At 36.7% G+C, this 72,089-nt stretch overlaps 1 protein-coding gene across 1 annotated transcript; it reads right to left on the bottom strand.

Moving 5' to 3' along the window:
* Nucleotides 1–35,253: 35,253 nt before the first annotated feature.
* On the bottom strand, nucleotides 35,254–45,528 carry DSEL (dermatan sulfate epimerase like). The gene is made up of 2 exons (XM_064705768.1): nucleotides 45,199–45,528; nucleotides 35,254–44,634 (listed from the first exon to the last, which is right to left on the bottom strand). Exon 2 carries the CDS (start codon nucleotides 43,676–43,678, stop codon nucleotides 40,028–40,030), a length of 3,651 nt encoding a protein of 1,216 aa, XP_064561838.1. The 5' UTR covers nucleotides 43,679–44,634; nucleotides 45,199–45,528; the 3' UTR covers nucleotides 35,254–40,027.
* Between the last annotated feature and the right edge of the window lie 26,561 nt (nucleotides 45,529–72,089).

Here is a 72,089-nt window from a genome sequence, read left to right as displayed (position 1 = left end):
TAATATTTGAGTTGTGTGTAGCTCATAAAAACAGCTAACCCTGCAAGCAAGGTTTTTCTGATTCCAAACACCGTAACAGAAATTAGTCCAGAAATAAATCTTCACCTCACATAGGAGGCACAGAGACTGGTGAGTATTTGCAGACTGAAATTCTACTTGGACCTAATCATATGTTTTTTTTTTTTTTAGTTAGTTCAAAATATGTTGATGCCATTTACTGCCTGTTCTACTTAGAGTTTTAGCATGGTGGGGGATAAATCTTTTCGCTTGTTCTGTGAAGGCTTTGCTGAGGAAAAGCAATCTAGGACTTACACAGAAAACTAATTAATATTTCAACATTGGATTCTTCAAAGGAAAGAACTGCATAAAAGTACATTATTCATTGCTGATTTTGCCCGCATGATGTCACTTGAGGTTCCTAAAGTAGAAAACATGGAGAGATAAAGAGAATATAGTTAAAGACAAAATAGTACCTCACTAATAACTATGTTTGCATATTTTGCGTCTTTAAAGAATGCTGATTTATTTTTGTTTTTTGTATTTTGTAGAAAATTTGGTACAACTCAACACATTGGTTTCAAATCACTTGCTGTATATGTGCTTGCTTGTGTGTGTGATTAATATGCTTTCCTTCCAATTATGGTTTTTTTTCTGCGTGTGTGGTTTCTTTCATTATATACTCTTTGTTTCAATACTTTTCCCTCTATGAACTACATATTTCACATTTATGATAGAGGAGGCAAAATCAAAAAGCAAATTTTCCAAAGTACAAGCATTTTGATTCATTTGTTTATTTAGAGATTGTGTTTCTTTTGTGCTTTTAATACCAAGCATTATATAGCTTAAATGATTTAAGCTTAAAAAAAGTATTAATATCAAAATATTCAAAGAGGTACCTGACTGATATGAGAGTAGCTAATTATCTATAATATATTTAAATTAATCTGTTTTACTGGATCCTCTGGCCTTCTTTTGAAAGTAGAAAAAATATAACTTTATTCACTAACTGTCTAATTTTACAAATGAGTAGCTTTTATTACTCAATGTCTCTATAAAATATCCTTAGATATAGCTACTACATAGGCCTAATTAACCCTCACATTCAAAGAAGTTATTGAGGATATTTTCAATTCCTTATTCTTTTACTTGTATTTTTTCCCAGACATCTTAACTAGTCCAAGTGAAAGAAAAAGGGAAAGTAAATTCTGGTATCACTGAAGAACAGTGCATGAAGAACCTTATTCTACAGGCTGCAGTTAACAAGTTTTAGTGCTATTTTTCCCCTTTTGAATGGTAATACTTGGGGTTTGCTTATGTATTAGCTGAGCATGTATATGCTCAGCCTTAGAAGTCTACCTTTTAGTAAGCATGGATGGTTGTTGCTGATGAAAGTTAGTATTTTTTGTAAAGAAGTGTCATCCTCTCAGGAGTTCCACACTTGTTTCTTTACATTGCAACTTATGGAAGTCACTGTGTTAAAATTCAGCACGGAAGGTGGAATTCCAATGAGCAAAGATAGGTTACATATTCTTATATACAGAATTATATACAGAAAAGGTTATATATCATTAGATATAGAAAATCTTTGAGGGGGAAAACCATATTATTTGACATATTGCAATAGGCTTAGGTAGTATTCAAGTAAGTGAGTAAGTAAATCAATGAATAAATATATACACACATAGCTAAAATTAAATTATTCATTCCCATTCACTATAATGCAAGCATTCAAAACTGCATACTGGAAACATTTGAATATGTAATCCTTTCAACTGTGCAGGATAAAATGTAAAGGTGTCACTGTATGTAAGCAGCAATGACATTCAGGACATTCTTATTCTTCTCAAAATATGTTGAAAATTTTCCTGGTGCATTTTTGAGACTGCACAAAGCTCTAGTCCTAAGTTGTCATTGACAACTTATTGTATTGTCATTGACAATAATTGTATTTGACAATTTAACATTTTGCAGTACTATTTTTCAGCCTTGTTAGGAAGGAGAGCTATATAATCCTCCATATTACTGGAAGAGTACTGAGAAGAGAGACCTTTCTCAACATATGACTGAAAGTTCATTGCAGACCAAGTAATTGCTTAACAGATGCCAAGATAATTCCCTGTTTTAAGCATTCATCTATTTTGGGTGAGTATTTAGTGAACCTGAACACTATTTTATCCAAATTAAATTTTGTTGTGTTTTAGATGTACTCCTTTAGAGAGTGGGGAAATCACTTCTAATTGTATTCTCAGCACACTGAAGACATAAGTCCTTCTTATGGGCTTTTGATTTCAGAACCTACCCTAATTTATACAGATATAGTTTCATATAGCTTTAGTCAGGGCTTTTGGGCTTCAGCTGTTTTTTGTTTTGTATAGACGTAGTAACAGTGCAATGTTATGCAGAGAACAACAGAAACAAAAATAATACAATCAGTATTACAACTATAATCAGTAATACAACTATAAAGCAGTGAAGAGCTAACACTGACTTCAGACAAAGATACAATTGGGCACAATCAATACAATTTTCTTTAAACACAGCCTTTGCTTCTGTGTTCAATACTGCTTGGGAGGACTTAACATGAACGTTATTATGGATAAAGACTCTCTAAATCACCATTAATTATGTGAATAATATTCCTTGTACTTATCATTCTCAGCTTATTAACCATAAAAAGCTTTGAGTGAATCAATATAAAAATCACAGTCAGTTTGCTATATTGCCCATTGTAAGCAATTTATTTATTTCAGGGCATATGCTATTTCCACTTCCAGCTTCTTTTAGTTTACTGATAATCAGTGATGGTTCTAAAAAATCATCTCCCCACCATAGGCAGTAACTGAAAGAGGAAAATATACGTGTTCATTTCCTCTGGAGTCTTGTTATATACTATTCATAGCCTCCATCTGCAAGAAGATTGCTGCATCTTCAACTAGAGGTTGTGGAAATTAATAGAAAGAAGTCAAACTCTAGTTTTGGGATAATGCTGTTGTTTTCTGTTGTGTACTTGAGGCAAGTGTCTGGCAAGGGGCTTCCAAAGAAAGGGAAGTTTTGGTAAACTTTTACGACAGACGTTATACATAGAGGTACCTCAGTGCTGTCATGAACTTGCTAGACATGTGATATTTTACTTTCCAAGGCTGTACATCCTGAGTACCTCAGCTGAAGTGCACAATCCCCCCAGTATCTCATTCCTTCTTATAGAAAATATTCTCATTTCTCAAAAAACCAAACAGAAGAACAAAAACCCAGCTATTTAGCCAGGGCCAAATAGAAGAATTGTGTACAAACTTATACACTCATAGGTATGTCAGGAATTTGAAGAGAGTCGCCTGTCGGTGCTAAGTTATAACCACAAATCTTGCTGATAGTAGATATTCATTCTCCTCAGAGCATATGTTAGTGATTCAAGGTGGACCTTGTACTACTAGTAAAGATTTGAAGAAGCTGTGAGCAGCTTCTGTTATATCTAAAGTATGCTCAGGAGCAACTAAACCCTGCATCATGAGCATTTCCAGCACTGCTCTGGGATTCCACAGGAAGTAAAGTCAGTAGCTTAGCACCTGTCAGTTTATCAATTTTAGGCAGTTTTGTGTGCATCAGATGGCAATTGGTACACAGTGTATAAAGCAATGTCCCAGGAATTCTTCATTCCCTGCCTTTGGAGCCACTTGTGAAGTGGCACCCGTGCCTCTGAATAAATACATCTGAACATGATCATCCATGTAACCTAGTAAAGCTCCTGACTTAGATGGGGAGGACCAGTTTATGACTTGATGCTCAGTAATTAATTATTTCTTAAGAAGTCTCTGTTCAGCATTTAGGCTGTTTCTGACATAAGAATCTATCCAGTGAAATTAATACAATGCTTTAATTTACTTAATTTTTTTTTCTTAAAATATAAAATAAAAAAATCTAATATTGTTTGTGTCTGTAAATGAAATTATCTACAAAGGTAGAAAGAAATTACAGTTGTGAGAGTTTCAGCTTATTCCTGGAAATATAAACTGTGAAGAGCAGGTTGAAAACAATACTTTACACCTGACAGCTCCGATTATGGTGCCCTACAGACCTTAACTGCCTACTCCAAATCTTCCCACATCTTTTATTAGGAGCAGTGGGGTGATGAATACTCTGAGAGGTTGTCTTGTTTTCCTAAATAGTCTATGCAAATAGTTCTGTTTATGGAAAAAAACCCCACAACAATTTAAGCTCTATTCTATCTTACAAAAGCAAAAGTGCCTTTGAAACGATTATTTTTTTTATCCTCTAAATATACAGTAACTAAATCAAACAGTATTGATTTGGCGGCAGGTATCGTTTTGATATTTTGTATGGCCTTATATATCCAAATTTTTCTAAATTTTTATTTTTAACATTTATTATCAAAATTTCTGAAAAAAGCCCTACTTTAAAGCAGAAAGGCCACCAAATATTTGGACAACATCTTAGTAAAGTAAGTCCTGTTCCACCAAGAGCTCTGCATTACAAGAATATTTCAGTACACCTGTGGACTCTGACAAACCTCAGCAGCAATGCAACAGCAGAGTAACAGTAGATTTCTTCTTATATTTGAGGCTGAAGTCATTCACCAAAAAATGGTGTTATTCACCCAGGTGATAAGACTCTCTGTAATCTCACAGTGCGACATAAAACTTACCAGTAAATAAACAGAGAAGACCCTCTCATGCCATTATTATGAGTACTCCTCGTAACTGAGAAATACAATTTCCAGAAAAAAAAGACCAGAAAATACTCATTTTTTTATACTTTGTGAAGACTTTCTAGAATAAATTGCAACAGTGTTAAAGGAATTCTTGTCTATAATAGCTAAGCAAAATAAAGGCAATTTAGTAGCATCTATCAAGAGTATACAAAGGAAGTATATAGTGATAGCAAAACTATAGGAGATATAAATGATTCTTTATATTATTGCTGACAGCAAATTGTTTCTTACAAACGATGCAGTTTCCAAATGAGGGCTGTTTAAGGGATCCTCATGATACCAGTTCTTACTCTCCTTTGCTGCTTACCTGGACTTTAAGAACCTACTTCCAGTGGACTGACAGCTCTATTTAGTTTTTCAGCTTGTTACTTGAAACTTTTCTTACTCAGTTTACAGCGTTTTCTTCATAAATCATAAAAATTGAAATAGGTGGCATTCATTAACAAAATCCATAAATAAACAGCTCCATTTTTAAACACTGCCCTTCAGAACTGTGGATATTTTCATTCTTATTATTCCTGGGAAAGAAGCATTACTGCATAAAGGACACATCACTGGTCTGACTATGAAAGGGAATGCAAATCAATCATGAACTTTCTGCACGACTCTGAGCGAGGTAATTTGCTGCAATGTCAGTTTCCTTTCCTTTGACTGCACATCTAACAATTTCATATAGGAAATAAATTGGTGGGGAAAAGTTTCTAATACTGGAAATATGTTCAGTACTGAGAACAACACCACCCAAGCCGCATTTATGCGGCTGCATATTCTAAATAAATGTGTGTATATATGCATATGCACGTATTCATATGCATTTTCTTTATTTACCCTCCTAATACTCTACAATGTCTCTTTTTTTTAATGTTTCTTAGATGATATACATATAGATATAAATATATTTTTATAATGAGTTAATTTAGTACAATTAGCTGTGTGTTAAGACTTGCCTCCCAGCTGATCACAGACAACATAGGAAATACCATATCTGTGCTCTCAGTTTTTATTTTTTCACTGCCATGGTATGGCAAATATAATACAAAATATAATACAAAATTAACAAAATCAACAATATGCAGAATATAATTAATTCGCAAAGGCTTCTGAAAGGTGCTTTTGAAAATTATACATGTAATCATAGAATGGCTTGGGATGGAAGGGACCTTTAAAGATCATCTATTTTCCACCCGTGCTGTAGGCAGAGGCATCTTGCACTAGACCAGGTTAGACCAGCCATATCCAACCTGGAACAGTTCCAGGGATGGGGCATCCACAACTTCTCTGGCCAACCTCTTCCATTCCAGTGCCTCTTAAACCTCATAGTGAGTCATTTCTTCCTACCACCTAATGTAAACCTATTTTATTTCAGTATGAATCCATTCCCCCTTGTGCTGCCACTGCATGCCCTCGTAAACAGTCGTTCTCCTTCTTTCATGCAGGATCCATCAGTCCCATATCTTCTCTGCATGCGTACAAGAAGTGTGGAGGTGTACTCAACAGTCATGGCCAAGTCAAATTAAATGTTCAAACTCCAAATGTCAAGACATTGAAAATTTGTCGTTTGTGCTAGTAGATAATTGCTTAGAATGATTTTCTTCTGTCAAACAGGTCCTAATATTTGTTCAAACGCTTAGAAAATGCTGCTAAGGGATCATCATGTTTATCCACATGATCGCCAACACTGTCATTATTAGTTGTCAAATTTTTAATATAAAATACAGGCAATAACTTATTTGGTTTTCTTTTTCAGCTCTTCTTTTCTCCCATTAATTTCCCATTGTCACCTATATTTTCTATCTCCCAAATAGAAAAATTATTATCATTTATTATTCTAATTCACTGGAAAAAGTGACAAAGCCACCCAAATTTGATATTCTTTACAATAAACTTCAGTATTTATTGCAGAATTCCTTTTCCCTTAGATTTTCATTTTGCAGATGCTCTCTCAACTTATTTCCTAAAAGCTGAATTATAATATAAGCAATTTGTGCATTGTTTTCTCTAAATATATAAGGATATCTAAGCAATACAATATTACGATATCACTGCAGAATAAAATTAACAAGGTACTCTTTGAAATCTAATATAGTCCAATTAAATCTGTTAGAATGAGATTCTTCTTTTAAATGCGATATTTTTTTCTACTGAGATACAAGTCACTGAAAAAAATATGGTTTTCAAATTACGGATTTTTCAAAGAAGCGATAACTTAGCTTTCCATATTTATGTCCTCTTTGTGAATGCCATATAAATTATGATTCATTTTCTACTGAAAAGAAAGCTTTTTTTGACCAGCTGTACTTTTGGGACCTGAAAGGCAGAATATTTTTCTCTTTCAAGAAAAACACATAGTACAGTCAGAAATTTCCTGGCAATTTGTGAATGAATAGTTGTAAATTTGCCAGACTATCCTAGCAGATTTTACAGCTTTTTTTTTCATATATATAAAATACATATAATAGAAGTAGGCATAATGCATGTGCATGTACATAAATTTTAAAAAATTCAAAAGGTCTTTCATTTTGAGGATTGTTTGTTTGATTGTTTTTATTATTTTTGGCAGCTTTTAAATTATTTCATCTTTTGTCTTATTAAGAATGGGACCAGGAGCTTCTTTCTTATTCATATGTCAAAATATCTCTTAGGTCTTATGTATTATTGTTCTAAGATCAATAAAGAAATCTACATTGATGTGGAAATGGTATTTTTTTTCTTGAATCAGCTTATATGAATCTATGTCAAAATTATGTTTGGTTTACTGTAGAAACTGCTTTTATAGAAGTAGCAGACAGAATCAGAAATGTACAGAGCAATTGCCACAAAATAAAATAAAATATTTAAAAAGGCCAAAGGCAGGGCCAAGGGAAAGGCAATCAAATCTCCGATTTCAAAACACACATGTTACCCACTGTTCAATGAGTCAAATGATTGCAGGTCTGTTGCTAACTCACATTAATGAAAAATGGATTGCAGTGATCATGTGGTTAAACATGTTTCTGAGCTCTGATATATGACATTAATATAAATGGCAATGCAGAGCCAGGATCTGGTCAGCAGTGCTCTTACCATAGGTTCACAAGGAACTAAATCTCTAAAAATTATAGATGTTCTGTAAATACCATCAGGAACTGGTATTTCTTTAGAAAATGATCTCTGGTTTGAATATGCTAAACTTGTGAAAGAAGATAAAACTGTTATGTTCAACAGGAAAAAAAATCATTTAAAGGTTTGTCCTTTTCTTCTTTTAGCATTCCCAAAATTATGAAGCTTACAACATGAACCAGTGTCTCTGCCACAATCAAATGTGAGGATAATACCTTTCCTTTGACTTCTCACGAATCTCTATCATTCCCTAAGAACAGAGAGAAGAAGACAACCCACATTCTTACAAGTGTTCAGTAAAATAATATTTCTGGAACCTCAAAAATTTCATCATATAGTCCTTTATAAAGATATCCACGCAGTAGGAGGCTAGAAAACAAGATGCCAAGATATGTACAAAGCATTCTACATAACTATTCAAAATTGCATCTTCAAAGGACTGTAAACTGCAGTAAGAAACCAGATTGATATTATTACTATCTCCACGTTTCAGTTTTTCCAGTATTAACAATCTGGTATCACTGATCCAGGCCTTATAGAAGAAGCATAAAATAGGTAACCCTTTTCTAGAGCACTGAGAGGACTCACCTGGATATCACCTGCACCTTTGTACTGAGCATCCCAGCCCCCTTTAATCTGCCCTGTTCTCTGCACATGCAGCTGTTGGTCACGGGAAGACCTGTCCTTCTGCCCTCTAACCTTGGCCACACTCACTTTGGCAAAAAGCATGCTACCAACAGCCCTGCTGCTGTGTTAAATGCATTTCCTCTGAGAACTTGAATGTCATGGAGATCAAATATCTGCCTCTTGGATGTAGATTTGTAGATCTGCCTCTAGATGTAGAATTAATATATTTTTCAACATTTGTCAAACTTTTAAGTCAAGGAGCTTTCAAATTTTTCACAAAAAGCCATTAATTTAGAAATAGGATGGATATGACATTGCATGGAAAAAAAAATTCTTACAGTAAAAATATTTAATGTTTTCTCTATTGACAAAGACTATGATAAATGTTAGATCTCCCCTGCATTTCTCTGTATCCTTCCTCTTCCACCAAGATGTAGAATATCCCTGGAATCTAGAGCTTGAACATTCAGGAGTGCTGAAAGTCACATAACCACCAGTAGCAGCTTGTCTGCACTATATCAGGCATTTTTTTCTTCCCTGAAAGTTCTACCTGTGATAACAGATGCCGTGACATGCAGAATTTTCTCTGCTTTTCTCATCGATGGCATGACTGACGTATTTTATAATCCTACTCCACAGAGGAGCAGATGGTGCCTACCCTTTCTCATCCTTTACAAGACTTGGTATTTCTTTTCTGTCAGTCATTAAGCTAGGATTTTAATTCTTTTTTATTTTTTTTCTGGCTGTACAAGCCATGGTATTTCATACGGCAGTAGTTACTTCTCCTGCCAGTCTCATGTCTCTTGAGGTCCAGACTTAGCAAAAGTCTCGACCTCTTGATGAAACTTTTATTCCAAATGTAATGAGCTCTGACTGATCACTGAGTAATGCTATCCTTTAGAAGGACTGGCTCTCAAAGTGTGCGAAATTTAAAGGTGGGGATGTGCCATAGCAATTCAGTGCAAAGATTAATCACTCTCTTTGCCACTAAGAGCAAAGGTATCAATTAGTAGAGGGCCTGCTAACACTGCAGAGAAACCTGAGAAAATGTGTGCAAGGTCATCCACCTTTTCTGCTCCACCTCTACATAAGGTGACAGTCACATAGCACATGAAAGCACTAAAATCCTCAAAGTAGTACATCATATGCCACTCAATAGAACAAGTTCATTTGGGTTCAAAATGGTGTTCAAACTGTTCTGGTCAGTGTAATGTTTCTTCCCTGCTCTGTGTGCATGACAAATGTGATGAAACATCTGTATCTTCTGTATGATTCTCCTCTATTTTTCAGGGATATACAGTCTCACTGAGTCATACACTCATTATGAGTATCATGAAATTTGCCAGAGACCTTTATCAAAGAACTACACTTATGACATTATAACCGAGGCAGAAATTGATATCTCAAAAAGTAAAAGTAGCCAGGAATAGAAATTCTAATCATTTGTGTTTTAAAATGCCCTTCCAGTCTGAATGGGACAAAGCTGAGGAACCTGCAGAGAATCTGTAAGCTTCTGGATATTGCTAAAAGATTCCAGTGCTGATTACCAAGCCACAGATCTAACTTACTGCATTTGGCTTTAGCAACAGTAGTTTCTACTCTTCCCTTTTGCTGTATTTCTTACAGCTGTTTTAGAAAACGGGTGATTTAAAATCTATAAATTTAGAAGTAAAATAATTTTCCTCAAGCATACATCAATTTCTTGATGAATATTGTCCTACTTAGCATTTCTATCTCTATTACTCTTACATTCTTACATGCCAGTAACCACCTTACCATGAACACAGTATTTAAAAATAATATTTCATTACCAAAATGAATACCACACTAGCCACTAGTAAAAAAAAACATTCAAAGTCATGCATGTCTTATAATTTTGTACTATCTCCCTAATGAAGAGTACACAATGAAGAGTGTGTGTATATGATTGCATGATAGATGGCTGCAACAAAGAGTTCTGTCATTTCTGTTGGCTATAATATTACAAAAATATTTAAATATTAAACTTGCATTAAATAAAATTAATTCAATAAAATAATAAAAATAGAAATTTGAAAGAAGGGTTGTGAGGAAGAGGAAAAAGGCAAGCACTGTAGGAATGTGCCCCCTGTTGACAGAGTGACTAAATTATTCATTGTCTGCTTAAAAAGGCAAAAAGCTCAGAAGCTTCTTTCCCCAATTTGGTACAAAGACACTTCATAGGACCCTTGGGACTTCACCTCAGACCTGGGGGCGGCCCGATTGAACAGAGGCCAAGAGGTCCTGCCTAGGTAATTCACTAGAAAAAGAAGAGAACAAAGGAAATAATCGCTTTTGTGGGGTGTTTTAGCAGGAGTAAGGACCTCTTGCCCCTGGCTCGGTTTTTCTTTTTAAGAAAAGAGAATAACTCTCTCTTTTAAGAGCTTTGCTATTTTGCCTTTTATTAAACCTTTTTCTGTTTCCAACACTACCTCAGAAGCCATCCTGCTAATTTTATGCCGTTCCAGGTAGCTGAGCTCTCACGGGCGTCATGAGTTTCTCTGAGAGCTCATAGGACCTGGCTCAAAGAGTAACACATCAAAGCACCATGAAATATGCTCCCTCATTGCTCTTTTTTTTTTTTATATAAACTAATAGGATAGCAAAGAACATAAAAAATATACAACCAATGGACGCTATATCATTGCTGCTCCAACAGAATGTCTTCAATTTTCCAAAATTTTAAGTTGGCTATAAGAAATTAATGTTATGAAACTGAACTTGTGCTTGAGGGCTGAGGTCTGATCAGGAAATTGCAAATGAGGCAACTGTTAGGGAGAGGTATATCTCTCATCTTTGAGAGATATAACTGGAAGGCATTCAAAGATCTGTGCATTGAAGATAGCTGTTAATGCAGAAGGATATGAGACTGGATGAAGTATTTCCATCCAAACCTTTTCTGATGAATAACTGTGGTTTTGGTAATATGAATTTCTGTGGAAAGAGTTTGCCTTTCTTGGAATAAATTTCTCAGCAGAAACCTAGGATTTAACTTGAAGAAAAGCTAGGTTTGTAAAGTTTTTCCCTTCTCTTCTGGCAAAAATTAAGAGTTCTCACAACAATAAGGAGAAAAGTTATTTAGAGCAGCATTAAACAAATCAGGCTTTTCACAAACATCCACTAACATGTAAACACATAATGATGTTGAAAATACGCTGTCTATCCAAATCATACCAAGTGTAAAAAGGAAGACGTAAACAAGCAAGAGGAATTCAAAAGCACACTGTTTTTGCAGGTGGTTTTGAAAGAAAAAAACACAATAAAGAATTTTTTCTTTCACATTGAGCAAACAGAAAGGTAGGAAAAAGTAAAAAATAGACTTGCTGAGTGAACTGCTCTATCCTGCCTTCAAAACATATTAATATCCAGCAGGTCATAAGAACTGCATAACCTGTATCAATTTTGTGATGGCATTTGACTCATGTGAATGTAGGTTCATATTTCTAAGGCAGTTTAATTGCTCAAGGCTGTTTGCCTTGAGCAAAAAATTGGTGGGAAGGGGCATTCAAAAGGTTATAAGACAGTTTTTGTTTATTTAGCTGGTGTTATTTTTTGTTTCTTATGCCTACATACAGTGTGCATTTTATAACTAAGCAATGAATCACAAGCTGTATGGCATCTGTTCTTGAGGGACTCAGCCTGAAAGAAGTTGCCCAAATAGCACACTTCAGTGCATCTGCACTGTGTGTTGCCTCGAAACAGGGAATCAGGAAGAGTATTACACATGAGACTAGAAGAAGAAAAGCTGAGACCTGGGCAGTAAATGTCACCAGAATTCATTTGGTGTGTTCAGATTCACCAGCAAGAAAACAACACCACTGCTCTGCTGTCGACAAAAATGATGTTCTGCAAGTACTCATGGCAAGAGTTGGTCACATGGCAAGAGTTTCTCTAGTTACATTCTTGCACAGGAGATTTGCCCTTTCTCACCTTCAATTTGACATTTTACAGGGATTAGGAACATAAGTCAGAAGGAAAATCGTATAATGCATTGTTTTCTCCCTGTGCCTGACTGCTGCTAATCTTAAGTCAACAAATATCAGACTTCAATTTTAGTGAATTACTGCATCACAGACAGCAAAAAAATCTATCTCCCTAGCTTTTATTTTTCTAATTCTTTCCTATGCAATGAATGAAGAAAAAAAATCTTTTTGCTATACCTGCCTGACACTGGCTTAGCATCACAGTTTTGAACATCTGAAGCAATTAGAATTGTCAAAATATCCTGGTTACGCAAAGGTTTGGTGTTCATGGCAAATTTATTTTTTTTAGGAAGGAAGATGACCTACTGTGACTTCAAGCATTTTCTCTCTATAGAAAAGACAAGATTTTTCTGGAAAGTGACCATATATCACTATAAAGATATAAAGAAGCAAAAGTCCTAGAAAATATTTTATTATGTTTTAAATTTAAGATTTTGTGTTAGAGTTTAATGTTAAGTACATTTTACCTTCCAGGCTTCATGGATGTAATCCTGTATAAAGAAGAAAAGTTTACTGAGTCAAAATAAACATTATTTAAGTACATCGTTATTCAACAAAATCTGAGCTAAATATTAAGAAGCTTTCACACTTAACACAACTACATAATTATGCTTATAATGTCGCTGTCCTAATTAATGTGGATTAAGTCGCTACTGATTATTTGTGAAATGGGTTTTTTTAGACTTTTTCATGCAAACCTTCCCAGATTTTCTGGAGCTAAAACTCTCGGTAATCTTTGATGGACTTCAAGATCTTTTAACCACACTGATTTTTTTTTTTTTTAATTTTATTTTTCCTACACCAAGCAGAGTAATTACAATGTTAGTATAGGACAAGCAGTTGAAATGTCACAATCAATCCCCAGAAAGTATTTTTAAGGCCTTTAAAAAACCATGTGTCTTTTCAACTGAGTTTGCAAGGAAATAAATGAGTGTTGATTATCTCTCAAAGCAAAACAAAACAAAAAAGGAATTAGTGTTGGAAGAACAGAGTAAACTTTAGGCACAGACAAAGTGGGTGGCTGCTTCAGACTACAGATGAGAAAACAACCATGGCCATGGTACAAACATCATCTGTACTGGCAGCAGAGCTTGGACTTAAAATTTTGCTGCTCTAAAAGTTTGCTGGGGATGAGGCAGGGGTTAGGCTGTGATCCAGGACACCTACTTCCAGCCCCCCTCACACCAGCAGACACAGCTGACACATCATCCTTATCCCTTTCTCTCTCTTTTCAAGTGCAGCAGAAGCACCAAAGACATCACTCTCCAATTTTGTCCTTGTTTTGTTGGCAGCTCTGCCATTTCTCTCTCCTTCCTATATCAAGAAAAACCCTGGTCCAGACTAGATTCCACTTCTCACTCTCAGGCTTGAAAAATTATATTCTTACAATAAACTGTGGAGAAGCCTTGAGTCAAAGGGTCAAGATGTTTACACTGGAGCCACTCCAGACTGATTTTTAAACTTCTGAAACTGTGCTTTCTCTGAGTAAGCATATCGGAACATTTCACATTAACACCCAGTTGAATCTATCACCAAAAAACCCCAAAAATACACCAGCAAAATATTAATTGATTAGCTAGATATGAAATAAGGGTAAGGAGGTTAGCCAGAATTTTTCAGGCTATAAAATGTCAGTGGATTTTTAGGTTCACACTTGGTTAGCCAACATAACTTGCATATTAAGCCAGAACCACATACAACAATTCCAGAGCTTAGTCCAAATGTTTAGAACACCATGTAATAGTTTCACACAGCAGATCAATATCTGCCCTCACTTTTGAAACAAACTCCACTAGTTCTCACTGAATAATGAGGCTTGGAACTCCTCTTCACCTTCTGATCCAAAGCCCATGGAAGCCTGAATAAATACTTCTGTTGAATCCAGACCTCTGGATTGGATCTTAAATGATGAAAGATGATGATGTTGATTTATAAAGCAATAAACAGAGCTTCTCTGAAGAACAATTCACATTCAAATACTTTTTCCAGGTCAGGATGATGGACTGCACAAAAACCACATTTCTGTTTGACTGAAAGCATTTGCCTTTATTTCTTACTTATTTGTAGTAAAAGGTTTTCCATTATTAAAAAAATATGGAGAGAACATTCAAAATCTGACAGAAGCATGAGGCCATGAAACCATTTTATCTTATATTGCATAATATTTAAATAATTCGAAGAAATTCTGTACCAAAAAATAAAATATTTCATTCTGAAATGTTCTGATAGTTTCAGTTTGACTTTTCCAGAATATCTTTTCCTAATGTCTTGAAAGTTAGGAAACTGACATGTTTCTCAAGGTCTTTTCCTTTCTAAACAGACAAATAGTGAGCTTTTATGCTAACAGTCCTATTTTTTATTACTGTTACTTTATTACCTAAATCATTACTGTGAAAATGAAAGAATTACCAGCTGAAGTGATATACCTTATGCCATTATAAACTCCTCTATTGCTTAATAATATATTTATCTGCAAGTTCTTCCTTACACTAGATATGAACCAGCTGTCAATGGCAAACATTCTGAAGCAATAGACAAAGGACGTAATCTCTTTTTCCCTTGTTTGTAGCATTTGCTTACATAGAATCACAGAACCATTAAGGTGGGAAAAGACCTCCAGGTTCATCAGAATGCAAACTCTGAGACACTGAATCTCCTTGATGAACAAAAACTGCATTACTGATAAAACAGTATACTGTATCAATGCTAAAACATTTTTAAACTGTTTGTCTAAAAAGTAGCTTGCTGATACTGAAATAAAACTGATATTTTTTTTACAGTTACTCCTCATTAATTAATGGAAGCATATCAAACACCAGAGCAACAAAGTAATAATGATGGACTTGAATCCATAGGTGGTGATTACTGGTCTTTTGACCTGCATATATTTTTTATAAAATAACAATAAAATATTTTGTTTAGATATTTCCTGCAGAGGTAGGTGTATGTGTGTGAAAGGATTCACAGAGTTGCTTTGTTTTGTTTTTAAATGACTGAGGAAAGAATACTGAAATTCTATTGGATGAGGGAGGGACAATTTCTAGAGGCTAATATTGCAGTGATAAAAATAGATCTAGTCATCAAAGCAAGTTTATTGGAGAAATATGGCTGCTATCATGCTATTTCAAACAATTAGACAGCAAAATGCATTCACTTGTCATAATGATTTAGTCTCCTGTATGAGATGCTGACCTAGAAAGCAGAAAAAACCTGATAAAAATATTCAATTTACCCTTTCATTTTTTTCTCCAGCAAATGTTTTGCATTCAGTCTTCATTTGCTCAATAGTACTAAAAATTAAACCACTGTTAAGAACCCTTTATTTTTAAAGTTCTGTGTCTGCATGCATAAATGTCTTGCATTATTTAATGAACATGTAAAACCTCAGTAGCCATGAACATGAAATGGAGGAATACAGGATCTCAGGAAGGGAAGATGCTGGGATCACTGCCAGCCATCCATCTAAAGTGCAGCACACAGTACACATTGAGAGCAAAGGCAGTCAAGTGCCCATCTGCTTGCTTCAGAAGTATTTTTCTTGCAGAGTGGATGAGAACACTTTAGTTAAGCTCAGTAATGAACTGATTAGGCTGGTTGTGAAGCCAGCAGAAATGAACAGCCTGGAGATTAACAGTCAACTCACAGGCAAGAGAAATCCCACATTGTCACAAAAAAGATAACTTCTGTGTTTCAGGAGTGATTTGAAGTGAAGAATAAGATTGTTTCTCGAGGGTTCCTGAACTAGCATAGAAAATGCACAGCAAAATAAAACCACCAAAGACAAAAAAAGCAAGACAAAAAGAAACATATCTCCTCTCATCCTTTAAATAATAGACTAAGTCCTCCACTGCTGTTCTGTGGTAGAGTTGGCAGACAGCATTATTACAAGGCCACATAACTTCCACTGAGATAAATAATTAGTGCTAAAGATTTTGTCTCATGGTTAAACACAACAAAAGAAGAACAAAAAAATCTGCTCTCACACTTTTCTCTTAAAGCCATGGGAGATAATCAGGGCAACCATGATAACATTGGGCCCTTTTCAGAATGAGAGATGGGGTTGGAGCTGGCTCCATGAAATGTAATGGATTTCTATCACTTAGCCTTTAGGTAGGAGACAAAAGCCTTAAATGATCCCACATCTCAAAATCAGATATTTTCATTCCACCTCAGTGGCCTGGTGTACATGTGGCTGCGTGAGCCAGCCCTTCACGTTCCACAAGGGAGGGCGGCCCTAACCCTTCTTTCAAAGATGTCTGTGAGATGTGCTCAGTGTTCCACCTGAATGCCTGACACAAACACCCTGGATGACACTTTGCTGGGTGCTTAAATTGCTAAAAATTAAGTAAGTCACATTTCATTAAACTGTGCCCTGTGAAACATCTGATACACTTTGATCTGTTAGCACCAGCTATTGCACAGATCAGATAAAAGGAGCTTGCTGAAACATATTGACAAAAAAAGAAAAAGCATTATACAAAGGCAAACCATTTTAATGGATGGTGAATTTAAAAAGTAATCAATAGTAACATCTTCCTATTAAACACATAATGCTGAATATATTGGTGTTGGGGAGATACTATTTTCCACCTATCGATCAGGTATTCTACTGTATCTTTTTATAGCTCTCTCTCTTTTTTTTTTTTTTTCTGTGAACCACATGCACAAATAAAAAACTATATAAATGAAAAATTTCCCACAAAAATAACATTAATCTAGGTGTTGAAGAATCAAGAACAACTGCCTTCTGACATACTGGGCTGGCCACTGCTCAGCTGGCAATTTTCAGCAGCAGTTCCTGTTTTACTGTGAAGTTAACACCATGTTTCTTTATTCTCTCAAATAAGCAGAGTTGTCAGCTAGCAGTATTAAAGAAAAATCTCTTACACCAACTCCCTAAACTACCCACAGCCTCCCTACTGGTAAAAAAACTCTCAAGCAATCAGTGCTCAGGACTGCATAAGAGATAGAAAAATGACTAAAGACAGGGGTATGGGACTTTAACTTACTCTTATATCTTTCCTTTAAGAAGAGAAAGGGGACACTTCAAGCATTACAAGTAAACCCTAAATTTCCCTGGCCCTCATGTGTCTGAAGGGATCTGAGCAGAATTTAGTCACCTTATGTTGTGAAAAGGATCACTCTTAGCCTGAAAATGTGAATTAGAGACTGCAGCTGCACAGCTGCACACTGAATAGAAACCAAAGAAACCATCTCAATTTTTTTGAAAACTGTTTTTCAGAGAGTCTATGTAATATCTATTAATTAAGCGACATATCAGGCTGAGGGTTTCAAGGGAGTCCCTATGAAGTTCTAACATTTGAATTTTAAAATGAGTTCCCCATCTCAACACTTCCCATCACCTATTACGTGTCTAAATGGACAATAAGCAAGAATTGGCTTCTGGCAGCTCCTTACTCATTTTGCTGACTCAAGTGGATCTTGTTTGAAAGTGCTAATCTTTCCCCAGGCCCTTTCCAGAAAGCCTAAAATCTCTGTGCCTTCTTTATACCCTTAAAATTTTGTAGGAACTGTCTTTCCCTGAAAAATATTTCTTTACTATTCATATGCTGTTGCAATGCTGAAGTGTAAGGACCTATTGATAGGTCTGTCTTCAGCTTCTCACTTTGACACAAACATTCTGCCAGACCTTGGGAAGACACAGCATCTTTTAATCCTATCATTCATACTTCTAAATATTTTAAGTAGGATGAAAGATTGTCTAGATGTTTATTTGATTTAATGTGCTCATGCAAAATAGAATACAGTAGTGTCACCCTGAGTTGAGATGGGAGCTTTCTGAAAAAAATTTAATATTTTTCTGTCCATTCTAATACACACTAACTAGAGTCTTTCCAGCACATATATCAAGTCAGATATACACAAGTGAATGGCACCTGCTATGCATTTATGGAAACCAAAAGTTTGTCTCTCAGTAACTGGAAGCTTAAAATTGCTTAAAAATGGATTTCCTATTCTGCACATGGCATATGCACACACTGCAGATGGAAATATGCATGCAGATACTAAAGCATGAAAATTTTAATCAGATTAAATAAATCAATAAAAGGATTAAGTTAGTTCCTATGGGCAGTGAGTTAACTGGGAATTTTTTAATGCAATTTTGGATTTTATGGAAGTCTTTCTTAATAAAGGTTATGAAGCATATTGCATCCTTGTATACACTCCTGCTAACTGCTGCCAGCCACCATAACAAATGAACAACAGAATAACAAATGGGAAAAAAAAAAAAAAGCAAAGTGACACTAGCCAGAACTGACCAGATGAGAGGTATATAAAGTTTTGAGCATTACCACAACAAGGATTTGCAGAACGTCTTTAAGGATTTTTTAGGAACCCACTCTCATCTCATGCTGATTTTTGTTTTCTTGCTATGACAACTTCTGCAGACTGACAACAGAAGTATCACATCTAATACTGCATCATAAATTACTGTGAAGCTTACAGTGTCCAAATAATGTGTCCTCATATTTATAAGTTCTATCATTGTCTATCCATCATTAAACTAGAAATTGAAGTAGTCTTTGACTTATGAATTGTTCTTTATTCAGTTATTACCTAAAGCAAGAAAGAAAATTGAACCTGAGAAAAAAGGAAGTAAAACCCACATAAGGCACAGTTTTATTAAAAGATTCTTTAGCTTGTATTTGATGTTAGAAGAATGGGAAAATATAACCTTCCTTATTTATAACTCTCAGCTTCTCTGTAACTGATCATTCATAAACAGATTCTTTGATGTATTACAATGATTTTTACATGCTCTGATTCTAAGCTTTTGATAATTTTCCTACTAAGCTTTTGCATTAATTTCCCATTTCAACATTTTATTTCTGTCTTGGGCCGTAAAAACATAATTGTTATCACTGAAGTTGTAGCTCTTCTGTTCCCAAGAGGCCAATTCGTTTTACAAAGCACGTACCCTGTACAGCTTATTGGCCTTCATTTTCTATCATCAAATGTTACCACTATTTGAAGGAAACTTTAAGTTAGGAAAATGCCAATGAATAATGAAGACAGCTTCCATAATATGGATTTGCTGCCCAGCATAAAAAAATGGAGCCTTTATTGGAACCCATTTCCCAGAGCTGAGCTATTTGATCTACAAGCTATTAAAAAAGTAGATTATGTTTTCCATGACACTGTAGGTATTGGAGAGTTAATTTCCACTCCAAACAATAGGAGGAGATGAAGTAGACAGTAGTTAATATGGATTGCTTCCCAGGCAGCAAGTAGCCCAATTTCCTATACATCCTCAATATTTCTACACCCCATCCATTATAAAAACTCTCAAAGTAAGAAACCTTTTTTTTTATAAATAATAGTCTTTTGAAAGCATACATAGATTCAAAATAAGTTGCTGGAAACATACAATATAGGATACATTCAATCTGACTTTAGGGGGAAAAATGGGTAAGATCCATTCTTTGGATCTTCTTATCAGTAGGTTAAAATATTTTACATTAAAAAGATTAAATCATTTTTGCTTTTACAGTTGGCTCCAATGGTCCTAGAAGCATTAAGATGTGAGGAGATGCATGTGTTTGTGGAAGTGACATGGGAGATATGCTGATACAGAGAAAGAATAGGAGCTTTTCTCAAAACATTTAATAATCTTAAAAGTGGGTAAAGGACCTCATCTTCATGACGCACAATGATCACCATATGTTTTAAAAATAGTCATCATGAATCATATCAAGAAGAAGCAAGTAAGTATAGAAAAAGAGAATGACTGTAGAGGGGAAAAAAGGCACAGAAAACAAAAAATGGCAATTGATAACTGAGGCTTACCATGGTGTACAAATTTTCAGGTGACTTTAAATCTTCTGACAAATAGCACCAAGAGAAACCTGTAAAATGGATGATCTGAATATTAAGGTGGATTTGATTGACTAGTACAGGGTGTAAGAATGACTTGCACCTCAGGATAAATTTGGATAAACTAAAACTTAGTTAATGTTCTGTGAATATCAGTGATAGATGATGTATTTTTCTGTTTGTTAGAAAGGAAATAATCAATGCCCTAGCAAATGCAACTTTCAAGGCTCATGCTTCAGTTAGATAGAAATTAAATGTGGGAAATATCAAAAATGTGAACTACAAAATGTCTCAAAAAATTTTAAAAAACAATCAAAACACTGCAAGAAAGATGAAACCCATAAGTGTTCTGCCCTAGTGCAGGTTCTGCAGCTGTTACAGGCAGTAACAGTTTCAGCAAAAGATGCAGCACTGTGTATTAGTTATTTACAGAATAGTTTTTCCTCAAGGAATATTTCTTCCTATTTTTCCATTGCTACAGGTTAGTTTATGACCATGGGGGATTTTCCTTAAACTCTGGACTCTCTCTCTTTCTTTAATACTGTATGTTCTTATGTTTGTACAGATAGATAGGAAAAGAGATAGAGGAATCCAGCTAAATAATTTAAAAAGTCGTATTTCAGTTTGTTCCACATGTAGATCCATTCCACATCCTCCAGTTCATGATTTCCCAGGATGTTTCCATAACATCATTATAATTTTCAGAACTAATCCATTTATTTTTATCCATTGATATCAGCAACCACTACTATACATAACCTGCTACATTTTCCACCATAAAATTGCATTTGTATCTATATACAAGAGGCATTTGAACTCTTCCAACATACATTTATTATCCAAAATAGAAAGCCTGTACAAAAACTCTGGCTTGTGTCAAAAGGTCATAAGTCAAGTGAAATCTTCTCAGTCTTTTAAAAAAGTGGCATAAATTGAACAATTCCTCTTTTCCCTGATGTATATTTTTCTATCTTTAAAGCTCTTTTCATACTTTTTGGCCTTTTTTTACCTTTTTCTGTGGTTTTCACTGGGGGATAAAAAACATCCTGTAAACTTTTGCATTAGTTATTTTTATCAGGCCATCTACTATTAAACCATTAGTTACCCTTTGAGAACATAAATAGTTTTCTGACTTTTCTTGCCAACCTTGCTACACTCAATTTACAAATCCTTACTCTGACAGCTATCCTTTCCTTTTAAATGTCCATAGCCTTGCCTGATGGGCTTACCTGGGGAGGGTTTTGTTTTTTATAAAAAAAATATGATGAGAAAATATAAAATGTAAATGTAAATGCTTCATAAAGCTAGATTAATGCTCACAGTGAAGCCCTGGAAGAATAAAACACACTGCAAATACATTACAAAAGCAGTCAGGAATGAAAACTTGAGCAATTATAATCCCAACTCAATTAAACACAGAAGATAAGCAAACACTTATTTTGCCCCTTAAGAACATACACAAAAGTGTTCCCAGCAGTGCTCTTTGCTTCCTATCCAAGTCATCCTGATGTTGCACATAGGACCAGACAGATCCAAACTCCCCCACTAGCTGAATTCATATTCCTAGGAAGGAAGCAGATGAAAATAGTTTAACACCAGGTCTTTGGGTCAAGTCAAGAGGCATGACCCTCCAACACTGATATTTGATGCCTTTCACACAAATTTATTACAGGGTGGTGGTAACCATTCAGACACTCTTGTGCTTGTAAATGGAAGAAGAGATATATTTAAAGTAAAAAATATTGCCAGTTGAGAAACACTGATTTAATTATTCAGTTATTCAAGTCACACTGTTGGGGTGGTTCTCTGTACATAATGTGTTCTGTTTACACAGACTTTGCTTAAAGAGCTTAATTTCAGAAATTAAGAATGCTACCTTAATAATCTGTGTTTTCTTGAAGTACTTAGGACCATATTTTCCAGAAGGGCTTTTAACAGCAACTCCAAAATTTAACTCTATCTTTGCAGTATTAGTAAGTTGGAGAGTGATCATGCACTTGCATATACAAGTATTGTTAAATACATTTTGCAAGAGGATTATTTCTGTAGTTAATTTTTGTTAAATCTTGTTTTTAACCACCAATCAGTCCTGAAGGAGTGATGCAGTAGTTGTTGCTCAGATCAGAACACTGAAATCACCAGATAAAAAGGGACATGCTTGAGTCCTGCAAATAATCATTGGCTTCTTTTAAGCAAGGAAATGTTAATTTCTATGCTTCTTTGATACTAGATAACTTTTTTTTTAAATATAGTAACCTGGTCCTGAGCAAGATATTACATTTCTTTTTTTTTCTACCCAATTTAGGATCCCCACCATTTCAGAACTAAAAGTAATGCATGAAACTTCCTAAGAATTTTAGTTTTATGAAATTAATATGAAGGGACAGTCACAAGATGAAGCATAAGACAATATAGAAGACTGACGAAAGCAGTTCTCAACTGTAAGATTGAACTTATTACTTATTAACAATTCACAAACATGAGCATAAGGGAAAAACACTTTTTTCCCCTAATGTTGCATTTCAGCTGACAAAACAAATTACTGTAATTGAACATTAGTAGGCCACCTCAAATTGTTACTGTACCATCTAGCATTGCCAATGAAAATTATCTAGTGACCTTAGCCTACATTTTTGAAGAGCTTATAATTAAAATGTAACATGAATAACTTGGGGAAAAAACAGTACTTTTATAAACAAGATGCTGGGAATTACAGAGATCACAGTGTGTAAGACACATCCAGAAGAACTCACCATGCTCTCTACACTTCAGGGTGGATGATACTGGATTCCACAATGCAACAAACACTGTCTCCCTGCTGTTCTTTGGTTTTCTCCCTGGGACAATAAATTGCTACAGAGAACAGCGGGGGAGGCAAGAGGGCACTGGATGGTGGAGGGAGCTCTAAAATATAAAAAGCAGAACACAACACTCTGAGAAGATGTCCCACTGATCATGAAGAAAAGGTCAGACAGGATGCTGCCTTTGCTTTTGCTGGCAGTATCCCTTTTTCTTCAACTCTCAGCACCCTCCCCTCCTTCTATAAGACTTTCAACTATGACAGAACTCTCTCTCTCCATCTTTTGCTTCCAAGCTCATTACTTCAGAATAAATTCCAATGCTTCAATCACCTCTGGAGACATGAGCTGTTCCTTCAATATCCCGAACAGACAAAACCATTCATTCCTACTCTCAATAAGACACAGGGGAAATTGCTTGGGAAATGGCTTTTTATTGCTGTTTTGTACTCTGAAAATAGAATTTCTAATATACTCTGAAAGAGATACTTATGGTAATGAATTTTATCCTGGACTTCCATGCTGGAAGGTTCATATTGAGAATATATGTATACCTCACTTTGTGATACATGCATACATTCTGCATTCATTGCAATTTCACAGTAGAAATCTGGCATCTTTTACTCCCAACCTGAGTGGGGGAACAAGCTGTCCAGTGTCAGACATAAAACAAAGACACATTTATTGAGATTGCTAAGAGTTTGTTACCCAAGTAATATCCTTTCTTACCTCTTTCTTCTAATCCCATATTTGATTCTGGATTTTTCAGTCTTTTCCCTCTGCCCTGACTGAAGACTTCCCCAATCCTGCTAGCAGGAGCTGAAGAGTTCTGTTTTCGATAATTAGCAATTTCTTTGCTGCTTCGTCCCTTACACTGAAGAAGTTAGGGCCCTCTTTATCACTGTGTGCAATTTGAAAAATGATGTGCAGAGACTTGAAGCACTCTATCATTCCCTGTTGAGCCAGAACTCGGCTCTATCTTCACACATGCAGTTAAGCAGCAGATGTGATTTGTTACTGTGGTCAAAACCAGTGGTACAGCAACAGTAAATTCAATGTGTTTGCTATGTTAACAACACATAGGGGGTGAGAATGCTTATGTAATGATCAGTCAGAGCATAAACCCTGGCCACTACACCACTTTGACAGCTATATCACAGATGGATCCTTCAGCTTTCTTGAATCCACTGGGCTCTTTGAAGGCTGAAGTTTGCCAAATGCATATAGACTGCTGTAATCATGTGGATGGATGATTTGTAAATTTGGCAACCATGCATCCTTCTTGTGATCTAGAGAGTTTAGTTTGTTTGGGATACAGGGTTTTCATGTGGTTAGAAAACAGAGGGTCTCATTTTGTGATGTCTTGTCAACTGTACGTGAGAGAGCCAAGAACTTCAAGCCAATGTGAATGACTCAGATTACTCCAGGATCTGTCTTTCATGGCATCATTCAGGCCAGAGATTTCTGCATCTCTCTCCTTACTGTAATTCTCATGACACACTATGAGTACGTGTGACTCATGTGTACACAGCCAGGGAACGTGGACTAGATGTTTAGTCTAACTATTTAACAGAATCAAGTGCATCCATTGAACCGATATATTTGGAAATGGGACTTAAACATCTAAGCCAAACAACTGAGGAAAAGCTGTACACAGGTAACTTTAAAAAGTTAATCTTTTCACGTGTCCACCAGAGTCTACCAAGTGATAAAGAAATTTTTAGGGACCATATCCTCTCCTTTGTATAATCCTCCTTTCTATTGACAGAAATACAGTTATGCGTTCAGAAACGAGACTGATTTCTTTTTTCTTGATATAGGATGATTACATGAGATGATTACACAGGAAACAACACTAAGTGCTCCAGAACAGCATTCTAAGCAGAAAATGTTCCTTCTCAAAGCATATCCATGTTTGCATAGACAATGAATCTTAACATCAAGTGTATTTTACCTACATATGTGTGAGAAACTTTTCTATAAAGAGAGAAACAGAGACAGGGAGAGCAAATATCTTCAATACACAGCATTTTGTATATTCCTGAAGCTATGTAAGAGCTCTTGAATATTTAAAGGGTTAATTAGATCTTCTCGTACCCTTTTTTTATCCTGTTTGTCTTTGTGCAATGCCAGACAATATCCAGAGGTGATTCTACTTTCAGATTTAGCCAGCAGCCTCTTGTGCAGATTAAAAAGCAGTGTGAAAATTTCAGAAGTACACAGCTGACTTTGAAGCCAAGTTGCCCTAATGGTCAGAATAGAGAAGCTGCTGTCGCTGTTCTGTTAGTATTTGTATCAGCTTACAAGCTATTCATTCCCTATTTTGTCTTAAAAATTCACCTATTCTTCTTTGTGACAAAGTTGAAAACTAGTAGCAAGTTTTGATTCTAAAAAAAAGAAATAAACTTGGTGTTGAAAAAATTTCAATGGAGTGCTTCTTCTTTGTAAACAGAGGCTTTACTCTGTAGAACAGCATCTGAAGATTTTTGCTATGACTTGTAAACACTAAGTTAAAATGCTCGTAATTTATTTATGACATTTCTGTGCTTCAAATGCAAACTTCAAAATCTCTCTCTGAGAATCAGAGAACAAAACAGAACTGGTTACAGCTGCAGAAAAAGGTGAGCACCTTTAAAATATGATTACACAAACTTAGAGTCATAAGTTAGTATCTAAACTTGTGTTTGTCCCTATCTTCAACACTATGAGCAGCTCTTGCCTCCCTCAAAGATAATAACAAAATATCAGATAAGGGAAGTGAAGATGATTACAGGAGTGGAATTCTTTCAAGCATAGAATAACTAAGTAAACAAGGACTTTTCAGTTTAGAAAAGAAATGACCGGAGCCAGGGTGAAAACAAATGCTAAAAGATGGCACCTAAAATAAGGAATAACAACCTTGTTGAACTCCTTGCCAGAGGACATAATAGATTCTAAATTTTACATGGACTCTGGGGAAGACTGAAAAACCTAATGGAAAAGAAATCTATTTAAATTTGCTAAATGCATCTAGCTCAGTCCTGAGGCAGAGAAAGCGATTAGAGGAAGAATCCTATTTTTACGCTGTTTGTACTCTTACCTCAGTGCTCATATACCGCAACTACTGGAAACAGCACACTGAATTGAATGGTCTTTTGCTCCAGTCAAGTACAGCCTTTTTTACTTATAATCTCAAACTCACTCTTCCTTCCTCTGTATTCTATGGGAAACTTATTTTGCACCAAGTTACATTAGGTGCTTAAACAAACTCATATCTCTATGATACCTGAAATTTTATTTTTTCCTTACTTACGTCCTGATGGGATAATTTCATTCTTGAAGGACAAGTCACCAATAGAAAATCAGGCATTTCTTTCATCTTCTCTTTTTTATTTTCTACTTCTTTTTTCCCCCTTCTCCAAACTACTAATTTGGAGGAGGAATTCCAGTGGAAATGTGGTAGCTGTGGGGCTCCAAAATGTCATGCCCTAATTCATCTATGTTAAGGTATCTGCTTGGGGAAAAACAGGCTAAGATACATGTCCCTCAGACCTGTAATCTCAGCTCTGTTTATCAAATGGGATAGAATTTATAACTTTAGGGATCTCAAAAGTAATTTTCTCATACTCACTCTTCTTGCTGATGGCCTAATGTTAGCTGTAGAAGGCTGGAAGCAGGAGAGCTATAAGCTAGCTCATGCACATTAAAACAGACATAGATTAGCTTTAAGAGCCAGGGAGAAACTCTACTGTTTTTGAAAAGCACCTATTCATTGAGTCTCTGGGGACTAAGTTCTAAAAAGTCGATATCAAATTCAGGCAGAACAGAAGAACACCTGTAATTTTGTTGCATTGTAATTTCTCTAACATCTGCTACAGAACAATTGCCAAGAGTAAAGAAATCTTACGTTGCATGATGCAATTCAGAATCTTGTTTTTCAGGTGTCACTATCATAAAGTAAGCCTGTGATAGGAAATCAGCAAAGCATTACAGCTGATGTGTCTACAGATTCGAGAAAATACACAAAAAATGCCTCTTTCAGAACATCTCAGCCCTCACTAAGGAGTCAACTGTTTCCACACAGACAAGAGCCATGCAGTTTTATGCAGGTAAATGCTTTGCAATCCCACCTAAAGGTTAGGCTAATTAATTCCTTCTCTTGTCCGGCTTGAAAGATCACTGTGAGTTCAGGTCACGGTTTTTTGTTCACATTATTTTTGTCTGTTTGGCTAACTTGGCTGGTTTAGATGATCTTTTCTAAATAAGACCTAATCTCACTGTTGATCTTCCCTAGATGTTCTGTTCAGCTGGCCTGTACTGCAGCACAAGCAGCACTGTGTGTTCCTGAAGCAGAAATGGCAGCCATGGGCTGCAGTGCAATTTAAAAGAAAAAAGGAAATGAACCAATTGGTAAAAACAACAAACTGTGACTACTTGTCAAACTACCTTACCTTTACTTTCTAACACATGGAATGACGATCAACTTTGATACTGTCTGATTTAAATATTTATTTCAATTTTGCTTGTGTTTCAAATTCAAGATTATTGTTTCTAAATTAAACTGAGTTGAAACTGCTGGTGTTTCTTGATTTCACCATTTAGAAAAACAGCAGGTATCATCCTTTCTTATACTGCTTTGTAAAACAAAATACCCCCACTGTTGGCAAGTGGATAGAAACCAGCCCCAGGAATATGCTGCCATGAGTTCAGCACACAGGTACGGAGACAGCCTAAAAGACTTGATGTCTGACAAAACCATAGCAGGCATGCTAAGCAAAAGTCCTTTACCATTATGATTTGAGTCAGGTCTTCAAAGATAGCAACCGCTTGGCCTATCTTTCAAATTTTTAAACCTCTGTGATCTATTTTGCTATCAATAGGTTTTTCACCATTCAGGTACCCAAAGCACAGAAATAGGTACACAGCTAGCTCTTGCACAGATTTTAAATAAAGATTCAATATCCTTTTTTATTTATTACCAGACTAGGGACTGCCATACTGCCTTGTAAGAGAAAAAAGAACATACAATTCTTTGAGCACTTGCAGAGAGAACATGTAGTTCAAGTGCCAGTCAGTATTTTCCTTTTGTGTTCCTGATTGCAGGCTGATTACACAACACTAATGGGAGCTTTTATTTATTTATCTAAATGAACAGAAGCCAACATGCAGAAAAAACAAGAGGTTAAATCTTTAAAGACATCTCATTTCCCAGTTGTAATGGGGCCATGGACAGTGCTTCTTTTTCAGCTACAGAAGGGAAAGAGCAGAGGGGATATGGAGGGAACATAATGCATTGCACAGGCTCAGTTCTACGCTGGCTGTCTTCTGGCTCACATCCCAAAACGTTATGCCACTGTCTCATCAAGATCAAGCCCCTGTCCCACACTGACATTTCTTTAGCACAAAGAAGGCTATCTAATCTCAGCTGTTACAGCCCTGCTCAGTTTCATTATCTTCAATGCTACTATGCTAATTTAGAGTGGTTCTTAAGGATACATAATAATAACTATTCAGTGTTTATTCATAGAAAACAAGTAAAACCCCCAGTGATAAAGACAAGATAAATGACAAAACTGAAAATAAAGAATACACATGATGAGACATAGTAGGATTTTGCTACAATCTAATTTCATAGTACTGAGGCAGGAGACCTAGAGATTTTGCCAATGGCATCCCAGTTTTAAAGTATTTCATTTGAAATGCTTGGAAATAGCAAAGCTCTCATATCCCTCACTGTTGCATACTATTTTTAGTAGTTCACTGAGGTATATATTTTATTTATTTATTCCCAATGGAAATCTGTGATTAAAAAAAAGAAATTAAAACAAAAATTAACTCTCAAGATATTACATTCTGAGATCTAATTTGTCATTAAACAAAAAACGTATGACACTAGTAATTGTCAGTTTTGTAAAATGTGCTTAATTATAAAATTAAATGAGGTTTCTTTACAGAACCGTGCAAAAATGTGAAATGATAGCACATTCCACAGCAGCTAATGTAGAGAAGTAGCATCATTACCAGAATTTCAATAGGCACTCCTTAAAATGCCAAACTTTTGCCTCCTTGCAGATACCTGGAATCTCCAGATGTCTAGAAATTATTCACATCTCACCATTTTTCCTTCCTGTTGTTCATCTCAAGCAGTCACTGCCTTTTCATCTGCACTACATGCTTCCTTCCTCTCATCCCCACTGCCAACCCGATTCCTGAACGTGCCCTTGCACATGCCATGCCTTGCACATACCCTGGCAGATGTCACTCAGGACAAATGCATTGAGGACCTACAACAGCTTTTTTGACAAACATGGGCAATTATGGGAGTGAAGCCTCTACCCTCTTAAGACACCTGAATGAGGCCACACAAAAGCATTTGTTTAGATCAGTATCTTAATCAGTGCCCAGCCTTTGTGCTGACTCCAGCCACAGTTCAGATCGATTGGAACTAGCACTAGAAGCTGTCCAGAAATCTGTGTTGTCAATTTACTTGTCTACTCCCGAGTTATGCTGTGTCATACATTTGGAACCTGATGATCTAAAATATTGTGTTTCTTACATTCCAGGAAATTTTTCTTTTACATGACTACATACCCCCAGCAGCTGGGCATTTTCAATCTCTTAAGAGCATCAGTCAAGGTCACAGAAGTTGTGTGATTATCTCAGACGTCATGACATTAAAAGTCATTTCAAGGGCCATTTTTAAAATGCTTTATAGTTTCTGAGTCTATAGGGTGCTCAAAAGTAAGAGACTTCCAAGAATTTATCCATGAGTTAGGAAGAAGCAATAGGCTTCTAGTTTTTATTTGTGGTTGCACAGCCAAGGTGACACTTCTGAGGGCCATCACATTGCAGGGACATCCTGGCATATGTCTTCTCTTCCACCTGTGTCCTTTTGCTCTGCTGTTCTGACAGCAGTGAAAGACATGGCACAAGAAAATCTACTAAGCCTGCCAATGAAGAAAAAAATAATTCTTTCCACAGCTTGCAGTATGCCCTGTGAGGAAAATAAAAAAATCCTATTTAGAGTATATTTTTGGCAATACTAATATGCAACAAATTAAGAACTCTAGGCTATAGACTATCCTGCATTGACTACTTCTGTCAATGCATAATATGAGCTAGCATATCATCATGTTTTCCTAGGGCCAGAAGATACTGACCTCAGTTAGAAAAACAGACTCCAGCAAAATGTAGTTCTATATACATTCAGGCAAGGAATATAACTACATATTGATTAAAACTACTACCTTTCATTCTTAAGACAGCTTTTTTGTTGGTATCGGGGCATCAAAGAACATCATATCACTTCATCCTAAAAAGACAATCACATAAGAGCAGGATGAGAAGTCATGTTGTGCCTTGATATTCGTTGTCCAAGAAGAGCTCTCGGTTTGATGCGAAAAAAAAAATTCTTTTTATTTACTGATATCCTTGGCAAACATCGTACAACCTTTTTGCAACCATTTTGCAGTAAGAATTGAATGGTCAATGAGATAGATTTGAGGTACCACTTCTGAGAATTTGGTTTTTGAGGGGTATGCTTGTAACCCAAAGTCAAAAGAGATGTAATCAGTACAGGCCATTTGCAAAAAAACATTTAAAATAGTTCAACACTCATTTATTTAAATTCCACATTCTCTAACCAATTAATCAAAATTACACTTTACTGAAAGAAGAAAAGAAGAGCCATATTAGAAATCTGTCTCTGCAAACTCTGGATGGGAACAGATGCGCAAATTTACCGCAAATTTACAGGAGAGCTTACTTAGATGAGTGCATTTTATATCAAAATGAAAGCAGAATATTCAATCCTCACTTGCAAACAAGATCTACAAGACTAAAATATGATAAAATATGGTTAATTATTTTTTCTAGATGTGTTTTCCAGTGTTTTAAGTGCTTTGAACAGATTTTGCCTTAGAGCAAGAGACCTGTTTAGTAACTTTTGTGGCAGATGAATTCACAAAGGGTACAAGAGATATTGTAGATTTGGTCTACCACAGAATTCCATCTACAAGCTATTCATAATATAACAAACTGTGAACTGTATGCACTTGTTTTGATGATGGCAATATTTATTTTAAATTAAAAGGATGTACTTTCAACATAGATGATACAATTGTACCCCTAAAGTAGCAGCAGAGAAAATAAAGTTAATTCTTATGCTTCTTTTTGTTGGTATAACATGACATTTTGAAATGCTTGTGGAGTTTGCAACCACAGTCATATCCTGACTACTTTTTCTAATTTCCAACTTAAAGAAATTCTGATGGGTTCCTTCACAAAATGCCTGAAAGTAAGATTTATATTTTTAAAGGAAGAGAAGGAAAAACTAATGAAACAGTTCATCAAATTCACTCTTGATAAACAAATATATCTTTCTAAAATAGATAAATAGAAGTCTTATAGGGAAAGTACACATCATGAAAAAAAGAAGATTAACATATATGGTCAGTCTCAGAAAACTTTCAGCTAAAATGCCCCACTAAGAAAAAGAAGTGCTTGATTTGCAAGGAAAGTGAGCCACAACCCAAACACCTCCCAGTAAGCTTCAAATATCAGAGCCTGTTTTAAGCTCTGAATTCAGAACAAATTTAGTGTATTTGCTGAGAGCCTTCATCACCTTCAAATCTCTCTGCACTTGACTGCATACATTTTCTGTGAAGACCTACTTCAACACCATATAAACATTGCTTGCTTTCCAGCATTATGACTCTTTCCCAAAATTAGCAGGATTTTAGGAACCGGATGATATGCATGTACAAACATACATATTACAATAGACAATACTTGATTTTAGACAAAAGGCTGAGAAGTCCCCCACTACAAGAAAGGCACTGAGGTGCTGAAGTGCATCGAAAGAAGAGCAATGAAGCTGGTGAAGTCTGGAAAGTAAATCTGATGAAGAGTGGATGAGGGAGCTGGGGGTGTGTAGCCTGGAGAAGAGAAGGCTGAGAGGCAACCTTATCATTCTCTACAACTATTTCAAAGGAGGTTGGAGGTGGGATTGAGTTGGAGTTGGGATTCAGTAGCTTCCCACAAATAACAAGCAATAGTTAAAAGTCAGTTAAAAGTCGTTTGTGTATCTAGCTAATTCTGGCTTCATAAATGCAACAAATACAAATTGGTCATATGTGTATCTGTCTGGCAGGACACACTATAGAGCATAAAGAGGAATAATTAATCAACTCAACTAATAGCAGTTTTGCCAAATTGACCCTACAGATTTTTTTCTACTCTTTAATAACATTTGAATATTTTTTAAATAAATTATAATTTTATTAACTTTAAAGGAAATGTTTTTTTTTTTTCCTTTCATTTTCCTTGCACCTTTAAATCAGAAAGAAAACTTCACCTACATTAACTTAAGAGGCCCTAAAGGAATGATAAACACATTTAGCTGTTTTAAACTGTTCCTTTAACTTATACATTTCTCAAGGGAAATTCTTCAAAGGGTGCTATGAGTCTGTTGCTATGCAGACCCAGCTGAGCTAAATGCAGATGAAGCAGATTGCTGGCAAACACTCCCAACAAGGTGTGAACCATGAAACTCAGAAATCTTTGTCTAGCCTGGCTCTTTACTAATCATTCTATTCACTTCATGTGTTAAGGATACTAAGACATGGCTGTTGTCAGAAAAGGACAGAATACAAATAGGTAAATTCTGCATGCTGAAATCAACAGAATCATTCATTACATAGGATTTGCAAATGTACCCCAGAGTGATTGAGAGATACAGACATACATTCAAGTGACAGAAACTTCAAAAAACCCTAGCATATCAACAAAGCCAGGGCATCTTCATGTAGGCTTGCTCTTTTATTTCACCAAATAGAAGGAAATTCATCTTAGCCTGGCCTGAAAATAAGAGGGTCATGAAGGTTAGTAATTAGGCTGAGGAATAGATGAGAGCTACATCCATACTTTTAAAGATCTGATTAGTATGTGACTGGTTTAATCATGACTAACTGAACATATTCTGTCTGTAATATGCAGTTTCATATGTCACCTCATTTTGATCAGCAACAGCGTGGTCCATTTTTTAACATGAAACAATTCATTTTTACAGAAGTAAACTTTTCTTTCAGATGTGTCACCAAAGGATGCCGGCAGTTGAGAAACCATCAATATTGAATCTATATCCAGCAGGTAAAGCTGCCTCCTATCATTGAACAGCATCCTCTCGTATCAACAATTTTGTTGTAGAGTTGCATTGGTTAATAGCTATTTTGTTGCAAATGAACACATCTTGGGAATACAAAAGAATAGCACTGTTTTGAAGCAAAAAAAAAAAATAAAAATCAATATATATATATATATATAAACAAACAAAATTCCTTTTAACTTCACCTTCCATCAGTCTCATATGGTACCCAGTTACTCATATGGTCATTTGAAACATAATATTCAGCTAAAGATCAGTTAAAGTGAATAATAAAGTCCATTATTCAGGCTATGATTTGTTAGCTCATTAAGATCTAAATATTCCAACACACATTGTAAAGCCTGTTCTCTTCAGCAATGCAACATTTTGTTTCTTCTGTTTCTCAGTTCATTTCTGTGTACCTATATTCCCCACTACCCTTGAGATTATGTTTCTTCAAATCAAGTGGCAGTTGTAGGATGCAATTTATAAAGCGAACAAACTTGAAGATCCTGAAACACTACAAAAGGTTGAAGAAAATCCAAAATCAAAATTTCAAAGTAAAAGAAAACAGAAAAAAGTCTATTTCTAGGCAAGATGTAGAATGGAAACAGAAAAAGGTTAAAAATAAAAGCAAAGAAAGTACAAGCAACTAGTCTCTTAGAAAATCAATTAAGAGTGAAAATATTAATGGCTTTCACAGATACAAGTGTGCATTTATTATCTCTGACAGCCTGCCTTTTATCATGCTTCTGGTATTAGTTTTCTCTCAGCTTTGTACACAGCACATATTCACTTTGAACAACCTTTCAGAAAATAGCTGGAGACAAATATTGTCAAAGAATTTGCAATAAACAGCAACCTTTTTTTTAGAAAACACATTTTTGTTCCTATCATAACAGGCATTTTCCACATAATTTTCTTAAAAGCCAAGGTTGGGGTCAAGATTGAGAAGGTCAAAAAAAAAAAAACTTGTACAAGCAGTGACATGACCTAGGATGAGCTACAAAGCATAAGCACGCACTACTCACTGCAAAATCATTCAGAGAAGGCACTAGGCTAACATCCTGCATTAAAAAAAAAAAAAAAACAAACAAAAACAACAACAAAAAAAAAAAAAAAAAAAAAAACACCAAAAAAAAAAAAAAAAAACCAAAAAACCAAAACAAAAACCCAACTCCAAAACAAACCAAAAAAAATTACCTGCTTCACGATTAAAATATCATGTGAAAAAGACTGAAAAACACACAAACCTTTTCTTTATAACCAAAAGCTAAATTTCACAGGAAAAATAGAAGTAGGTCCTTGTTCCTGAAAGTTGCCTAACACAAACTGCAAAACTAAATGAACGAAAAACCGAAGTAAAACCTGCAAAACTCAGCTGCAGAACATTAGATACAGCTCAGCTGCACCTCCCGTGGGCTACAAGTCTTTGCAGCAAAAAGGAGGCTGAACTACCTGTGCCTCTGGATCTGACAGATGCTGCCTGTGCCAGCCCACATCCAGCAAAAGATACCCAGAGGGCTTCATTTATTCAACTTATATGTCTTTAAAAACAAAAATAAACACACGGGAACATCCATGGCTGCTGCAACTTGCTTGCCTCCTTACATTTAAGAATGATTTCCAGGCCAAATATCTGTCTCTGAAAAATATCCTGTGTGTAGCTCAGGAACTAGAAGAGGACTACTCTAAATACAGTTTGCAAGTCGTATTTACAGAGTAAGAGACTTCAAATTTACAGATGGCACCAGCTGTCTAGCTCCCAAAAATCTGGGTGAGAAATCACCTTTTCTGTTCTAGGAATACAGCTATTTCGTGGCCTTTCACTTAATACCAAATGTACTTACTGTGCTTTTGGAGGCAGACAGAATCAGGTCTGGCTACCAATACTTTCTGAAAGGTAACAATGGTTTTCATATTCCAAACAAGAATAGCAGGATTTTAAAATTTGAAATATGTACACTGGACCGCATCACGAAGTTTTGTGAGATATGAAGTGGCAAAATAATATCAACAAAGAAAGAGGACAACACAAGCACATTGTTTTACTAACAACAGTTTTATTTTATGCAGGATGTTTCAGAAAATTTTGTTAGGACAGTGTATACACTGGAATTGCTCAGACACAGATATCTACTTAAATGTAAGACCATACACATTAAATCCAAATTCATCCTACTTCATCTGAGGCTTGTCAGTGGGCATCTAAATTAAGGGTTTCACCAAATCTGGCTTTTGAGCATTTAAAAAGATAGCAGCAATGTCTGATTTACCTTTGAGGGCAACACTCATTTTCCATTGATTCTAGGGTGACAAGACTCCGTATTTAGATGTGAAAGTTAAATTACCCAATGTGACATAGATTAATTCAGGTCATGTTCTTAAAACTCCACAATACCTTTCTCAGTAAAGGCAGTAAACAAAGTGTTGAATTTATACCACCATAAATTAAGCTTTCAGAAATTATTCTGTGTGAATGAGATCAGACTGTCTTTGTTCTCCTCCACCACAAATAACTCTCAGCACATTGCCTGCTCAAAAGATGTATAGTTTAATTTGAAACAGCATCATTTCAGCCACATGAAACAGCACTTTCCCATTATTAAGTATTTTCAGAGACAGCATGAGATTATCCGTTCACATCCCTTACGAGAATAGTGTTGATCACACACCAGAAAATGTTTCCTCACTAAAGAAAATCAGAGTCCTGACATTTGAAAATTGTGCTTTGTAGATTACTTTGAATATATGTTTGTTTCTATATCTCCTTTTATGAGCTTATAAATTTATCAGGCAGCCTACAGCCTTTTTTTAGACTTACAGAGCAATTTATATTTTTTAAATTATTAGAATACCCTTCCTTTTGCCACCAAATATCAAGAAGAATGATCTTTAATGATCACTTACAGTTTTTATTTCCTGCCATTTCTTCTGTTTTGGAATATTCAGGTTAACTAGTTGATAATAATTTTATGACAGTAGATGACAGTATTTTGTTCCTGTTGAAAGCAAGGGCACAACATTCACTGGGATCACCAAGGCATCATGCCACTTATGGTCTAATTCTGAACAGATAATAATTTACAGATTTGATCCATAATTCATGGTCTGTATTCCACACTGAGATATGGTATTTGAGACAGTAAGTCTCCAGACAGACTCTTCACTTGGAAAACAGCCCATTCCTCATCAGATTTAAGCAAATCAGGTTTTAGTCTGAACCAAATCTAACAAAGGAGTACAGAAGAAATGAAAGCTTATGCCTTGACCATAGAACTGTAAGGATCCAGTACTTATCCTCTTGAAGAAAATTTATATATAAGTAAAAAGAAATATTTTTTATAAATTACTAAGTCACCTAAATAAGTATCACAGCTTCTAATTACAAAATATTCTAGCATATGGAACCCAACATATGGGCCACTTGCAAACAGGATCATTTTTGCAACTTACAGAAATATTGATAACATGTTTTCCTCCTTTATCTTGAACTGTGCACTTCAAATATTTTCAGGAAATGCAGCATTATGTTCCAGTTAATGTATGTTTACATTCACGAAATAAATAGTGTCTTTAATGGTAGTAATTGACCGTAGGATGGACAGGAGTTTGCTACTAATTATTCCATATTGTTTCAACAGCAAATGAAACAATTTTTACAGTTTCAAAAAAATTCTGATCCATAACTGAAGGTTTACAAATCAGTTAACAATAACTTCATAAAATCTGAAAAGCAATTTTTATTTGAATTGCATTCTAGCACTAAGAGAATAGTATTACACTGTCAAATGAGTTGTGCCATATATATTTACATAACTGAGGATCTTGTGCAGAAATTAAACTCTGGATCTGACAAGTTCAAGCATAAATCTGATGAGGACTGAATGCCAGCTGCACGCAAAAAGGATGAAGGAACCAGCCTGACCATGATACTGATAATCAGCTCCACAGACATTGCTTTTGGAAAAAGCCTGCTGGGAGCACTAGAGGAATTTAGATGTGCTCAGAGACTACAGATTTATCCTGTTTGATAGAACTCGGAATGCCAAGACCTATGTGCATCTCCCCAAGGCCAATGTCACTTACTTACAAAGTAAATAACTGAAATGTTTTCCTTGGTATTTACTTTTCTTATGCTTCCAAATATGATTTAGAGGCAAGATTTTAAATAAAAACTGCCTTTTTAAAAATACATTAGAATCTTAGCTGTGTCATAACTGGACAATTCAAACTACAATACAGTACAAATAATTATCAACATTTAATAGAGGGAGGGAAAGAAAGAAAAGAAGTACTGAGACTAAGTTTTCATTAGTGTATTTATGAAAGTGAAAATGAAAGTGTCAGAACACTTTTCAACACAATGCACCTAAACAGATATTCTTTTCAAAAAGTTCAAACAATTCTCAAAGTTTATTGACAGTTTTAAACATTACTATATGGAGCAAAGGGAGGTCAGTGTTTGTGTCTGTGTAGTGACCATTCTTCTTTTGAACACCAGTAACAGAAGAGAATTTTAGAGAACAACTCTGTATAACCACAAAATCTTATCTTCAGCTGCCCTAAAACTTCTGACAGAGAAAAGCCTTTTTATTTGTTCTGATTCTAGACTGTAAATCTCGGAAATAGAAAGTAAATGCTGAAATTTATTCTGTCAGGTACAAACTGTACAGACATCAATACTTTCTTTTAACATACAATCAAAAATGGCTGCAGAGAAAAGGCAATTTGAGAGGATGATAGCTGGAAACAAAAGTTTCACTAAAATGTCAGTGTATATTAACTTGTTTAATATTTCTTTTAACATGGCACTCCACCAAGCCAAAGGTGAAATACAGGCTTGAAGGGGAAAATACAGCTACTGCTAGTAAATGACAGGTAATTTACTGTGAGTAAGACCACAAATTATCAATAGCTTTATCACGGTAGAAGCCTGTTTTGCCATACTAATGACTGTCTGTGAAAGAGGTACTTTTATCGAGGTTGCAATGAGATATCTCAAGGACATGAAATGTACTTATGGGAGGGACAAAACAGCTGGGTGGGGCAGGGACATAATGGTAACATTGGAAGAAAAAAGAAGAACTCCTTTATATTAAAATTCAGCAAGGGTATCTGTAATCCCTATGAAGAAACTCACTGCACTTTTGACATTGCCCAATGCTTACCACCCAAATAAATAACAATTACACACATATTTTAATATAATAAGCTCTGATTCCAGCTCCCACAAACCAATTGAAGCATATTTCAACACAATTCCACTTATAATAAAAAACAGATGGTCAAGGAAATAGGTCTCTTTGTGATCTGATATACACATCTGCAGACATTTACAATATGCATGCATTTCCAGAGAATGCTGAGCAAGTTATATTGGGAAATGAGAATTTTTTTCTTAATGTGCAAACAAAGAATGTGATTCAAGAAAAGAATAAGCTGTGACAAAGATGCAACTATCCTATCAGGCCTATCTGTTTTCAAACAAATATCATACACAGCATCATGTTAAAGAAACACTATCAGATAACTTTGGAAATAGTTTGCTGCAGGGAAACATCACTCAAATGTGAGGTGGCTGAGGGTCAGGTGATTTTCAGATCTCTCCCCTCTCTGATCGAAGACCTGAGGTTAGCAATGGCTGTCCTTCAGAAATTCATTATACAGACAAGCAAAACATCCCACGGCAACACAGGGCTAGAGATTTATTTGCGGTCCTCTAAATCTCAGATTGCATTTTATGCAGACATCAACAATAGGCCATTGCCAATGGCATCACATACCTGCACTGGTCCCAGGGTAATTATGCACAAAAATCAGCAGAGAAATGTGTTACAACAAAGGATGGAAGAGTCTCACTCAAAAAGAGAATATCCTTGCAGAACCTCTAAGACAAGAGGTATAGAATAAAAGAGTTCAAGAAGTCAATATGTTAACAACATTCAAAATTAGGTTGAGGCAGGTTAAAACTACACAAATTTAACCGCACATTTAAGGGATCTTGCTAGTTTCTTGGATTTCATCCCAATTTTTTTTTTCCTCCATATAATTCACTTCAGGCTCACAAAGGGTACCTCATTGTCAGGAACAGAAAAATTAATATTTCTCTTTTGTGAAACATCAACCCCAAATTTAAGTACCACATTTCTGACATGCAGGAATCATACCCTAGAACGAGCTTTTATATCTGAGTCCATTCCAGTCCTGGACCTGTCTGCTCAAATTGTAAATAAGAAACTAGATTTACTTAATGTTCTGTTTCCTCCCACTAAGGGGATGCTGAACAGCCCTAAATCTCAGCTTATGTTTATTTTGTACCACCATAGTGACCAGTGAGACATCGACAGAATGCATCAGTAAACTCATCCAAGGGGGCCAAGAATGACCATTAGGAACAGGACCAGTTTGACAAGTATAATTTCACATAAACCATCATATACAATCATCAGATGGCAAATACTTTCTGGAGTTAACCATTTGGGCTGGTGTCAAACTGGTGAGCTGGAAGTGAAAAGCTCTCTGTTCTATTACTAATCCCCTGAGCTATAGAGGCCCCAGCTGGTGCTTCTGCAAAGGTTCACACAGCTTTTTTCAAAAGGCCACAAAAATAGTTACAATATCTTCTTAAAGTAAACAAAATCAAAACAAAAAACATCCTTCCACAGTTTCAAGAACAGTTACATTTTTCTTAAAATAATCTCTCTGAAAGTAGCAGACTGTACACATTTTACAAGAATAAACAAACTTATCTAATATTTATCCACAAATTGGGACTCAGAGATCATTAGTGCAAATTTCTGCTGACCAGCAGCATTTATTCTATAAACTTTGGGTATCCTAAGTGGTCCATCAGTGAACAACATATATCTTCAATCTGTCTAATCTCTTCATGGGGCATGTTTTGTTTCCAGGCATGAATGCTACTTGGTGAAATCTCCCCTTCATAGGGAAGATAGAAAAGACTGGTGGAGGTGGCAAATAATATTTGGTTTAAGCTAGCAGGAGGAAGAGGAATACCAAGAAAGGCAAAAATTTTTTCAGCAGTCTTCTGAGGAAAGCTCACAATATCTTCAAACTTGACCAGCTGATAATTTGTTGGCAGCAAGTCCCTGTTTATCCTCATCGCTGCTGCTGTGTTTGCTAGCCATAAATAAGACAACACAGAAATAGCATTTGAATTAGAATTTGAAATTTCTTTTCTCAGTGATTCAAACTCAGAGGCATAGCCTTCATTTAAACTACATTTTCCTTTACCATTCTCCCCTTTAAACATCGCAGCCAAGCGTTGTGGAATATTTTTCAAGGAGTAAAGGCTCGGCTTATTTTTGTACAGCATTGAATAGACCCATGCCCGTGGGTCCCTTACTACATATAAAGCTCTCATTGATGGCCCTAAGATTTCCTGAAAGAAGGGAAGCTTTAATGTCCAGCTCCCACTGGTTAAACTAAGCACAGGTCGTGCATTAGGATAATAGACAAGGTGTCTTCTCAGTTCCCTAATATATTCAGCATCTTTTTCTTGACTTCCTCTTGCCCTGCTTCTTTGCTCTAACAGGGATTCTCTCTTTTTGGACCTTTTCTTTTTGTCTTTGCTTAATGCAGAATGCTGAGCAATTTTACTTCTGCTAGCTTCATATAAATGAATGTTTTGTAAATGCAACTTCGTGTCTTGAACTAGAGACTGGAGCCACCCTTGGATAAGACGAAAATTACCATTCTGGACATCGGAAACCTTCCATTCACATGGATCTACAAAGGAATCAATTTCAAATTCAGTCTCAGGAATTTCAAGATAGGGTGTAGGTATCCTGATGTATAAAAAGTCACTGGTGTTGAAAAATAGCTGCTTTAAAATTTCTGCACCAGAAGTAGGAAGTGAAGTAATGATAACATCTGGCAAAACAACAGGGTTTCCTTCTAATTGTTTGGCTTTATTGCCTTTATCACGTTCTAGCCTTGTCACGTCAGTGCTCCACTTTGCACAGATGGGCTGAGTACACATGCTCCACACATCCACCAATTCAATAAGCCACAGTGTAACAACTAGGATCAGGATCCAACGCAACATTCTGCCAAAGGATATGTAAAACCGCCACTGAAAAGCCAGTATGACCAAACTGACGCCCAAAATTAACCCTGCAATTATGTTCACTTTGAATCCAAATGGAAAAACTACCCTACTATTTTTTATATCTTTTTTCACAGATTCAGTACCAAGACCAAACTTGGTCACTTTATTCCCATGAACTACTTTAGCAAAACCACCAAATCCCAAGTAATCAAACCTTGCCTTTAAATTCTGATACTCAGTCACAACAGAGATGGTATTTTCAGTGTTGTTGACACTGAGCGAAATCTGAAATCCAGATTTTGCATTATCCATGAGTCTACAGTTAGAAACATTGACATATGGGCCATAGAAAAGGTAAACAATCCTTGTAAGCGTGTTTTTCATTGGAAAGGTAACATTTACAAACTGAGTCCATCGCTTTTTGAATTCAGCAGCTTGTTCAGCCTCCTGTATCCTAGCAACAGGACTACTCCCACGATGATCAAACCAAAACATCTTGTAGTGGGCATCCCACACATCCATCATAGCTCCATTGTACTTGTTCTTAAACTTATAGGGTATGTATTTAAAATCAATGTCAAGATTATGAAAAAAGGCACTGACTGAATCAACAGGAGAGTCTTCCTCCTTCTCGATATGGTCAACCACTAACAATGTCTGAGAGTTTAAGAGCAGCAAAATGCGATACACACTTTTCAGTTTCATTGCTGATGTGTAAGCAGATACTGCCTCACCACTCACAAACATCATGTCACCAGCCTGAGAGGCTGTTATAATTTCTCCAGTAGAGTCTCCAACCTCGTCACCAATCCACTTCAGCCACTGGGCACACTCACCAAGCTGTCCTTCCCAAGGCTGGTTGCACTGGCTTGTAGGAGATGGAGCAAACACCAAGACATTGTTCAGGTGGCTGAGTTTAGGTCCATACAGAGCCTCAGATACAAACACCTGTCCATTGGGAGCAAAAGTGAAGGAGTTCTGATCGGGATGTTCATGTCCCGGATTGAAACTTCTCCACCCATCAATCCATCTGTAGGGTTGAAAGTGAACAATATCATAGACAGCACGCCCACCGAGTTTCCCAGACTTGAAGGATACAAAAGTGTTTGTCTGACTGTTTGGCAATCCAGCCCCGTAAGTAACAACTCCCCAGTTGGGAAACACATGCATTTTAGCAGTACCATAGCCAGGAGGGGGCTGAGGAGTGATTTCAGCAGCATACCATATAAATTCTGTATGTAATGTACTCCATCTCTGTGCAGTGGATGGCACCATTGGCCCATCCTTGGGTCTGTGTTTTCTAATTTGCTGTGCCAGCCAGTTACCAGCTCCATTCTTCATGATGAACTTATCCAAGAAAACCAGTTGGCTCTCAGGACCATAAAACCAGTTGTAATTAGAATCTGCAACACCCACAGTCCTCTGGAAGCCTGGCAGTAGGGTGGCATAGTAAAACCAGAAGTGCATTTTTAGCCAGTTATTCTCCAAGTTGTTAATACCGAAGTGGCGCTGGGCCAGGAAAACATACTGGGTTACTGACTTGGCTGTGTAACTCCCATAAGCAACTCCCTCATCCAGAGACCCATCCACAATATGATTGAGGAGAAACATTGTTTTCTCCATCACATCAACCACAGTGTGTTTCCAAATATTCGCCTGAGATCCTTTGTCCACTCCGGCAACTAAAGCCCCAATAAGCAGAGCAAGCATATTGGTTGCTTGGTGATTATGGAGAAGCTGCTTTCCCCAGGAACGAACCTTGGAGTACTCATACATCTCCTCGCTTACGGACCATATCTTCTCCAGGTATTTTTGCCTTCTCTCATTTTCCAGTGAATTATACAAGAAGTCAAAAGCAGTGGCAAATCCTGTCAGGGAGTGTCCGAGTGGCACTTCATCTCCAGGAGCATTCTCAACCAGCCAGTTTTTGTAGCCAGCCATTCTATCCATATACTCTAGGGCAAAATCAAACGCAGCTTTATCTTCGGGGCACAGCAAACAGTAGAATGCCAGAGGGGGCAGGTTGTTACCATAAATCTCATTCCACTTGGCCGCAAAATCAATGTGCTTGGGTGGAGGTAGGTAGTACAAAGGGTTGGACAGCATAACCATCACTGCACTTCTGATGGCTCGGAAGAGATGCAAATGGCTTGTACGAGCCTTTTGCCTCAGTGCCTGAACATCCTGAGGGTCGAAATACAAGCTTGGATGAAGAACTGTTCTTTTCAGCTTCTGCTCAGCACTAAGACCTTCAAGTTGCTGTTTTTCATATTGATCTACATTTTCTATGAAAGTCACCCAATCAGAGTAATTGCTTACAGATTCTTCAAAAGTGAAGACATCAAACACCATTAATGCTAGAAATAGAGTATGCCCTGTGAACATCAGAGCCATGATCCATTAGGCAGCTCCTCTTCCCCAGACATACATTTCTTCACAAAACAGTGTTCAGATATCAAAGTTTCATCCAGTTTGTTAAAAAAATAGTATCTTAAGGCATATTTTTATGAGAAAAGACCTATTTTATACTGTGCATTACAACAAAGGCTCAGACTTGTAATCCGAGATACAACATTGAAATGACAAGGCTCTTGAAAAACTAAATCTCAGGTGCCTTGTCTGTTCACACTTTTCTCAAATACAACACTACAAGCATAAGCACTAAAATCAGGGAAAAAGTAAAATCTCTACGATATGCATTTAAAGCACAGATCGACTGCACAGTAACAGACTGAAACACTATCTTTTGGTAACTTGAAAAGCATGATCTAAAAAGGGAACTGGAGTAATATGTTTGCTTTTTTAAAAAGCTTTCAATCGGACCAAATTCCACTTTTAGAGGTGATGAAAACTCCACTGATCACAAAATGACATAATTTATTCCAAACAATGTGTTATGCTTGATAAAATAGGGAATATAGAACACTTGGAAAATAGACTCCAAAATTGAAGTTACTGTCTTCGGTTGTTGCCTTTTTTCAATTTCCTTACACACTCTTTCCATCTTTCTCTTTTGGGATTCATGGAGGGAAAGGAAGGAAAAAAATAATTTAAAAAAATCAACATAGATCCTCCATTAGATCCTTTTGATGAAACTGCAGTGATTTTAACCACTATTCCTCTCTGTTTGTGAAAGATGCACCTGAATTAAGAGTCATATTGACATATCTTCAAGTATTTTTTAATCTTCTCTTCAGCTAGTGATGCCCAAATTTGGCCTCGATGATTCAAAAAATCCTGCTCCTTCCATTATGATGCAAAAGGAAAACATGTGAAAGAGGCAGAAAGCCAATACTTTCTTGTAAGAAGAGCAGTTTCAGGTTTCCTTTCACTTCACATGTAGGCTCTTTCTGTGGAAACAGAAACAAAAGTTCTCTGAAGCTGTGCAGATGTCAGAACATATTTAAAGTACTTTGGTTAACAAACTGCTGCTAAGTTTAGGGGAAAGATGAAGGAAATCAAGGAATTTTAAGGAAATCAATAAATAAAAGAAGGAGCATTTCAAAGTTCCACAAAATTTACCCTCGGCAAAAGAGCAATTCAGATTGGCTACTCAAGCTCACTTTATTTCACCATTTCCAGCGCGAACACCAGATCTCAGGCAATAAATTCCAGTTACGCTACCAGGAGCTACTCATGCAAATAAATCTGACGCACGCCACCGAAATTCAATTTATCACGAACTAAAACAAGAGCACACGGGTGTTTTTTACCACGCGAGCGGCTCGGCGTGCGGAAGGGCGGCGGGAAGCAGGAAACGCGGCAGCCGGGATCGCCGAGCGGGAGCCGCGCCGCGCCGCCCGCACCGCGCCCGCCAGAGGGCGCCCGCCGCCGCCGCGCCCCTGCCCGCACAACTTGCACAAGTTTCGGCGCGGAGCGCGGCGCCGCCGCCCCCGAGCCCAGCCCCGTCTTACCGCGCCGGCTCCCGCGGGGCTGCGAAGCTCTGTCCCGGCCGGCGCGGCCCGGGGCGCGGGGCCGGCCCCGGCCGGGGGCTGCGGGGGGCGGCCGCAGTGCCGGCCCCGCTCGGCTGGGCCGGGCTGCGCTCGGTTCCGGCCTCTTCCGCTCTTGCCGCTACTTTTCCACCCGGGCTGGCCGCAACTTGTGGTCCCTGCCCTCCGCCGGCGGCTCCCAGGAGTTGATGGAGAGGGAGATGCGGCGGCGAGCGCCCGGCGACGGGCGCGGGCAGCCAGGCAAACTCGCAGGGATGTCGCTCCGGAGGGGCGGGGAGGGAAGGAAGGAGGCAGGCAAGGAGGGTGGGAGGGAGGCGGAGAAGCGGCGGGGGGGTTGGCAGAGCCGCCCCCGGCGGAACGGGGATGTGCCGATGCTCCGCGCCGAGCTCGGCGGCGGGCGGGCTGCCGGTCCCGCCGTGGCTCCCCGCGGCTCTTCCCCGCGGCTGCGTGCGCTGCCCCGCTGCTCCCGGCGCCCAGCCCCGCTCCCGGCCGAGGATGGCACCGCGCCTGGGCTGCCGGCGGAGCGGAGCCGGGCTCGGCGGGAGCGCCCGGGGACAGGGCCGGGGCCGGAGCGGGGGGACCGCGGCTGGCGGCGGCGCAGGGCTGGGGTGAGGCGAGAGACCCGGTGCAGCGGGTCCCGGTGCGGCGAGCGGGGAGCTGAGGAGGTACGAGGGGGTTCGTGAAGAAAAGGAAAGCTGCCGCGGTGGGTCACCCCCGTGGCCCGAAAGACGCCGCCCCGCCGCGGACCGGCCCCCGCAGCTCCCGGCCGGGGCACTGTCGCACGCTGCAGCGGCGGCGGCCCTGACACCGGCGAGCTCGGCAGGGCTGGGCTGGGCTGGGAAGAGCAGGGCTGGGCTGGGCTGGGCTGGGTGTCAGGAGCCGCCGCTGCTGTGGGTGACAACTTTGTGGGAGCGGAATAACTCGCCAGCAGTGCCCGTGTCTCAGGGACCGTGGGGATGCGCACCTTCCGCCTCTGTTTGTGGCCCTGACACTTCTTTATTAACAGCGCTCCTGCGCTGGCTCTTCGTTTTATACGATGCATTAAAATGGTTCTCATTCAGTCTCAGCTGAAGACTTCTGAAGTAAAATACAAAGGCGTCATGAGGAGTGAAATCCTCTGCTGCTTGATGGTCATGGTCAGTGGTGCACTCAAGGGCCAGCAGAAAATGTTGGCCTGCCCCCCTGGTCCTGTGGTCTGCCCGCAAAATCCAAGATGTGTGGCACCATTGCTGCGTTGGAATCACTTTTGGTCGATGGTGGTGACTTCCAGAGCCTGATTTCGTGACCTGGTGTCTGTGACCAAGCTGTTCTTCAGTAGTCGAGTGCAGGAAACAAAAGGCTGTGAGATTTTGAGTGTGCTACCACTTACTGTGTTTATAATCTGTACTTCAAAGGATGTAGATTTTAATCAATAAGCATAACTTTTTCCAAGGCCTGTATTCTTCTTTTTTTTTATTTGCCCCCATACCTAGAAATGCTGTTGCATGTTTAAGTATTGCTTAAGCTACTCAATGTGTAACTACATTGAAATGCATATATGAATTTATAAAGGCCATACATTATGGATACTGATTCTGTTTCTTTGTGCTATGGAGTGCACCTCAGAAGGATTAAATTATTAAATTATGCACATTTACATTAGTGATGAACTGTGCCTGGAACCATCCTAATGTCTCAGATGTGCCCTATAGACTTGGCTTAAAAGGGAAAAATACTGATTATTGCCTGGATCATATCTTCCCATCAGAAGAAATTTGCATAATGAACAAAGATCAGCACATAATTCCCTGACCTTGAATCTTTTACAGTTGTGCCTTTTATGCTGCTAGGGAAGTTATTCCAGGAGGAAAGCAAAAGGAAATGTAAAGCAACAATAGAGGCCACATTCCCCTTTAAGTCTGTAGAAACTGAGTGGAATACACTACAAATGAAAACCTCCCAAGTCTTTCCTTCTATTCTCATTGTACCCATTACATTTTTTCCCAAGGCTGGCCCATTCTGGAACATATTAAAGTCCCCGAGAATGACTTTTCCCATAAATTGTCAGGCAATTCAGAATGAGCAGAGTATGTATAGGACTTATGGTAGGTTAAAAGCAAGAGTAAAACTCTCCCAAGAGCTTTTCTCACTCCCTGGGACCTGTGCTGAGATCATTACATATACAGTGTTCAACTGCAGTGTGATATTTGTGGAAAAACATGAACATGATTTACTGACTTGCCCCATATATTCACAAATGGTACCATTTAGAAAAACTCTAATAAATAAGGCAATGAAGGCATTTGTATGGCATTTCGCTTTTTCTGTGGCAGCTTTTTCACATTAACAAAGATGCAATGGCAAAATAGTTCAGACTCATTTTTTGCTAAACAAGTTTCAAAGCCAGGAGTGTCTTTCACCATGTGTATTTTCAAAACGTTTAGGCTACTTAATATCTGCCATTTTCATGCTACTTTGCTTTGAATACACCCCATCAAAAGAAAAAACCAAAAAACAAAAAACCAAAAAGACACAAAAACTCAACCAAAAAACATCACAAAACTCAAGTTCAGACAAAACCAAAAACCAGTAGTGGTAAAACTAGTGTTCTTTTTTTTTTTTTTTTTCTATTGGTTGTTTTCAATAGTCAACAGAGACACATAGTGACTATACTACAACTCAAGAACAAAACCAAAAATTTGGATACAACTGGTATCAAGAATAAACAATTAAGTAAAGCAAACTTCAAAGGAGCTGGATTTAGGTAATTAGAAATAGTGACTCTGCTTTGTAGCCAACTCTTTTGCTCAAAATGACTCTGAATTATATTGGCATTCCACCTTACCTAATAATTGCATAATGCTGTTTAAAGAGTGGTCACTAAAACAGAGCCACTTCCAGAACAACTGTTAATTGTGAAAGTAACTATTAAGAGTTACCATTTGCATTTTTATTTGTAGAGACACTGACCATCTGGTAACAAATTGCATTATATTATTACATTTTCAAATATACTTCAGAACTATGAATAGCTGAAAAGAAAGGTTTATAGGCTATCAGCAAGAAAAAGATACCATAACAGAGAAATAAGTTTTGAGTCATGGGAAAGTGACCTCACTGTCACATCAATTTCTTAATGCAAGAAATCATGGGTCGTTGTGGTGTGCTGGGATGGCATTCTGTGCTGATACCTAGATCAGCCATCTGAATGATCTTGAAAATGCTAGTAGTGCTATTTTCCTCGAGTACAGGCCAAGTGCAAACAGATGGAAGTGAAGAGTAGAACAGTCGGCTGGACTGCAACAAAATAATTGCCAGTGTCAAATAGAATAATAATTCAGAAGTTCATACATGAATGAGGTTCTGCTGTCAAATATGAGACATTAATCAACATTCACAAAAAGAGCCAGGTATTTAGGAAGGATCTGGATTGAGATAATCAGGTTCCAGTGGTGGTGAACTCTTCAAACTTCTGTCTAACTCCTCAAGTAACACCACTACATAGATTCCTAAGTTTAAAGTAGAGGTTTTATTTAAGAGGCATCACAACTTTGGGTGAGAATTCTTGACCACTTGGAAGTCTTTCCATATTGGCAGGGCTTGGTGCTTATTTCATTACTCTACCTTACTATAGATGGAAAGATAGAATTTTCTGAATCTAAATCTGCTCGAATACCTAATTCACTGTTAATTTTCAAAACACTCATGCACAATTCCTTCTTTTACAACAGACAAATGAAGAAATATTAGAAAATAGTGCAGAGGTGATGATGAGCCAGTTTAAAGCATTAGTCTGTTGTCAGAAGAACTCACCTTTCACAAAGAAAACGTGGGTGAAATGGACTTTTTTCCTTTAAGGATGATAACCACAATCTCTCAACTCAAATGACCTGGTCTCTTGTCTGTTTCAGCAAACAGGATCCTTTTGTTTCAAACAAAAAGGGAAATCCTGTGAAATCATGTCACCTTTCAATAATGTAATCACAGATAGAAACTTGAACACATAAATGAATTGTATTAGAGGGAAGAAGTTAGACCCTCTGCCACCCACGAGTAGCTCACATGTTTTATAATAAATAGGTACTGGAACAAAATATATACCACATTCTCAGAGGAAAGAACATTTCTCCAAATTGTGTCTCTTGCTTCACTATGACACTTTTTTTTGCAATATCCAGGTCCTTTCCTCTTGGTATAACCCCACCTGACAGAAAAAATTACAAACTCCACATTGTGAGACCACTAGGTTTGGAGGGAGAAATCTGATGTTACTGATGAATGTGTGACAAATAAAGGGGGTGAAGGATAAAGTATATAAATAATTGATATCAAAGTTTCTGTCTTTTGGGCACCAAGTGGTTTCAGGGAAAATGGAGAGTAGAGTACATGAAAAAGAGCGTGTGGTGACACTCTTTATTTTTGTAATATACCGCTATTTTATTTAAGATTTTTTTTTTTTGCATTTAGGAATGTTAACTAGATATAAGCAATAGCAACAAAACACAAAAAGGCAGGAAAGAATATCCTGGTTTTATTAACACTGAAAATTACCATGTGCAAACAAAGTACAAAAGGCGGTGACATGTTTTTCCATATTGCAAATACTCTTGTTAGTGCAGTTCTCCATCACTGTATGACTGAAGAGCTGAAAATTGTCTGATATCACTGTCAGCAGAGAGGAGGATGGAGCAGCTGCCAAAAGCTGTGGTGCTGCACTCCTCCTCTGTCCCAGCTGTGTGCTCCTGCCAGCCCCTTTGTGACAGAGCAGTAGGCAGTCTCTTTGCTACAGAATTGGTGCTGCAGACTCAACGGGACAGCAGATTTAGGCCAGCTTAAGTGGACGCTAAACTGCCCCTTAGAAATGTCAGCTGCATACGGGGGTAATTTTAAATCCATTTGTGAGTACCTCAGATGGCGCCTATGAAGCAAATGGGACCATTTGTACTTTATTAGCATTTTAATCAAACAATCTTCAGTGGAAGTGGTTTAAAAGCATCAGTGATGACGCTGTGTACAGCGGTGGCATCTCGAGAAGGTTCTCAGCAATAGGTCAGAGCAACACAAAGCCAAATTCTTAAGGTATCAAATTCATTGGAATAATATCTGTGGAGATCTACATCAAAGCAAATGTTTCACTATAAAAACTCATCAGCAGGCAGAGAAAGAAGATTAATGCTACAAATGTTGTATTTGTGGAAGCATTTAAGTATTCAAGGCCTGCTGATTGTGTTTTTCAACCTGCTAGATATTGACATATAAAGCACAGTATGTAGGTAAGTTAATCATAACACAAAACCCAAAAGAGTGGAAGAGGAAAGAACCTCCTTTTCATTGACATGGTGGCTTGACAATCTATTAAGTTCCTGACATTTAACTCTCCACTGCCAAAGAAAACCCAAGAGAACAAACCAATATAAAAACACGGAGTTTACCAGGTAGTAAATTTTGAACATCAGTGTGGTACATTCACCAGACATATGTATGATCAAATGTATGCTACAATCTGGATCAGAGAATCATTTAACATTAGAATCTTCTGAGGTAGATAAGGTCTATATAATATTGCTGTAAATAGGGTTCTACCCTTGGACTGCAGGTAGAGGTCACATGTGAAGAATCAATACATGGAGGCATAACTCTCTGTTGATTTTGGTATTAAAGTAACAAGTACTGGTAACAAATCCCATTTTTTTCATTCATTTTAGCAGAGATATCTCAGCTGTAGTTTTGCAATCCTAATATAAGCCCCATTGATGATGTGCATGCCTTTCCACTGAATTTATAAGCTCTGTATTTGGGCCTGAATCCCAGTACCCCATCACTGTGGCTCCTTTCCCCAGCAGTTATTAATACAGTTCTTACTCACAAGCAACCATAAATTAGAATTAGCCCAAATACATTTTTAAATATATTGTCCAGCTCATGAGGAATGTATATGAAAAATGTTCTTACTGGACAAGCAGAACCTACAGAGGCAGCAATTAAATCATAAGACTGAAAACAAAAACTCTTATGATCTACACCATTGTCTCCAAATTATATGATTAAGGAGATATTAAATTATACATTATAGTTAAAAGGTACAACTACAAATCTTAACTACGCATATTTTTTTGTAGTTCTATTCATTATACTAATGTACAGGCTTATATTTAGCAGCTTTTGAAGCATTAGAAAACAGGAAAGCTACAGATTACAACCCATATGGGTATGCTCAGGTTGGCAGCAGTGATTAATAGTGTCTCCTGGGTTTGCTTTTTATAACTTAAACAATATTTAAGACAGATATTAAGATGATTTACGTCACAAAGAATTTAAACACTGTATTTACTTGAACAAAGCATAGTATATTATAAGGAATGTCAGACAAAGTAGCATGTATTAGTTCAGTCATTATCACAGGGAAACAGGCAAGATCTCAGGTTAAAATGGGATATCTCAGTGTGCAGCACAGCACCCTGAATTCAAATTTTACTTAACCTATTCTGCCTAAATACCCTAAGTGATTTCATGTCAATAAAAGCCACATTCATCCACTTCAATGGGATATCTTACTTTACACAGGCCTATGAGATTTAATAAAATTACTATGAAGTACTATTTAAAAGAAAAATGTGTTTCTACAAGAATTTTAACATTGTTGAGGTAATCTGCCACTCTTGTCATACCTGACTGACTGTTCCCATCTCCCCCTTTTCCAAGGATTAGGTATCTATGATGAACCAGGTAAGGGGACTGGTTTTGCAAAAATTTTACCTGTCAAAATAACTACTAGTTTTCAACTAGAAAATCTCCCTCAGTTTAGTTCACCTGGCATGGAAAATAACATATCTGAAGGTAGACAGTAGTAAAGAACACATCTTTGGAGACTACTTTAAGGTAAACAATTTTGTAACTTGGTTGAATCCTTCCACTCCTAATTCTGATGTTTTGCTCTGTAGGAGGTGAGGTCTAGAATGCTAAATATTTTTAATCATCCAAGGCAACATGAAAAATTTGAGGGTCAGACGTGTAAAAATGTTGAAAATATATACTGTCAAACCTTTGAAGTAAGAGCTCATTGTTGCAAATACTTTTCTATGTTGTTGCAAAAGTTACATTCTCAGGTTCTTAGAGTCACCAGTCAATTTTGACATTTGTTTTTTCTAAATGTTAAGTAGATTGCACCTGGGCTTCTTTGAGTCATGTCAGGAAAGCAGTGCAGAAATATTAACATCATAACAATATGCCAGTAGATCTACCAGTGACTTAGGCTGGGTTATAGACAGCACAGTGACTCACACAACACAGAACACAGGGTTTGCGTTAAATTCCTTTGAATTTCACCAAGACCATCCAAACACTAAATTTTAGGAAGTTTCCACTTTTATTGACATTTTCCCTGCTGATATATTTTGGCCTGTAGGCTTCTTTTAATGTATCATTTCCATCTGTTATTCTAAGTACCTTTGTTATATATATATATATATATATATATATATAAAACTTGTTAATGCTGCCAGAGAGTCCCATTACGTCTACATGTCACTATGCACCTCTGCACACAGGTACCCAAGCCAGTTTTAACAAGCCTAACTAACTGGAATAGATAACATGCTCTATAAATGAGGCTGCTCCTCCTGGGATCTAAGCTGATGCATCAAAAATTTGCCTGAATATTACTTCAGGGCAGTGGATGGTTCTTAGCTGACCCATATTAAAGAGAAGACTCTTATTTAAATTTTGGAGGATAAAGTTAGGATGCAAGTAAATCAGTCTATAGATCCCTACACAGAGAACTCACACTGGAGGGTTTATATATTAATAGCAAGAGGAATGAAATTATCAGATAGCTGAAACCTGAAGCTTGAACTTTAATGATATGTGAGTTTTACATTATTAACAGTGTTTTTAATTAAGACTGGAAACGTTTTTCAAAGTATATGATGGATTAGCTGTAATTGGAGTCTTTAATTAAGACCAAATGTACTTCTCAAAAGATATTGTCAAATTTTATGCTAAAAGAACTATCAAGAGAAATTCAGAGGTCTTAAAATACGAATTTTTCATCACATCACATCTACAAAAGTGGAAAAATACAGTGGACATTTATAAAGGTCATATAAATAGGTTTCTTATAATAATAATGACAATTTAATTGCTTTCTGTTCTGCCAACATAACTGGTTTAGGGAGCAGATCAAGACCTCTCAGGAACACATGACAAAAAATAATTTTTGCACTTCTGAGTGGGGGGAAGCAAGTCTGGCAGTAAAAGAAGACACAGGGGGAAGAAGTAGGGCTGAAATATGACAACAGGATTTCATGTCAGTGTTATTGCATCTTTTCTCCTGCCCTGCTTCTGCATAGCAGTAACTCTTAGCTCATACACACTGATCTCATATTAGCCAACCCTAATATTTTTCCAGTCATGTAGCATAGCTATAGAAAGGTATAGTAATTAAAGATCTACTTAAAGAAGATAATTAAACTATGGATATTTTCTTGTCCATAACAGTTATACTGCCTAAGCAACTGCCTCTACTTCAAATGCCTGAAGTTGGCCCTGACAGTACCAGTGATTCATTGGTCTGTCTTGGGCTTATTCAGAATCCCACCTTAGTAACCATTATGAGGGATTCCATAACAGTCTGCAGTCTAACTTCAACAATTTATTTGTGTCATAAAGACTTTGTTTTGTTTCGGGGGCTTTATGAAGTGACAAACTTCTATACGGAGGTGTTGTATGTCAACTGACAATTTTTTTTTTCATAATACATACAATAGGTATCCTTGGCATGTGTGAACAGTATTGTTTTGACTCACAGGACTGAAGTATTTACAGAAAGATAAATGCACTTGAGTGCTTTCTAAATAGCACTACTGAAAAGCAATAAATGTAAGAACAAAAAATATTCATCCATTTAATGTGAGATACTTGCCATTACAAATGCTTCAAAGAAAAATTCAGCAGTCAGCACATTTCCAGCATTTTTTCATTTCCAGAAAACATGGCAGTTGATAGATTTCTTTTCTACCTAATTGTCAACAAAAATGGAGCCTTCAGTTTCAAATATTTTTCCCCCTTTGCTTTTCTAGTTCACAAAAAAATCTATTTTCAGATCATTTGTAATATATTAACAATCATAAGAGCAGCAAGCAAACATTCAGACAAGGTGTGTCAAAAACCAAGACGAGTTCAATTGCATCTGCTGAACTATGCCTCTCCCACAGACATGGGATTACCTCTGGCATACCTCTATAGCTTTCCTTCTTCCTCACAAATCCACATTGTTTTGCAATATGCCCAGAAAACTATCCAAGTTCCAGCTACTACAGCCCAGAGCTGATCAGGCTCGTGACAGATAGGCAACTGCCTAGAGTTACAAAGAAATTACTGAGAATTTTTCAAAAATTTCCTGACATTTCTCTGTAGAAGTAAATGATTCATTGATATTACTGATTGGTGAGATCGAAATGTTTGAGTTAACATATCAAATCTTGTGAAACTGTGACAATAACTGAGAAAATTTCTAGTCATCTTAGCACTTATATTTCTCATGTCCTTGGCAGTTCACTTGTCAGGAGCAAGTTGCCCTACCTTCTTTTAACCTCTGATTCCTTAGCAACCTAATGAATAAGAAAATAAACTGTTTCACTCTGCTGTTAAATTAGCGTGAGTGCTTTGAATATAGTAAAAAATAGCACAAGCCTCTTCAAGCAGTTTTTCTATCTTTGTTCTGCCACAGAATAAGCCCTTTTTTTAGGCTTCAGCTCATTAGGTTGCCTGGGAACATCAAAGAGGACAAATTAAATAAAAACATGCATTATTTCCAAAGTCCAAACACAGGTTACTGAAAATATAAAAAAATCAAAAGATATACCTTCAAAATATAAAGCATAGAACCATAGTCAGAAAAAAAATACCAAAAGTTGCATATTTAATTATGTCAAACATTAAACTATTTTACTATTTCAAAGCATATTTAGCTTTTGTTTTAAACTGGAAAGCTGTCCTCAAACCTTGATGTATTAACATTTCTTTCTGTGTCCAATCAAAGGCCTGCTCTAAAAAAGGAACAAAAAAGGTAAATAGGAAAAGGTGCTGACAGATATGTTTCCTAAGTCTTCTATCTTAGAATATGCTAAACAGTATACAATAGACACTTCTTTTGATCTGTTGAAGAAGCCTATGTAACAAGTTGAGATATAGGTTACTGGTTTAGATATGTGGGTTTAGATGGAGATTAATCCACTATCTGATTCCCAGTCTGGCACTATCTGAAATCAGAAATCAAGAAGAATTTAATTTCTACTTCATGTTAAATGAACTCCTTGGTCATTAACCACAAAGCAAATCAATGTCAATTTCAATCTTGTGATATTACCATTTGAGATGTACCATTTTCTTTTTAGAAAAAACATAAAAGATTCAAAATCTGTGTAAAGATACAAGCCAGTCTGTAGCAGTGGGATTTCTGTAGCATCAGAGATTTGGTAAAATAATGCAGTACATCAGTCATACACAGTGCAATATTTTAAAGGTTTTCTTGACATACTGCAGCAAATTTATTTTAAAAATGGAAGAGTAAGAGAAATATCCTGCCATAAAAGTAGTTTATTTTCATCTTAATAACATGAGAATGCAGTAAAATGAAATAAAATCGTGGTGATGTAATGTGTGACCATCACCATTATTATTTTCAAACACAGCTTTATTTGGGGCTGTGAGATTTGCTAAGTACCCTTCAGTGACAGCTCTATAACCCATATGAAAAAAAGGTAGGAAAAAGAGAAGGTAAAAATGTTGGAAAGAATTCTTTAATAAAAATGCTGAATTGCAGCAGAGACTACAGTAAAAATCATTTATAACATATACAAACAAAGCTGTATGCAGTTAAATTTATCATTTGATTACTTTAAATATAGGACATTTTTGTTCATACTTGTGTAGGTTGTAAATCTCCATTACCTGTGAATTTTATTTGACTGAAATTGAGGAGCAAGGGTAAATCATAGTTTTCTCAATATAAGTGAAATTTAAAAAAACAAAAACAAAAACAAAAACAAAAACAAAAACAGACTACCAAACCAAAAGGTAAACCATCAGCCTTCTTCATCGGCAAGTTTCTCTGCTTTTCAAATTGAGTACCACTGGGAAAAAGAAAAGTAAGGTAGAATATTCTTCTGAAAGAGGAAGCATCTGAACCTCTAATAATTGACAAAAAGTTGTTGTTCATTACACTGACTTGTCTAGGCAGCTCTCTGAAGTGCACTTCTGTATTTTTTATTCTGAAATTCCATCAAAGAGAGTTTGCTATGATGCTGTAAAAGTGAATTGCAATGGCTTTCCTGAAGTGGAGCTTGTTTCTACTTCAGGAAATCTTTGTGAAAGCTTTGGTATGGCTGGAGCTTTGTCTTAGTAAGCATTTAGTAACTACACTGCACTTTTGTAGTGGACTTTGAAGCATTCTAATTTAACACAGAAATTAATCCAATTCATTCTATTATTGAAATGAGGAGTGAATTTCCAGAGGGTTTGTAATGTGTGATTAGGGCACAAAGCCATGTTTCTTTCTTCCTGAAGATGAATAATGTTGAGAGGTAGCATTTCTCTATCCTTCACAGCAAATCTGCAAGCAGATATTGAAGAAATTTGCAGCACTTTTATATTTATTTTTGCACACAACTACTTTCTGGAAAGATATGTCTAAATATGTATATCGAAATTTCCCCCCTGCTCTAGAACCAAATGTGCTCTGCTGTTCCAAAATGACTTCTGAAGTATCCCAGATAAGATATGATCATACATCAAAGTGAAGAGACTATAATAATCATTTTCAAGAAAACAAAATCATCATTAAAACAGCGGTCACCACATATATATACATATATATATATATATATATATATATATATATATATATATTTAAATTACTTCACCAAGATATAAACTGCTACACACAGATTTTCATACTTTATTCCTGCAATGTGGTTTCTCTGGCAAACTAATTACTCTATTGTTTCTTTAGAAATTTCCCAGTCTTGTGTATACATTTGGTAATAGATGTCTGAAATGTTTTCCATAATGTTGGACTCTTGGGAGAAGGTACCTACCTCAGAGCTGTCAGTCTAAAGGTTAGGGTCTGCATTCAGACAACAATAAGCACAAGAACAAAATGATGGCATTAACAAGCATGAGGAAAAAGGTATCAGATGCTGACGAAAGGTTCCATTTTACAATTAATGTATTTTAAGGTTCCCTCTTGCATGGAATGAGTTTGTTCTTTCCTTCCCCCTCTACCCCTGGCACTAGAGAGAAAAAACATGCGGTGGCATGATGTGGAGATAAAGTAGTTTTTATTCCAATTTCATAGCTCTTACCTAACCCTGTTGTCTTCTATTCCTCTAGGGTCCTATTTTCCAACATCATAACATCTGCTTTTTGTTTCTTGACCTTGCACTCTCCCACTTTCCCTCTTTCCCTCCAGGCTATTCATTTATTTCCATTCCACTTCCTCCTCCTCAGCAGGACATCGGCAGGGGGAAGTGCAGGTTAAGCAGAAGGCAAAAGTTCCGTGTTTGTAGTCTTGATTTTTATTTGGCATTCCAGACAAACTTCTGCTTTGCTCCTCTTACGACAGAAGCTAAGTGCTATGCAGTTTCAACTTAAGTATATGAAAAGTCCATTCTTTGCAATCATTCTTTTGCTCTTGTGTTTCCCCTGACCCCTGCAAGGTTTGTCCAACCTTTTAATTCCCATGTGAAAGGACACAATAATCATACAATCATACTAGACAGAGAGCACTGTCTCAGTCCTAGTGAATTCCTTTTCTTTGCTCAAAAGAAAGGTAATGGTAGAGTTTTATATGGACTTTTTTAGCATCAACTTTTTTTTTTTTTCTTTAATAGACTGTTTTATCTTAAAGTTCACCCAAAATACTCAGCATGAGGCAGACTCCCATACACACCTTTTGGTGTGGATGTTTAAGTTCATTATGAACTTAATTATGAAAAGGTGCAGATAGAGTTTTATAGAAACTGTAACCTCATAACAGTTAAATACAATGGAGATGTAACTGTTTTGGTTTAATGAATTTGAACTTTTCTCCACTATTCTTTTTCCACAGATTATTCCATATTACTTTAGCTTTCTACAGCTTCAATAGCTGTAGAAGTAAAGCTGGGATGTGTGGGATCTCAGCACCTCAGGACTGAGGTGCCGAGTCACTGAGACCACCCTTGGGGGGCTCGGGAGTCCTGGAATGTTGCCAGAAGTGTCTGGTGGCTGGACTTTGATCCTACACAGGAGGCGACACCTGTATGAGGATAGGAGGATTTCACTGGGGTGAATGGCGAACGGATAAGTTAATTAGAGGGTGAGACACAGGGTTTAGGATTTATGTACAGGGGGGTTTAGAGAAGTAAGATGGAGGAGTTGGGGCGTGTCCTGTCCTTCTTCTTCTTCTTCTTCTTCTCCTCCATCTTCTGTGGTGATGGTGGCACTTTGGGATTGGTTATTACTAAAAGTGCACTGGTTAATAAGGGTAAAAGGTATTGGGGAAAAATGATAAATATTGTACACGTAACTTTGGGTATAAAGATAGGTGACCGCCTGGAGGGCAGGGGAGTGTGCTCATGGCTGGCTGCTGAGCAGACCTCTGTCGGGCCGAGAGAAAATCTTTTAGATAGACAATTAATAAACACCGAGACCGAGAAAAGAACTGAAGCCTCTTCTCGTCCTTTGAAACGTGGGCTGCCCAAGGCCACCCCGGGCCTTTCCAGGCCATCCAAAGAGCCGAAAATCAGACAGGATGTGATTGATTTATCCCCCCCCAAAAAAACACATGTTCCCAACCAGTTATAGACCAACTTTTGCTCACTGTAAGGGGATTGACTTGTACCTCGCAACTCTAATGGTAGAATAAGTAATTTATTTCAGACTTTTGTGAAGTTATAGTTGATAGTTACCATAATATATGTTCCAGTGTACTTGTTATGCATTATCAAGTTCCTGTTTAATTTTTTGCTCCTATAGGTGCAAGTAAAGGAACTGTACTTAATAAATTATTTAATAAACTGGGAGAATATAACTGAAAATTGCATGATAAATCAGATAAAAGTCTAAATTAAACATTAAATTATCTTTCTTCCATGTCTTCCGTTAACCTGGCTGAATACATTGTCCCTTTTTCCAAGGTAAATACATATCTGACAAAGCAACATTTTCAGAATTTTTCCTTGAATTTATAGTCCTAAATGAAAGGAAGATGATAAGCATAAACTTCACGGTTTACCTATGCTTTTTATAAAAAAAAACTCTTTCTAAAAATTTGGGAACTGCTTGGAAAAACTTCTCTTGTTATTACGGAAATAATTCATAGCTGAGAATTTATGTCTCAAGCTGTGTTGATCAACTGATTTTTAAACAAGAGGAAGCTTTTACATAGTACATAATAACTGTTAAAATTGAAATAATCTATGCCAAAATAGTGCATCATATTTATATTTAAATATGCGTGTTTGAGAGGCAGATGAATGCTCAAAATGCAGTTGAGTTATTAATCTGGAAGCTGTGAGAATACCTAGAGGTACATAGAAAAAAGCACCCCCACTTTTAAAATACCAACATTTTGTACCATATTCCTTAAGTATAATAAATATTAGTGGGCATCTCTGAATGAGGTGTCTTCAGACATCCATTGTGTGGTTAATTTGTTATGAGTCAGATATAAACATGAAGTTCTCAAAATCTTGCTAACAGGGAATCAGGAACTCCCTAATTGAAGATGAATGTGTACAACCCTTTATCAGCTTTAGAAACTGCAAGATCAGATGTATGTCCCAAATGAGTAGCACCACATCATGTTGGCAATGCTGGTAGGAAATTAATATGTTTATGACAGTTCTTGTTGACTGTATATCTCAGTTTCTTCAAGAACTCTGGAAAACCAGTCTTCCTCCTGGTGTTGCCACTGAGGAATCAAATGTCCAGGCATGTCAGGAGCACTCACTCTGTGTAGTCAGGCAGCCAAACCAGAAAAGTATTCCCCACTCATAAGTATGACAATCACTGGCAATGTCCATGACACTTTCCTAGAAATGCATTCCCAAGTAGCTACAGGAAAATGAAGCCTGGGTATCCAAGGATCTTTTCCCAGATCAATCATCTTAGCTTTGCCCTTTTCCTCTGCCCTTTAGCTTCCCTGTGACAGAACAGCAAAATTCAATTTTGCCTGCCCTGCTGAGAATTCATAGTCTGCTCTGAGTGCTAAGCACATTCATGAAGAATAGCGCCAAAGAATTGAGCCAGTGCATAATGAGTCTTTCTAATCATGCCCTTGCCCTTCATTTCCAATAGTCAACAGCTCTCAGCTGTGTGAAGTGTGAAGTGTACAAACACATGAAGAGCTTTCCATAATTTATTTGTGTTTGCTGTGAATAAAAAAAATAATGTGGCATCTCCATGGCAAACAGATATTGCCCTTTTCCATTAGTAAATTATTTCCAAAAGGTTAATTAAACAAAAAGAAAATGCAGTTCAGCATTTAGACACTGTATTAATACATTTATTATGTCTTAATGATCAGGGTCTGTAGCATTTCTTGGGGGATTAATGACCATCTGGGAGAGTTCATAGCCCAAGTCATTTCCACAAGTCATTTATTCCATCTATTTGTTTATTTTCTAATAAATGATCCAGAGTCAAGGTCATTACTGATAGGCCACTTGTGTAAAAATGAATTGTAATAAAAAAGCCCCCACCTTGTTATGTTTTTATTATGGAATGTTTATCCAAAGCAAAATATATGCTGTCTCTTTATCAATGCTTCTACTTCTTCTGACAGCAAATATTTAAAATGGTAAAAAGGCAATTACAAAGATAAATTTCAAAACACATTTTTGTTGTCACATAAAGAAGACTGTAAAACTTTTTTCTTCCTGCTCACCCTGAGAAAAAGTGGGAAAAAAAAAGTCAAAATCTACTCTTGAATTTTTTGGCAATAAACTATCTTGTCCTTTATGTATGTAGAAATAATTCAAAAAGCTAAAATTCATAATCTCATTAACAAAATTAAGTCACCTGTGAAAACAAACAAGCAAAAATCCATCAACATATCTTTCCAAATTACTTTTTTTTCCAGTTGGTTATCCTGCAAGCACGTCCTGTAATATGAAAATCAATTATACTTTTCTTGATTGAATGCATGAATATCAAGCTGCAGTCTTTACTGAGAACTCTAGGGTCACAAAGTCCACTATCAGAAAGTCATATCAAATGGAAAGGAAGGCAAAGCAGCATTTACTATAACAAAATTACCAATCTGATAAACATTTGTCAGAGACACTATTCCTCGCACCAAGTGATCTTGTCAATTTCTCATTTCAGCTTTCTTAGGTAAAAAGCTAACACGATTATTTTTACAAAATTTAGTCTTATAGTCTTCACAAAATTTTGTTGCAATTACTTAGATTTTGAAACCTATGTGATGGTGGGTAGGATCAAGAGGCTTAATGTTTCCTTGATAAATAAAAGCAGTATATTTTGGGGTTTTTTTATCATGCTGGTAGTACAAAAACGGCATTTATTTGCAGATATAAAACTCAATATAACATTGCATCTTAGGAACACCATTTCATAATGCTTTGATGCTTTTTTTTTTAAATCTAATTTTAATCTTACATAGTTCTTAATTATTACATAGAGCTTTACATTCTCACTTTCCAGAGACTGTACTAACTTCCCATTTATTTCTGCAGGTAAATCTGTGCAATTGTTTTCCTCTCTGGTTATATGTGGCTCAGGACCTGTCTTTCCCATGTCCACCTGTCTTGAGGCCATGTCTGCATCATGACAGCAGGGATTTCTGAGCTTTCCTGTGGTAGCTGCAAAAAGTGAAAGCTTGGAGTCTTAGCAAGATGGTGGGATTTCTAAGGCTGTGTTTATTTGGTTCAGCACAAGGCCATGCAAACAAGGCTTTTTCAACTTTCACAACTGAACTGTCTGTCTTCCCTGACCCTGTGGTTGTCATGATTTGGGAATCTCTGCCACCAGGAACTGTTCCCTAATGCAGACTTGGCAGTAGCCATTCCTATTAGGTAAGAAGACTCAATGACATTTGGATTTGCATGTAAATTCAGCTGATAACAATGGGCTCAAAAATGTCCAGATACTTAATATTTGATTAACTATTGTTTAATAATTAATTAATGTTTTAATAATTGATCAGGGGAGATGATCTGAGCAAAAATAAAAATATGTCTGAACAACAGTGGAAACTGGGCAATGTCCCTTGACTGTAGTCAGTGTTAGGGCCTATGACAGTGCTTGAATGTGTGCTTATTCTCTTTATTTGTTTTCTTTTGTGTTTGTTAAAAGGCTTTCCATGAATATGAAATAAGCTTCCTTTGTATCAATCAGAAAACGTTTTTAAAAATGAGTTGACAGAGCTCAGAGTTCCTCAGAGACTCAACAATTTTGACTTCAGAGACACTAGTAATGAAGCTTGAAATTCAAATACTGCATTAAAATATTGTGGAGCCTCCCACCTTTCCTAGGTTTGCTTCATCTCTGTTTTACACAGCAGCTTTCTCTGCTATGATTCCAAGTCTCTTTTCAAGCAAGGCTTTGTTTCTGTAAGCTGCTATTATGGTCTGACAAGCCAAGGGAAGCTGTCAGATATTTTACTTTGATCCAGATCCAAACAGAGGAAGCCTTCAGTACAAACATATCATTATCATTTCCTTGCTGCCCTTTGTCAGTGGTGGGCACATATGCTAGTGGAACTAAACAAACAGAATCTCATCTAGTTTTCTCTGTTTGTTTGGCTTTTGTTTGTGTTTTTTGTTTGTAGGGTTTTTTGTATTGGTTTTGTTGTGGTTTTTTATTTGGTTTTGGGGGTTTTGTTTATTTTTTTTAATTTCCTTTTCCAATAATAGGTGAGACTGAAGTATCTATTTGCTGTTTTAGTAATAAAATTGCAACTGTTAAAATATTTTGCATGTTAGGCCTGATGTTGAGTTTTCTAAAAATGAAATATTACTGGTTTAACTTTCTCAAACTTGCCTAGGTTTTAAAATATATTTGCAGTTGTATATTCAACTGTGATTTATTGCTGGGCTAAAGACCAGGCACATTTCCTTCCAATTCCTCCATGCTTTCTGTTTAGTTTTATCTTGTGTCTCTACTGTCCAGTTGTATGCTGAATCCAGATTTTACAAGGAATTATATTTTGAGTCTTACGATTTTTTAATGTACATATATAGTTCGATAAATCTTTGTTATTTAACAGGTCCTGTTACATTGTAACTTCTTCCCTAAAGCTCATAATAAAAATAAAATTAATAGAAGCAACAGTCAGCACTGATAACTTTACAAATTACGGTCAAATCAATTTTTGAAATCAAGCAATGTTATTTGGTATTTTTCATTCCACTACGTTGTCTCTTAGGTGTTATAACCTGCTTTTTTAAATATATATCTACACTAGATTAAAAAAAAAAACCAGGAAAAACCAAGCAACAAAACAGAAACGCACAAAAAGCTGGTTGAAAAAACATTACTTTCGATTTGTAGTTAAACGCAGAGACAGGAAATGCAGTTTTATATTTGCTTCTGCAGTTTCCATGAAGTCTGTATTTGCGTCCCCTCTTAGATACTCTAGTAATTCATGTGTTCTAATAAAAAATATCCTACAAAATGTTGTCAATAGAAAGTTCATGTTGTGCTTGCAACCAAGGGGCTTTTTCAGCCAGTGTAAAGAATATAACATCCAGTATTTCAGAATTTCAAGTGCTTCCCTTGCAGCCAGAGTTGGAGTGATCCAAATGTTGCATTGTGAGCTGACATAAACCCTTAGGAATCTTCCCCATCTGTCTTTTCCCCACAGAAAGGAAAATCTCTGTTAAGGAAGAAGTACTATGCAAAGATTCAAATGGCCTGTTCTACATCTGCTAATAAACCTCCCCAGAGAGAGAGGTTACTACTGCTTCTATCACACAGGAAGGAATAGTGAAGGAATGTCTGCCCTAACAAAATCCCTCTGAGTCACTCAGAGCAGCCTTCTGCTGCTTCTGCCTCCTGGAAGGCAGAACCTAAGGGAGCTGTGGCACTTACAAAACACCTGGCTGTTCCTGAACCTGGGAAACAGTTCTGATGTAAATAATATCCTCTGGTATAAATTTAATTCAACTTATTAGTTCTTAAGACAGAAAAATATGATCAGAAAAATCTCCATCATATCCTATAATGATAATGCCTCAGGCTTATAGCACAGGCTTTTATCATAGAAGATACATGACTGACTACATTAGTTGACATCCAGATACTTTTACAAAAGGAAAAGATGCTGCTTAAGCCACAGGCACAGAGCTGATTCTTTGACAGCATTGTTCCATACTTCATGGCTTTTCCTAGAATGACGTGCTTCTGCAGCTATATTGGTTGGCAAGGTAGTTCTGTCTAAAGTGAGCATCCTTCTTTATTATTTTCATACCAGCCAGAATGTTTGGGATAAATGCAGGTTAGAGAAAGGCTATAACCAAGCAGATAATCTTTAGTTGAAAAAAAACCTCATTTGGTTTTAGCTGAAATAGAGTTAATTTTCTGCTTAGTAACTGGTACTTTGTTTTGGATTCTAATGAGAGTAGTGCTGATAACACACTGATGTTTTGGTTGTTACTAAGCAGTGCTCACACTAAATCAAGTTTTTTCAGTGCCACATGCTGTCAGTGAAGAATTGCACAAGAAGCTGTGATAGAGCATGGCCAGGACAGCTGATCCAAATCGGCCAAAGGAGTATTCCCGACTACTGAATGTCATGCTCAGTGTATAAAATGGGGCAGATGATCAAGAGCCACTGATTGCTGCTCGGGGACAGGCCAGGCATCGGTCAGTGGGTGGTGAGCAGTGGTATTGTGCATCACTTGGTTTTGGCTTTGTTTTTTTTTAACTTGAGTTTTATTTATCTCCCTCTTTTTGTTATATCAATTTTAATTAGAACTATTTTTAGTAGTAAGAGTAGTACTTCATTTCAATTATTAAAATGTTCTTATCTCAAGCCCTGGATTTTGCATTTCTCAGATTCTGCTCACCATTCCACCAGTGAATGAGTGCATGTCTGTATGGTACTTAATTGCCACTTGGAGTCGAACCAGGGTGTAGGGAAACTCCTTACTGTATCAAATCAAATAGATACACTGAATTTCTCACAAGAAGTCTTAAGATTTAGATAGTGTTGTTGTGGGTTTCTTCCTAACCAAAGGATTTCTTCCTAACCAAAGGAGTTGTCTCTAGCTTCAATTAAGATCTAAGCACTATCACAACAGAGTATCTTGTTTGCCCTTAAAGAAGTGACCAGACAAAGGTTTCCACTGTCATTATTTTAAAGATAGCAATGAAGAATAATTTATTTCCTGGTAGAAAAAGTGGCATTAAAAATGTATTTAGGTCCCATTTATGCTAGTTTTTAATACATCAGGGTAAATAAAAAATTAAGATTAAAAGTTTTTCACTAACAGTTTCAAATTATCGACAGCAAGGGAATGGAAAAGGTTTGCACTATCCTTTAGCCTATGGTTTACCATCAGTGAATATTTCTAAACTAAATTTCTAAACTGTGATATGAGCCAAAGTCTCTCATTAGAGAGCTGAAGGCATGTAGTTTTCCTTTGCGAAAGACATCAGCTGCTTTTCTGAGAAAGAAGAGCTTAGACTCTGAAACTGTACTGTATAAAGGGAAAAGAAATGTGAAAAACATCCAGAAAAATAAAATCTGCCTTCTATATGTTTATCTAATGTTTATGCATTTTCTGAAAAATATTTACAGTAGGAAAAACTGTGACTGCCATATCTTGCAGGATACAATTAAACAAAATAAATAGAAAAGATTAAATATTCAAATCAGAAAGATATACCTAGCTGCAGACAACTACAGCAGTAGAAATCATTTCAGCTGGCAGTGGCTGATGCCAAAAAATCCAAGCCTTCAAGTTAACTTAAATGTCAACATGTTGTATCTTTCTGTGCCACTTCATTAAAAAAATATATTTTACCAGATGTAAAATTACAAGATGACACTTGTTTTTGCCTTATTGTTGGGAAGATGGATATTGAGATTTGCAGTAGCTCCCTCTCTCAAATCACTTCAAATCACAAATTCCTTGGAGAGTGTAGAGACTCTACGAAATGCACAGAGCCCAGACAATGCTGTCAGCTAATTCTGGGAAGCAGCCAAATCTTTGACATTGGTTCTGCATTAATAGAACTCTGCACTGTGTTGAACATATGCTTCTCAACAGGCAGTATAGTACTGTTTACAGCAAAGACATGGTGCAATTATTTGCAGAACTTTACTTTTGCCCAGAAGAAAACATACGATCATTCTGTTGTTATCCAAAAGAATTCTGAAGTTCCAGTGCTTTAAAAACCAAGCTGTTTAACTGCCCTACTATAGGGCAGCATAGTACAGATTTAGAATCCTAATTTTAGGTTCACATTAAAACCTTCTGACTTTATTTATTTATTCCATTTACTGAAGGTTTTCAAATGCTTTCTAGAAACTGAGATCCAAAGTTTCTGAAAGAATTTACCAATATATTGTAAGGTCTAAGTAACTCTAAACCTGTTAAGCCATTTAGGTAGGCCCCTTAAGCCATTTAAAATATACTAAGTACAGAGAAGCAAGATCTATGTGAAGCTTATGGTTCAATTTATAAAGTAGGTTTAATTCACCTTAACAATCAAAATACTAACAATTCTGACTGGCTTTGGTTACAGAATCCATATTCCCAAAGCAGACACCTGACTCTCTAGATTAGATAATATTAGTATGACTTTTCTCCTCTGCAATCTCGTCAAAGACTTTTATTGTCATTGCAAGTTTGCTTTTGTTTGCTTTCTTGCTTGTAATTATTTCTTAATAGTCCCATTACAACCTTTGATAGCTGTACCTGCCTTAGAAACAACAGCAGATATTAAAATACATCACAATACATAGCCTGTGTGCACAACCTCTGTGGGGAAGGATTTGGCTTAAGTGAATTCTTTCTTTCTTGATGATAGAAGTGCCTCACTTGGTTATGTGTTTGAGGATGTGGCGTGTCACTGAGGATTTAGAAACCTCATTTGGATTCTGGAATCTTGACTTCTTTTAGAAAGAGGTAGAGAGGCCAGCTTTCTTTCAAAATGCTGGGCTTTCTTTCAAAAGTGAGAGTTGTCTTTAGAGGATAAAAGCACTCATTCAGAATGTTGTAAACACTAACTGTAGTTGTTTCTTTGTCTAAACAGATATGGATCTGTAGTTGTACCCTCTAGGGAGAGTATCCAATCAGTAAAGAATGGGGCTCTCAAGCCTTTTTGTTCAAAGTTCAGGGGCAATTTTAAGAAAGAAGGTAGAAGGATGCCTTATTTAGTACTTGAGAAATTTACAGTTGAATAGAGAAACTTCTTTTACTTCCTACATTGATGACTGTTAATAGAGAGGAGCCTCGGGTACAAATATTTCATGCTTTTTTACAAATAGGAAGGAGAGTCTTGCACCAGCTGCTCTTGATTTTCTGTCTCCTTCCAATGCTCAGTACTAGTGCAATTAGCTAAAATTCCTTCTTTACCTTTCCATTCCAAATCACCACCCATACCTATGCTCCTGCCCACAAAATGAGTGAAAGCTTCTAGGCTTTTTATGATAGACAATGGAGAAGCAGAAACTGACTGTCAGAGGGTTTCAGGACCTCTTATGAATGCACACACTGAATACATGAATTTGTGTATTGAAGGGAAATGCACATTACCAGGCTGTTTTTTTCTTAAGAGCAATCTAGGTCATGGCTTCATCTTATTGTAGTTACTGAAAGGTATCAGTAAGAGCATATCATCTTTTATATCTAGAGAAAAAGGTGAGCACTGAACTTTAAATTGCTGAGAGTCTAATTTGACATCTGGCCAAGGAAACACTTTCTTATCCTGAAACATGAGAACACTACATCAGGGAAGCACTTACTTTGAAGGTACCATATCAAGTCCAAGAGGGTGGCCATCCCCATTCAAGCCAGGATATCCTGACCAAACCCCTGCTAAGTGGTTACAGAAAGTGATTTCAATCAATCAATCAACTCAACTGCAAGGTGATAAATACTCATAAAAATGTTTCAGCAGCAGCCCAAATGCCATTATCACAATCTTGCTGTAGTGACCTATGGAAAGTGACCATGCAGCTTGTATAAAAAGAAACACCAAATATCTGAATTTTCCCTCCTTTTTATTGTTTGGGTTTTTTTGTTTTGTTTTTGTTTTGTTTGTTTGGTTGGTTGGTTGGTTGTTTGGTTTTTTTTTAACTTTTATTGTAGCTTTGAGTTAGGAGTCACTTTCTCCACTGGTCCTCCAGTGCTGGTACACATTCATTTCTGTACATCTGGACACAATGATTGTTACTGAGACAATGCTGATTTCATGTTTTAGAAGTTTAAATGCTTGAAATTTTCCAGACATCTGCAAATTTCTCAAAGTCCCTTAAAATACAAAATATGTTAAATTGTGAAAATATATTGTGTCCTCAGTCCTCTGTGTGCATATAGGAGATCAAGCAATATATAGTATAATAGCAATGTCTAGGTCATGAGGGTACTCAGGTATGGGATTAGATATTGAGTTACTCATCACATTCAAAAATTAGACAATTCTATATGTTCAAGATTCTTGTTACTTCAGAAATCTCCATGCAGCAGTATAAACCTTGTTTTCCAGAAGAGTCAGGGTTAGGAGAGTGTTGAGCAAGGATTAACATAATAAAAATCTGGAGTCAAGGGGAATGAGACCTTCAGTCCTAGCATATGTTCTTTGAGGTCTGAGTTCTTTTATCTTCACACAGAGCAATGCCTAAATTTATTTTCAACTTTAGAAGGTGTAATGTTTTAATCTATTTAATCTATTTCTTATCTGTCTGTAGAAATTTCATTTAAAGCTTTTCTTCTCCTAGCCAGTATAGAATAATGATCACAGTCATTAGAAGTGAAAAAATAATTGACTAGTTCATTTTATAATATTTCCATTTAAACCTTTCTCTGTAGTAACTGTGTAGGAAATACACATTGATTCAATATGCTTTATTTCAGTCATCTCTGTTTTTAGTAAGATAAATTAGCAGTTGGGAACTCTAGAGAGCCTGACACCTTTATCAGTTTCCAAATAATTTCAGCAGACTCTAGACCTTGAAGAACTGCTGGTTACTAGAGTCATATTAGCTCTTATAAAGCTGTAGTACTTGAGCTACTTGTCCCTGGGTACTTCTAAAAATTAAAAACAAAAATAATTAGTTTTCAATTTAATTTCCAGGTTTCCAGGGCATTTATACCTCAGGCAGCTGGTCTGTGTGTAGACTCCTTTTCTTTGGAGTTCCAGTTCATGTAGGAATAGTTCTGGGAAAAGTTCTGTTTATGGAGAAATCCCAACAGATGCTTTGAACACAGTCCCACAACGTATGACAGCCTACATATGAAGTCATCCATCCTTCAGAATTTTAACATGTCATGCTTTTCATGCCATGCACCTTCCTCCCTTATGTCAGGGAAGATATGTAAAACTCCTAAGCTTTAAGGGTTTACACCATTGCCCTTGATAGGGCCATGCACTGCTTCAAACATTGTGAACTGTACAAAAAAAAAAATCAAAACCAAAACCAAACAATCTCTCACTGGAGTAAGAGCACCCCCTGTGAGTCCAGACCACAAGCTATGCCATGAGACCATGGCTGTCTTCCCCAGGCAGATACAGCTGTCAGCTGAGGAATGAAAACAAGAATTGCTGTGTACCTCTGAGTATTAAAGACCAGAAGGCTCCCTCTGGGGTCATAGTTTAGCAATACCAAAGTAGCTTGCTATTCCTAGACATGTTCCAATTCCTAGCAGAATTGTGTTGATCCCTTTTTATGGGATCATATCCTGCAAAATTATTTTCTTTAATTATTTTATTTTCATTAAACTAGATACTACCAAAAAAAATCATATTGGCCACTTTTTGTTTTTTGTTTTGATTTTTAGGGGCGAGGGATAAGGATTCAGCTGAAAACGAATTATGAGATAATAAAAGTAAATATTTCAGTCAGCTTTCATTCTATTTCTTCAACATTGTGGTTTCATATAATTAGGAGCACTTTTGCCTGACCTGAAGAGCAGTGGAAATGGCACATTGGGAATAAAGCAAAATATCTTATATTCATGCTGGATTGCATATGGGCAGAAGGTAAGCTTGTAAGAGTGAGTTATTACATATAATCAGGAGATATTTGTGTTTTAGGTCATCTTGTATTTCTTAGCTTAAAAATATTTGAAAATACTCTTTTCTGACAAACACGTCTTTATTTTATCCATACAAAAGCTGCAGAAATGACAACAACAACAAAAAAAAGCCCAACAAACCTTCTTACTAATACACCAATATTGAGAGCTTAAAAGATCATAGCTCACCTTCCTGTAAGTTAGCTTTCCTAATACTACATTTCATCATTTTGTTTCCTTGAGACACTTCCCAGGATTCTATTAGAAAAAAAATCATTTTTTCAATCAAATTGAATTTTTTATCCAAATTTATTCTCTAATGGCTCTTGCAATTTTTTAATTTTTTTTTCCCTTTTGGTCTCAGAAGTCAATTTCTTCAGAAATTTTGGTCAGTAATGCTCAGTAGATGAGATTCATCATTCAGTTTTCCCTTTTCTTTAGGAAAAGAAGGACACCCATTCAGTGTATGGATCACCTCCTGTGGTGTTTTCAGCTTGCTTGCTAGGGCTTTCAACAATTTTATCTGTCAGGAAATGTATACATATGGCTGCAATGTATTTGCTGTATTATCAATGTCTCTCTAAGAAATCAGCTGTAATATCCCATTTGGCAGTTTCAGTCTATTTTGTTTTTGTATGTTCTTAAATTTGAATTGTGTATTAAAATCTAAAGGAGAAAAAATAAGTGTGGATTTTTTTTTTAATGTGTATTCCATCGTCTCTCTTGGAGGATAAAACTCATGTACTGTGTGATTGAAAATAAGGCAAGTATAATTTTTTTTCCATCTATTCTTTTGTATTCTCTCTCTTTTACTATTGGGTTTGGGGCAAAATTCTCAATATGATATATGAATGCTTCTATTTTCTAACACTACATTAGTTTTTTCTCTTCTCCCTGCACCCTGAAGAACTCTTTCATAGAAAGTTCTGATAATTCTTTCCAAGAAGAAAGAATTTTTTCAAGGAAGTCACACACACCCCTTTCTTATTTAATGGATAATTTTTCCTCTGGGCATTACTGTATTTGCTTTTCCCATTCATCCAAACTGAGGCAAACAACTTAAAAAACAAAATATAAACAAAGAAAAAAAAGAAAACTAGGCAGAAATGCACTAGGTCACATGGAAGAACAATAGTTCTCAAGTGATCATTCATTGACATTTACTCTTGAAATGCAGGCTTACAGTTTTAGAGGGAAAAAAGCCCTAAGTCAATCTATTCATTAGGAAAATGTTCTTTTTTTAAAATACTATATATATGCTCCAAATAACCAACTAAAAAAGAAAAAGAACTTTTTAGAAATCTATGTAATTCTTTAAAAATAAGCTGATGCCTTAGGCTTTATACTTTCAGTATTTTAAAACCTGTTTGCAAAATTCAGCCAACTGGCATTTGTTCTGAGCATGTTAATTGTCTATTGACATTTACATGGGAGACTAGGAGAGTAAAACTCTGCACTGCTCTTTGTGCAGCATCTTTCATTTTTGACTAGTTGCCTGAGTGTTATTGAGGAGGACAGTCTGTCACAGATTAGTACTGTTCAGTAAGTAATGTATCTCAACTTCACATTTTTTGAATGAAATATAAATAATTCATTAAAAAAATATTTTCTTTTGTCGCTGTTTAG

This window comes from Zonotrichia leucophrys, chromosome 2, assembly GCF_028769735.1.
Source record: "Zonotrichia leucophrys gambelii isolate GWCS_2022_RI chromosome 2, RI_Zleu_2.0, whole genome shotgun sequence".
Taxonomy (NCBI): Eukaryota; Metazoa; Chordata; class Aves; order Passeriformes; family Passerellidae; genus Zonotrichia; species Zonotrichia leucophrys.
This window is presented reverse-complemented; position numbering and strand designations above follow the sequence as displayed.

What these genes read in the sequence shown, in the direction of transcription:
- DSEL (XM_064705768.1), bottom strand. Translation starts at nt 43,678, where the DNA reads ATGGCTCTGATGTTCACAGGGCATACTCTATTTCTAGCATTAATGGTG.